Raw genomic sequence first — 72,089 nt, forward strand, 5'->3', positions numbered from 1 at the left:
GACTACGGAAGGGGTCTATAAACCGTAAAATGGTTGACGATCCGTAGGAATGATTTGTTGGACTTGGCTGGATTTTTAGGTTCTAGTAAGTGACACAATGATTGACCAGGATGGTCCATACAATGTCCTATGGACTTCAAACTCATAGGGTCTTCCAACAATTTTTAATTACGGGTGTTTTTGTCTTTTAATAGCAAATTAACCCCTAAGCTATGTCATTTTGGCCCTACAACTACCCCATAACTTTTTTTACTCTTTAAAACCTAACCCTTTGCCTCCCATTCACAAAAATTCCCTCAAGTCCTCTTCTCCAAATCCTCTCAAGAGCTATCAAGGTTGAAGTTAGGGTTTTAAGCTTCAAGGTCTCATTCTCCTTTCATTCTCAGGGTTTAGATAAAAAAAGTATGTGGGAATTAACTAATGAATCCTTTTCATTCATTCGGTCCCAAAAGAAACTCAAAATCTCCAATTCGCTTTCACCCAAATATCTAGAGTTTCATGATAATCATCATTGGTCCAATCCATTATGATTCAATTGTTTAAATTCAATCTTATTGTGCATGATTTGATTCAATTACATGGTTCTCGATTGATTTCACATGAATCTATGCATATGCCTATTTTATGAATTATGAGTTATTATTATAAACTTATGAATTATGAAGATGAAATATGTGCATGTTTTATGAACAAGAATGATTTATGACCTATGGATGATTTTGAGAGAAGTATCAAGGAATAGTGAAAGGTTTTCTCACATATGAATGAAATCATGATTTAGATGCTTAGAAAGGTAAGTGTCTAATATGAAAGTTAATGAAATCGTGGTTTTGAAAGGAGTTATTCTATAATGACTTATGATTGGATTGACAGTCTTAGATGTTACCTTTCCAAGTATTTTAATGTGACTATGATTATGTCTTTTCCATATGGATTTACTTAGCACTGAGAGGACTTAGAGATAGAGTCTCTCCCGTTAATAGAGGTGGATTCTGAAGTCATAATCTTCTTGTCCCAAACTATGTGCCTCCATAGGATTGTCTTAAATGACCTAAGCTAGTGGCTCCACTTTAGAGGAAAATGAATGTGACAGAGTTCTACCTTGGCAAGTAGATTCTCCTTTTCGGTGTGAGGTTCATACTGGATTCCATGTTATAACTTACATGATATTATTTTTGGTTAATGGTAAATATCCCCCAAATGAACTATGTTATCTTCAAAGGTTTTATAAAAGATTCTCAAATGGTTTGAAGTATGCATTGACCTCATATATGATTTATAAATTCATAATGGCTTTTAACACATTTTACTTGGTCTTGCATATCATGTTCATCATGTTATCATGCTTTACATTTTTATGTATTTCCTTATACTTAGCACATTCACCGTACTAATGCATATTTATGCTTATATTGTCTCAAAAGGCAAGGTCCGACGTTTCTCTTCTCGAGCGTGCTTAGACCAAGTTTGATCAGTTTTATCACTTGGATTGGTGAGTCCTCATGGTTATAGGGAAAATCCATATATACTTTCATTGCTTTCATGGTCATTCAGTTATAGAATTGAACGTGGTGTATAGGTTACGTTCCAACCACTCTTGATGTTTAGAAAGGCATTGTCAGACATAGGTTGATTTTTTCACTCATATTCAAATTCCTTTTATGATACTAGACTTATGATACCTATTCTCTCTCTTGTTGTATTTTTTTACGTCATGCTTATGTCAAGTGGTTTGTTTAGGGTCTCTAGGAATCCTATTCACGATGTCACGCCTAGGGGTTACTTTAAATTGTGACTGATCTCCGACACACTTCTTCTACAAAGAGACATGAAATATAGGATGTATTGATGCTAAGTAGGTAGGTAACTCTAATTTATAAGCAGCCTTGCCAATACGACTCAAAATGTGATTGGGCCTACACATTGGAGATTAAGTTTCTCATTCTTTTCGAATCTCATCACCCCTTTCATGAGTGAGATTTTCAACTAAACACAATCATCAACATCAAATTCATGATATCTTCTTCTAACATTGGCATAAGACTTTTGTTGATATTGAGCTATTTCAACCTTTCTCGAATAAGTCAAACCTTCTCCATCGCCTCATGCACTACATCAGGCCCTATCAAAGTAACCTGACCAACTTCAAACTAACCAATAGGGGACCTACACCTACTACCATAGAGAGCATCAAATGGAGCTATTTGGAAACTTAAGTGATAACTAATATTATAGGCAAACTCGATCAAAGGCAAATGATCATCCCATTTACCCTTGAAGTCAATCACACAATATCTTAACATATCTTCCAATGTATGAATAATATGCTTGCCTTGTCCATCGTTTTAAGGATGAAAATTCGTGCTAAGCTTCACTTGAGTACTAAGACTTGTTTGAAACGACCTCAAAAATTGAGATGTAAACTCAGTATCACGATCGGAGATAATAGACAAAGGCACCATGTGCAACCTTACCATTTCCCTAATATAAAGCTTGGCATAATCTTGAGTGCAGGTGAAGTCTTCAGGGGAAGAAAATGAGCCGACTTCGTCATTCGGTCCACAATAACCTAAATCGAGTCAAACTGACAACGACTATGAGGCAAACTCGTAATGAAGTCCATATTCAAATATTCCCACTTTCAAGTAGAAATTCTAATGTATTGAGCCAAACCAGTGGGTTTCGGATGATCAACTTCCATTTCTTAACAATTAAGTTATTTAGACACAAATTCCGCAATCGCCATCTTCATCGCATTCCACCAATAGACCTCCCACAAATTGCAATACATATTGGTGGCTTCTAGGTGAATAGAATATTGAGAACTGAAAGCTTCCTTCAAAATATGATCCCTAAACTTATCAGCATTCAGAACACATAATCGACCTTGGTATCGATGGACACCATCTCCCCCTTGAATGAAAGCCTCAATGGCTTTTTTCAGAAACTAACTTCTTCAAATCAATCATAAGCGGATCAAGATCTTGTTAAACCTTCGCATATGAAACAAGAGATGATTCCAAACCATTTTGAACGACCATGCCACCCTCATTAGAATCAACCAAGCGAACACCCAATTTTTATAACCTATGAACATCACAAACTAACTATTTCTTACCATCATCAACATAAGCAACACTACCCATCGATAGTCGAGTAAGAACATCCGCAACTATATTCACTTTACCAGATGATAAAGGGAAGTCATGTTGTAATCTTTCAATAACTCAAGTCATCTCCTTTGAAAAATATTCAAGTCATTTAGAGTGAACATGTATATCAAGCTCTTATAGTCGGTAAACACATCCACGTGAACACCATATGGGTAATGTCTCCAAATCGTCAAAGCAAAATCCACCACTGCTAACTCAATGTCATGGTTCGGATAATTCATTTCATGCCCCTTAAATTACCTTGAAGCATAAGTGATGAATTTCCTATGTTGTGTTGAAACACAACCAATACCAATTCGAGACGTATCGCAATAAACTACAAAACCATTTGATCCCTCTAGTAATGTCAAAATAGGGGCTGAAGTGAGTGTATCCTTCAACTCTTGGAAATTTTTCTCACAAGCTTCGTACAATGGAAATTTCACCTTCTTTTGAGTCAACTTTGTCAAAAGTGAAATAGTAGACGAAAATCCTTCCATCAAACTTCTATAGTAACCGGTCAAGCCCAAGAAACTCCAAATATCCAAAGCGGACAAAGTTCTAGGCCAATTCTTAACTGCCTCGGTCTTGTTAATATAAACTTGAATACTTTCACTAGAGATAATATAGCCAAGGAAACCAATGGGACCTCAACCAAAACTCAAACTTGCTAAACTTAGCATACAATTCACTATTCTTCAGAATTTGCATCACACTCATCAAATGTTCAACATGCTCATCCTTTGTCTCTGAGTAAATCAAAATATCAATAAACACAATCATGTACATGTCAAGATATTGTTTGAAGACCCTATTCATTAAGTCCATGAATGCCGCTGGGGTATTAGTCAAACAAAACTACATCAGCTAAAACTCATAATGACCATACCGAGTTCAAAAAGCCATCTTTGGAATGTCACTTTCCTTTACTTACATTTGATGATAACTCGACCGAAGATCAATCTTAGAGAAGAAACTCGCACCTTGGAGTTGATAAAAATAATAATCAATCCTTGGAATAGGATACTTATTCTTTATTCTAACCTTATTCAATTGTCGATAGTCAATACACATTGGAAGGGAACCATCCTTCTTCCGAACAAACAATATCGGAACACCCCATGGTGAGATACTTGGTCAAATAAGAGAATTATTCAATAAGTATTTCGATTGATCCTTTAATTCCTTAAGTTCTTCTAGTGCCATGAGTAACGAGGAATAGAGATTGGCTACGTATGTAGGAGAATGTCAATACCGAAGTTTATCTGCCTTACAAGATAAATATCACGAAGATCATTTGGAAATACTTCCAGAAACTCATTAAATTTCAGGGGATTCATCCTAGTGAAGTCCCTTACCCTTGTCGTTGTCATACCCATAATTGGGTTCATAGGAGTAACAACCCCTCTATTAGCTTGGATCGTCATAGCTTGAGCCTACACTAAAAAGATTGGCTTAGAATCCGACATGAGACACTTGCTCGTCCAAAGGATCGACCGACACTTGAGGAACCTCGTCCTCTATATTCCTTCTTGTGTTAGCTCTACAAGGAGGCATATAATGAAAGAGTCAGACAAGAATTAGTAGAAACACCTTTATAGAGATGAATTCTATGGCTCTACTTTTGATTAGTGAAAGAAAAAAAATTCCAAACAACCTGTAGCCTCCTTTTCATAAATGTGGCATGTTTTACACTCATGAACAAGCCTCTACTCTATGCGGCTTGTCAGACATCCTAGGACCCTTTCTAAGACATGATACTCTGAATACAAAGTTTGTCTAGACTTAGAGTACACCCTAGACATGACATGGCGAATAGGGTCCTGAGATACCCTAAACAAGCCACTTGACATAAGTATAACATAATAAATACAATTCAATATAGTACATAAGAAATAGGTGGAATACTACTAAGTCTGATATAAGAATTTCTAATAATCATAAGAGTCGTTGTGATGTAATCCATATACCACATAAAAGTCTTGAAACAAAACGGGACATAAAATTAATAAAAATGTCTATGGCTTTGCCCACGAATAATAAGGACTCACCAATCTAAGTGATCAAGCTGAGAAATCGTGACCTAAGCATGTCTAGGAGAAAGAGCATCGAACCCTATATTATGAGACAATATAGGCACAATATGCATTAGTACAGTGAATGTACTAAATATGGAGAAATGTATAAAATATAAGCATGATAATATGAGGAACTTTTGTCATGATATGCATGACCAAGTAAATCGTAGTAAAAACCTTTCAAGAAAAATCATAATTAATAACAAGTTCAATGCCTATTGAAAACGAGGAAAGGACAAAAATGGTCCTTCATCTTTGAATTAAGAATCAAAGTAATCCTTATGTTTAACATGGAGAACTAATAGTGATCCATGTTTCAATATTTGGTACACTTTTGATACTTTTGCAAACCTTCATCTAAATTTTAACGACACTTTCTTTTGTAAGTGGGAAAATTTCTCCCAAAAACTCAATTTTCCTTCTCTCTTTCTTTTCCTTATCAACTCAAACTTTTGAGTTGTCTCTTCCCGTTCTTCTTCAAATAAAACTCTATTTTGTCATAATTGGAGCAAGTAGAATGAACTATAAGGCCAAATTATAACTGGGACAATTGATTGAGCACCTTGTTTACAAGAAACTTGCTTGCAGATATACAAGACACAATTATGCATAGCACCCTCCACAAATTTAAACAATCGACCCATAGGACATTGAAGAAGAGTCGATGATGATAAAAATTGTTTTGCATTCATAAAAACAAAGAATTTTATTCTTACCCCAGATTTCTATTAAAGGGAGATACACAAAAACAAGGAAAAAAATATATTCTTCGAAAACAAAAATGCAATTAAATAAGTTTTACTTCTCCAAATATCAGTCTTTTGATTTTTATTTTATTTGTCTCATAGGGGAATCATAGGTGAATCAAAGTTATGAAATTATGGATGGCTACTATTTGAGCGAAAAGAAAGGGAAGATTTGGTTAGCTATGGTTGAAACCTTTTTAACGTGCAAAAGAGAAGTTTGTTAAAAGTTTGATGGATGTTTCCAAGGGTACCAAATATGTACTAATTATTGAAACTCAGAGGACTATTAGTGCTCCATGTTAAAACACAAGTATTACTTTGACCCTTAATTCAAAGTTAAAGGGAGATTTTGATCATTTCCTCTATTGAAAACCATAGAAAACCTTTCAAAAGACTCGTGAAGAAAACATAGTTCATTTGTGGTATTCACGTTAACCCACAATAAAACCATGTGAACTATACCATGGAATCCGGTTTGATCGTCACGCCGAAAAGGGGAATCTACTTGCCAAGGTAGAACTCCGTCTCATTCATTATTGCTATGGTGGATCCACTAGCTAGGTCATTTAATATAATCCTACATGGGCACATAGTTTATGATAAAAAGATTGCTTCTAGTGACCCAAAATCTACTAATGAAAGAGCCTCCATATCACGGTCGTCCGGTGCTAAGGAAATTCCAACGGAAAAGACATAATCATCATCATAATCAAATACTTGGAAAGGCACAATAAAAACTACCTATCTGATTATAAGACATAATAGAGTAGCTCCTTCCAAATCATGATTTCATAAAAACTTTTATAATATATACTTACCTTTATAAGCAGCTAAATCATAATTTCATTCAAAATGTGAGAAAAAACTCAAAAATCATTGATACCTTGTGTACAAGGATCATTAATTCATAAACCACTCTTTTTATAAAACATGCATAAATTCTTAACGTTCATGATAATATTTCATTAGTTTATAAGCATTGTTCATAATTCATGTTCCTAAAGTTGACATAGGCACGGGTCCATAAGAATTCAATTGAAAATCATGTAATTTAATCAAATTATGCATTGTAAGATTGAATATAAAAAAATGAACCATAATAAATGGAACCCATAGAGATTTGCATAAAACCCTAATAGAATTGGGTGAAATCAACATAGGAGATTGAGATTCTTTTGGGACCCAATGAATGAAAAGGATCCATTGGTTACCTTGGGTAATCAAAGCTATATAAATGGAGGAAGGAACCTTGAAGTTTGATGAAACCCTAACCTTGATTTTGAGAGCTCTTGAGAGAAAATTGGAGAAGAAGACTTAGGTATTTTGGGAGAATTGAGCAAATTAGAGGAACAGTTAAAAATTTTAAGGGTAGAAATGGTTATAGGAATAGTTATAGCGCTAAAACGACTGAGTTTAGGGGTTAATTGGGTAAGAAGAGACTAAAACACCCTCAATTAAATATGCCAAAAGACTATACAGTTTGAACCTATGGTTTGTAAGACTTCCTTAAACCGTACCGGTCAACCATAGACCCAACTACTGGAACACAAAATCCAGCCAACCTTTTTTCAAAACCTCCTACGGGTCATCATCCACTCTATGGTCCATAGACCCTTTCCGTAGAGTCTAAATTAAAGTCCAAAATTTCTATAAGTTGGGTCACCTCTCTAGATCCCTTCTACAGTCCATAGAACGCCCTACTATTCGTCTTATCCATTCGTCGGTCAAACATTAGAGACTTGAATTTTTCACAAAACTCAAGTCCTACAACTTCATTCCTATGGCCCATAGGACTTCCTACGGCCCGTAGGATTTCCTACGGTCCATAGGGTTGACGCGTTGAACACTCAGCCAGTGCCAAAATGTAATATTTCCTTTCCAAACTAAACTTTAAATTTTTGAGGTTTTACACCCGTCTTCGCCCAATTTTCATGCATATGATCCTCACATCGAGGGAAACATTATGACGAAGGTTGTTTTCAATTTCATTGTCAAGCTCCGAGGGACAATTTTTTATTTATTTGTCAAACTTTTGTGAAATTGAAATGGGTATCATTAATATCAACTTCAAGGTATACTACGACTTTCTTTGTAAGACATATCTTAGTTAGATTCCATAAATTGTGAGATGTGTGGTCATTAGGAAGGATTTTACAGTAGAATTAGGCTTTAATTGATGCTTAGATATGAATTTGCCATTTTTTTGGACTTTAGATTAGTAGTTTAGTCTTAATCCTTAGTTTAGGTTTATCTTAGCCTTTGCTTCGTAGTATAGAACCCTTAAAATCCTAAGAGATTTAAACTTAGTTATCGATGTTGTCATTTTTCTTGTTTTATTGTATTGAAGTAACTTTTACTTGTGATGGTTGTATTTTTATCTTTGTTATTGAGATTGTGGGCCTGAGGTCTTGGATTTGTAATAGCACGAGTTCCATGATAGTCAACATGTGCTATGGAGGGTGCGTTACCTTTTTTGTGCATGATATGGATGTGTTCTGGATTCTATATGTGTGATTGGCATGCACTCATGCACACTGCATTTGCATTTGGTAATATACCCATTTATTATGAGAAATATTGTATTAGTTATTTGTTTTAAACTTGTTTATTGAAGGAAATTGGGTCTTTATGAAAAATTATACCATTTTCATTGCATTTCAACCTTTAGAGTGATTGTAAAATTGAACTTTCTGGTTTTATGATTTTAAAGAAAATATTATTTGATATTGCTTATGTTGATCAGCTCTAGTAGCCCTCCAATCGAATTTTAAGTCATATGGCTATTGCATCTGTAGTTGAGCTGATGATGGTCTGTGAAATGTTAGAGGGAGCCTTTGGGGTTGCCAATAATGTGAGTTTAGGACTTTTTACCTTATGCATTAGCCACATATGAATTACATCATCCCGTAACATATTCCAATTTATGATAAACTCGTGTCTAGTGTGTTTTTCCATATTATTATTATCTTCATCATCTTCCCTAATGAGTATGCCTTTCAAGTTTATCTTTTAACTCATATTGTTTGCATTACCAAGCTTCTTATTTTTATATAGTATCCTTCTAATCATGATCGACATGTGATGCATACTGGGTGCACCATTTTTTGGTACTCATACTTCACCTCTATGTTTTTTTCTGATGTAGCACCTAATATGAGAGATACTTGTTGATTCCTTATTGTTTAATCCCCTTGCTATTTGGATCTTTTAAGCTCTTGGCATCCAGATATTCACATCTTTCGTTATGTTATTTTGTAGTTTGTGTTGTGTTAGAAAAAATTTTTGTGTATATCTTTATTCATATACTTTAGGCACTCTTGTATAGGTGACACCAAGTCCGATATTTGACTTCTATATACATTCTTCTTTCTCGATCTCTTTTGCGCCCCTATTGTATATTTTATATTGTTTGTTATATGTAGTGACTCGATCGGTCATTTTTAAAAAGTTTCATGATTTTACCATTTTGTCCATCCCAATCTTGACCCCGAGTCTTTTATGTTTAAGTTATGAAAGTTGGTTTCGAACTTTGAGTTAAAAGTTGAGAATTTGGTAAGTTTGTGATTTTTAAAGGCAAGTTGCTTAAAAATAGCTTTTGAGTATTTTGGAGTCTCAAGTGTCGGAATATAATTTTGTTGGGTCCATTAGTTATGGAATATGTAATGAGGTATATGAGAGTTGTCGGTTTCAGATTTGGAGTCTTTATGAGGATTTGGGGGGGTCCTTAGTTGGGAAATTATGGAAATTCTGCCTTTGGCTTGACTTTGATCAACATTTGGGGTTCGAATGCTAGGATCAGAATTCTGAGAATTCTGAAGTCATGGTTGATTTTGTTAGATCTCGAGCTTATTTTAGCCTGTTTTGGTGTTGAATTAGTTTCTTGTGGTTTTCACAGATGTCGGGTCAAGGAGACCTCAGATTCATGTTTTGAAGGTTCCATTGATTCCAGAACATCAATTATATTTTATTTACATGTGTGGTTTGTGAATATGGGGTTCCAAACGAATCCCGAGGGTCCTTTGGGAAGATTTTATTCCTTGTCTATTTTGCTGGTTTCTTGTTCTGGTGCACGATCATTTGGGTCATTGTGATCAGGAGGCTCCCTTATCGCGATCATGTACAATTATTTTGAGGTGCATCACGATCATGTGGGTCTTGCCGCGATTGCGATGGTCAACTTTAATGAGTTAATTATTTTATTCATCGTGATCTCTGGGTCGGGATTACGATGAGCATCTGAGACCTGGACACATCTTTTTTCTAAAATTGGAGTTTCAACCCTATTTCACTATTTTTTATTTTTCGGAGCTTAGGGGTGGGGATTTGAACTAGGTTTTCGAAGAAAAACTTTTGGGTAATGATTCTTAACTCTAAATATTCTATTACCATTATTATTTATGGATTTTAGTGTTCAAATCAACCATTTGAAATGAGAAATTTTGGGTTATCTTCAAGAATCCAATATGACACCCTGAGCCTACACCCTGGACGCAACTGGCACTCGAGAACCATTGCTGGCCCCAAGCGAACCCTTGGCTTGGCTCAACTCTCAACGGAAGACTTACTCAACATAAGATCAACTCAAATATAAAGCTTTAACTCAAATGTCTCAAATACTTAAATCAGAATATTTAGAAATAAATATTCAACTCGTCAAAGAGGTAACTCAAGTCTTAAACATTAACAATAGAAATGAAAAGACTCCTCAACTACTACTGTCTATAAAGCCTATACTAACTGAGATGAATGTCGAGACAAGACCCACGACATTCTAATAAACATAACTAAAATGTAAACTTGATGTGAAACCGTCCAAAAAGCATGGAGACTCACCAACTCTAGCATGAAGGAAAGGAAAATACTTACATCATCTCAACTCAACTTAACCTCAATTCAATACAATATAAAAGCAATGATAAAGATGCAATATAAAGAAAGCTTTTAAAATAGTAGATACCAACCCAATGTACTTAAAAATACAATAATAACTCAGTTTGTATGTAAAGATACAAAATAACTCAATTTGGGAAATTCTCTAACCGACAACCATCACTATGAGCTATATGACTATACAACATCTCTCCCACGTTACCAAAACTGTACCTTACCGGAATATAATACATCCTTAACTAAGTGGATCCATTAAGCAACACTTAAAAAGTAATAAGTAAGCATCTAAAAAGTATGACCCTTTCTACCCATGTTGGCTACATGGTTTATGAGGACTTTGAGTTGTTTGAACTCATCCACATATCAGTGCTCAATTTTACTCCCAAAATATACTCAGCTCATATGTTTAAAGACATTTCCTTATCCTCAAACTTTGAGATTATTACTCAAAAGGTTTCTCTTAAAAGAGATAGTACTCAAAACTCCTCATAACTTAATTGAAAATCAAAGTTTCCTCCTCATTTTAAATCTAAAAACATTTACTCTTGGAAATACTCTGTTCTTATATATTCATTTTGAAAAATGAAACTCAACTCTCCTCATCCTCATACTCAAGTACTCAAGTCATAAACGAAGATTTAAAAGATTGTAAAAGACTTCTCTAAATGACTCAAAAGAACTCGCAAGACTTTACTCTTAACTCTATCTTGAATTTGAATTATGAATTATGAATTCAACGGTTATGATTCATTTTATGAAGAATCTCTCAATGTTTAAATGTAGTTTAGAGTAGTTAGAATCGATTGGAGTGAAGGTTTACTTTAAAAGAACTTAGACGGTACAAATGACAGAAAAAGGGGAGGGGCAAGCAACCCTGGCGCACTTAGTGGCGCAGGAAGCCAGCCCCTAATCTACAGAGCTTGAATTCTGGCGCGACACGCCAACCCCCTTCCCAGAAAAACCGACAAATTTTTCCTGTTCGATTCTTGGCTCTAATTCACATAAAATCAATCAATTTCTTCCAAACTCTCTTAGATTCGTTTACCCAACCTAATATTATAAAACTCTACTCGAAAACCCTCAAGAACAATACTCAATAACAAGATCCTCGCCTTCCGAACTCAACCAAACATCATGATTCAAGAACGAACAACAACACCTCGAGAATTCTCATCAAGAACTTAAATCATTCAACCTCAAGAATGAAATTACGGATGGAATTCACATGATTGGTGTGTGGGGGAATGAACCCAACACAATGAAAACTTACATATGTTAATTTGGCGAAACAAATCCCCGATTCGCAAGAAATCTTGGTGAACAGTGGAATTCCTCCTCTTTTGCTCCTCTTGAACGCTTCTCAAAACCCTAAGCGTAGTTTAGAATTGTGAAAACTGAACCTAATTAGTTTAAACCCCTCAAATATTACCAAAAACGTATAAAACTGATGGGGTAAGGAAATGAACAAAATACCACTCATTAATTCGGGTAGCTTTCCTTAATTGGACAAGCTGGACCCAAATGGGCATATCTCCCTCATCTGAACTTGGATTTTGGTAAACTCGGTGGCGTTAGAAAGAAGATTCAAAGATCTTTCATTTGATACCTTATGTGCCACCTAACCCATCCTGTACTTAAAGTTATTATCGTTTGAAGTTGACCCAAAACTCACAACTTAAACATAACTTGTAAAATTCTCAAATTATCTCTGTCCAAATTGGTTCTTGCTAAAATTAGTTCTTTCCAAGACCGAGATGTTACAATATCTCCCCCTTGGGAACATTCTTCCTTAAATAAGATCTCTCTAAAGTATAATTAATGGTGGCAACATCTAACACCCAACTCAAACACCCAACATGTAATTTAACACAACCTAGCATATCAATTAAAAGAGTGTTTTACAAGAAGTGATTACCTTGGTCTGAAATTTCTCTGGAAGTAAAGAGATGTGGGTATATCTTCTTCATATACTCCTCAGCCTCCCAAGAAGTTTCCTCAACAAATTGATTCCTCTATAAGACATAGACTAATGCTACCTCTTTGGTTCTCAACTTGCAAACCTGACGATTAAGTATCTCAATGCGAATCTCTTCATAAGATAGGTTTTCCTTAATACCAATATCTTCAGTCAGCATGATAAGTGAAGGATTACCCATACAATTCTTCAATATAGAAATGTGAAATACTGGATGGACTGCTGATAACTCAAATGTGAAATACTGGATGGACTGCTGATAACTCTAACAGTAACTCACTCATAAGGTACATTGCCAAATTCTCTTGGATATCCTGTAAGGACCAATATACCGGGGACTTAGCTTCCCCTTCTTACCAAATCTCATAACACCCTTCATGGATGAAACCTTCAAATAAACCCAATCATCACCTAAAACTCTAAGTATCTTCTCCTAACATCAATATAGGATTTCAGACGACTCTGCGCTATTTTCAACCTTTCTTGAATGATCTTTTCTTTCTCCATTGCTTGATGAACTAAGTCTGGTCCTATCAACCCAACTTCACCAACCTCAAACCATCCAATAGGAGATCTACATCTTCTCCCATAAAGAGCTTCATAAGGAGCCATCTCGATACTACAATTATACATATTGTTGTAAACAAACTCTATGAGAGGTAAGTGATCATCCCAATTACCTTTGTAATTGACCACACAAGCCCTCAGCATATCCTCTAAAGTCTGAATTGTGCGCTCTGCTTGACCATCAGTCTGAGGATGGAAAGCAGTACTCAAATTTACATCCTAACCCAAACCTTTGTGGAAAGACTTATAAAATTGTGTGGTGAATTACGTACCTCTATCTAAAATGATGGCCACTGGAACTCCAAGAAGTCTAACTATCTCTTGAATATATAATATGGCATAATCTTATGCTGAATGGGTAGTCTTTACCGTCAAAAAGTTTGGTGATTTAGTCATCCGATCTATAATAACCCAAATAGAATCATTTTTTCTGCGATCCCGCGGCAAAGCAGTGATGAAATTCATATTGATCATCTCCCACTTCTATTTTGGAATATCTATATTATGAGCCATACCACTGGGCCTCTGGTGTTCTACTTTAACTTGTTGACAATTTGGGCACTTAGCAACGAACTCAACAATACACTTCTTCATACTACCCCACCAATACACTTCTCTCAAGTCACAATACATCTTTGAGGAATCAGGATGGATCGAATATCTAGAGCTATGAGCTTCCTCCATGATCCTCTGTTGGAGTTCATCCACCTTTGGTACACATCTACCTTGATACCTCAATACACCATCTCCCCCTTAGTCAAAAGCCATCACTTTCTGCTTATGAACATTTGCCTTTATTTCAAGAAAAATAGGGTCTTGGTCTTGTTTCTCTTTCACTTCGGACACTAGTGATGATTCAGCCCCATTCATCACCACCACTCCACCTTCATTGGAATCCAACAATCGAACTCCCAATCGTGCAAGTCTATGCACATCTTTCGCTAACTCTTTCTTGCCTTCCTCAAAATGGGAGGTACTACCCATATATAACCTGCTCAAGGCATCAGCAACAACATTAGCCTTACCTGAGTGATAGAGGATACTCATGTCATAATCCTTGAGTAACTCCAACAACCTCCTTTGTGTGAGATTAAGCTCTTTCTGACAGAATACATATTGAAGACTCTTGTGATCGGTGAACACATCTACATGAACAACATAAATATAGTGACGCCATATTTTCAAAGCAAATACCACAACAACCAACTCTAGATCATGGGTTGGGTAATTCTTCTTTTGAATCTTAAATTGTCTGCAGGCATAAGCTATAACTTTTCCATTCTGCATCAATACACAGCCAGTCCAAATCTCGACGCATCATAATAAATAACAAAGTCTTGTGTACCCTCCGGTAAAGTCAAACATTGGGGAAATAGTCAACCTAGTTTTCATTTCTTGAAAGCTCTTCTCACAAGCTTCAAACCATTGAAACTTTGTTATTTTCTGAGTCAACTTAGTCAACGTGGATGAACTAGATTAAAACAACTCGACAAACCTCCTATAATAAGTAGCCAATCCCAAGAAATTCCTAATATCAGTCGGAGATATGGGTCTAAGCCAGTTCTGCACTGTCTCAGATTTCTGAGTGTGAACTCGTATCCCATCACAAGAAATAATGTGGCCTAAGAATGCCACAGACTCAAGCCAAATCTCACACTTAGAGAATTTAGAATACAACTCTCTTTCCTTGAGGGTTTGGAGAACTACTCTGAGATGACTAGCATGATCTTCCACATTTCTCGAATAAATCAAAATGTCATCAATGAATATGAAAACAAACATATCAAGATAAGGCTTAAACACTCTGTTCATAAGGTCCATGAACACTGCATGAGTATTAGTCAAACAAAAAGACATGACTAGAAACTCATAATTACCATAACGATTTGAATGTTTTCTTAGAGATGTCACTTTCTCTTACTCTCAACTGATGATAGCCTGATCTGTGGTATATATTATAAAAACAAGTGGCACCCTGATGTTGATCTAATAGATCATCAATTCTCAGGAGAGGAAACTTATTCTTGATATTCACCTTGTTCAATTGGTGGTAATCAATACACATCCTAAGTGAACCATATTTCTTCCTCACAAATAAGACTTAACTTCCCCAAGGTTAGACACTTGGTCGAATGAAACCTTTATCAAGAAGGTCTTTCAACTGCTCTTTTAACTCTTTCAACTCAACTGGAGCAGTTCTATATGGCGGAATAGAGATAGGTTGAGTATCATGAAGAATATCTATACCGAAGTCTATTTCTCTCTCAGGAGGGTCTCCGGGAAGATCATTTGGAAAAGCCTCTAGAAACTTACTCACAACTGGTACTGGTTGAATATGTGGAGTCTCAACACAAAAGTCATTAACTCAGAGTAAGTGATAGATTCACCCCTTAGAAACTAACTTTATCACCTTAAGGTACAAAATAAAACGACCCTTAGGCACTGCTGAACTACTCCTCCACTCTATAACAGGCTCATTAGGAAATTGGAACTTAACTACTAGATAGCTACAATGAACTGAGGCATAACAAGGATGAAGCTAGTCCATACCTTGAATAACATCAAAGTCCACCATATCTAGCTTAACTAAGTCAGCCATGGTGTCCTTATGATTGGCAAAAGTGACACAATCACAATAAACACTCTCAGCTAGAATAGACTCACCAACAGATGAAGAAACACTAAAAGGCTCAAGAAGTTGTTCGGGAAGAACATCGAAATTCATAGCAATATATAGAGTCACAAAATATAGATTTGCTCCTGGATCAAGCAATGAATATACATCAAAAGTAAAGACTTTGATCATACTGGTGATAACATTTGGTGAATTTTCTTGCTCTTGGCGTCTGTTGATAGCATACAGAGGGTTTCCTCCTCAGCATGTCCCTAAAGTAGCTCCTCTAGGTTCATCTCTATCTGGTGGAGCCGCTGCCCATTACCATTTCCCTGCCTATTCCTAGGGCACTCTCTCATGAAGTGACCTTCTTGACCACACTTGAAGCAACCAGTGGAGCCATCAAAACACGCTCATGGGTGGTTTCTACCACACTTAGCACATGCAGGAGTCCAATTACCTCCTTCTGCCACACTACCTTGAGATTATGCAGGTCTAGCTCTAAAGTTCTGAGAATTATTGTTCTTGAAATCACATATGTTCCTTTGTGCAGGTGCATTAGCAGATGATGTAGTAGGTCCATTTGGCTTTTATTGAAAGGATGATCGGTTCGTATTACTCTTCTGCTGCCCGGACTCATTACCTGTTGTCTTAGCTTTCTTGTTTCAGAACTCTTATCTATCTCTCAACTTATCCTTCTCAACCTGCTGTACATGGATCATCAACCTTTAAGCCTCACCCACTTTGCTCAACAGACCAGACAACCCAGACACAAAGAAGCTCATATTGTTCCTCATATCAGCAATAATTTGTGAAGCATAACAGAACAATTGAGTGAACTTGAGGTTGTACTTATGCACACTCATAGATTACTGCTTAAGAGTAAGGAATACTCTTACCTTTGCCTCTCTCAAATTAGGAGGAAAAAAACACCCTATGAAGGCCACTTCGAACACAGCCCAACCAACAATTGGTACCCCTTCAGCTCTACCTTTTTTCTATTGATCGTACCATACTCTAGAAACACCCTTCAATTGGTATGTAGCTAGTTACACACGTTCAACATCCGCAACATGCATCACCTCAAATACTTTTTGTAACTCTTCCATAAAGTTTTTCGGATCTTCAGTTACACTTGAACAGGTGAAGTATAGATGATTCATCCTTAAGAACTAACGAACCATGGATATATCAACCACATCCTAGCGATTCCCTCTTTGTTGTCCAGCTTTGTTGGTCACCACTTGACTTAACATCTGCATAGCATCCCGGAACTTAGCATTAGTGACCTCTCATTGGGGTTGCACTTCTGGTGCATTAGGTACCCCTTGATCCAACGAATCAACATTCCTCCTCGCGGGATGATCTTGAACAACTCTTTATGGAGGCATGATCTGAATGATATGTACAAGCACAAATTAGAAACAGACTTTTAATAGTGTTAAACTCTATCGCACGAATAGAGTATGGAAGAAGGAAATTGTTTCCTAAAGGTCACAGCCTCTTAATTATAGATGTGACGTGCTTCACACCAATAACTAGGACTCTACAGAAACGGCTTCAACGACACCCTAGGACTCTTGAACTCTATGCTCTGATACCAAGTTTTTCACGTCCCAAGGTTACACCCTGGATAAGACTAGTACTCGAGAACCATTGCTAGCCCCAAGAGAACCCTTGGCCTGGCTAAACTCTCAGTGGAAGACTTACTCAACATAAGATGAACTCAAATATAAATCTTTAACACAAATTTCTCGAATACTTAAACAAGAATATTTAGAAATAAACACTCAACTGGCCAAAGAGGCAACTCAAGTCTTCAACATTAACAATATAAATGAAAAGACTTCTCAACTACTACTGTCTATGAAGCCTCTACTAAATTAGATGAATGTTGGGACAAGACCCATGACATTCTAATAAAAAAATCTGAGATGTAAACTCGATGTGAAAACCTCCAAAAAGCAAAAAGGCTCACCAACTCTAGCTGGAACACGACTGGATCAACGGAGCATTGGTTGATGATTGTGATTTCCTATATTTGCATCATGAAAGATGCAGGTCAAATGGTGTCAATATATGGAATGTACGAGCAGGTTGAAGGAACTCTAAAGCATAGACATATAAGTTTGAACCAGAATGAAAGGAACATACTTACCTTATCTCATCTCAACTCAACCTCAAATCAATATGATATAAAAGCAATGATAGAGATGCAATATAAAGAAAGCTTTTAAAACAGTAGATAACAACTCAATGTATTTATAAATACAATAATAACTCAGTTTATATGTAAAGATACAAAATAACTCAATTTGGGAGATTCTCTATCGACAACCATCACTATGAGCTATGTGATGATACAACATCTCTCCCACACTGCCAAAACTGTCTAATACCTCGCAAGAGTATAAGACGTCCTCAACTAAGTGGATCCACTAAACTATGCTTAAAAAGCAATAAGGAATCATCTAAAAAGTATGTCCCTTTCTATCCACGTTGGCTACATGGTTTATGAGCACTTTGAGGTGTTTGTACTCCTCCCCATATCAGTGCTCAATACTTCTCCCAAAATATACTCAGGTCATATGTTTAAAAACATATCCTCATCCTCAAACTTTGAGATTATTACTCAAAAGGTTTCTCTTAAAAGAGATAGTACTCAAAACTTCTCATAACTCATTTGGAAATAAAAGATTCCTCCTCATTTTAAATGTACAAACATCTACTCTTGGGAATACTTAGTTCCCATATATTCATTTTAAAAAATTAAATTCAACTCTCCTCATCCTCATACTTAAGTACTCAAGTCTTAATACAAGTTTTAAAAGATTGCAAAAGACTTTTCAAAATGACTAGAAAGAACTCTCAAGACTTTACTCTTAACTCTACCTTGAATTTGAATTATGAATTCAAGGGTTATTGTTCATGTTATGAAGGATCTCTTAATGTGTAGATATAGTTTAGAGTAGTTAGAATCAATTGACCTGCTCCCTGCCCAGAAAACCCAACGAATTTTACCTCCTCGATTCTTGGCTCTTATTCACCTAAAATCAATCGATTTCTTCTAAACTCTCTTAGATTCATTTATCCAACTTAATTCTATGAAAATCTACTCGAAAACTCTCAAGAACAATACTCAATAACAAGATCCTCGCCTCACGAACTCAACCAAACATCATGATTCAAGAACGAACAACAACACCTCAAGAATTTTCATCAAGAACTTAAATCATTCAACCTCAAGAATGAAATTACAGATGGAATTCACATGATTGGCGTGTGGGGGAATGAACCCAATACTAGGAAAACTTACATACCTTAATTTGGTGAAACAAATCCTCAATTCGCATGAAATCTTGGTGAACGCTTGAACTTCTCCTCTTTTCCTCTTCTCAAAACCCTAAGTTTATTTTAGAATTGTTAAAATCGAACCAAATCAGTTTAGACCCCTAAAATATTACCAAAAATGTTCAAAGCTGATGAGGTAAGGAAATGACCAAAATATCCCTCATTAATTTGGGTAGCTTTCCTTAACTTGACGTGCTGGACTCAAACGAGCATATCTCCCTCATCCGAACTTGGATTTTAGCAAACTCACAGGAGTTTGAAAGAAGATTCAAAGACCAGTCAATTGATACCTTATGGGCTACCTAACCGATCATGTACCAAAAGTTATAGTTGTTTGAAGTTGATTCAAAACTCACAACTTAAGCATAACTTGTCGAATTCTCAAATTAGCTCTTTCCAAATTGGTTCTTACTAAAATTAGTTATTTCCAAGACCTAGATGTTACACCTAATAACTTAATAAAATAGTGATTGTGAACTGATTTTAATCCCTTTTTTAGAATGGTTTTCACCATTGAGTTCCTAAAGCCTTGAACATCATTTTCAAGTATTAAATTTTGGATTCAAAACTTCTTTTTGAAATTGGGTTTTAAGTTGGTTGACCCATTTTTCGAGGAAATTGATGTGGGTACCATTGTTTCTAGAAATATAGTATGAATAATTCATTGTATATAGATTGTGTTGCTTCAGAAGTGATTTGGAAGGTGAAGACTCAACTCTTTGAGTGATTAATTGATTGGTTTAAAATAAGTGATCTCTTAAGCTTTGTAATCTAGTAGAATTGTCTACTTCTCTTCATTGTATGTGTGTTGAGGATTAATTGGGCATATTAAAGGGTTTTGTTCCTCCACTTGATTAATATTAATAGACAAAGAATGGGCAAATGAAAAGTCTTCATGATGACAACTATAATATCTAAATTGCCTTGTTGTGACCATATTTGATTGATTTGATGAAATGCCTTGATGCTTGAATATGGAGTTGAATGACATTACTTGTTGTCTTTTCATGTGGTTTGATATTTCTTGTGTACATTGTTTATTGAGCACCGTGATGATTATTGATGCCGAGGTATTTTCTAAAAAGTGCTTGTGATGTCGAAGTCATTTTAGGCAAGTGCATTAGATATAAAGCTGATGAGAAATGGTTCCAGCTAGTAATTTGATATAAAGTCGATGGGAAATGATTTCGGTTAGTGATTTTATATAAAGCCGATGGGAAATGGTTTTGACTAGTGCTTTGATACAAAATCGATGGGAAATAGTTCCGTCTAGCGATATGACATGAAACTAATGGGAAATGGTTCTTGGCGAGAGTGGATCCCCATGTCTTGATGGATTCTGATGATTCTGATTGACTTACTGGTTAATTGTAATTGATGTATTTGACACTTATGATTTGACTACGTGATACGTTTTGGTTGTTCTCTTGTGACTTTGGATAGTGCATATTGAGCCTTGTGAACAGTTTATTGTAGAACTGTTAGATTGGGTTGATTTTTGTGCATGTTGTAGTTTGAAGAGGTACGGTCAGGATGGATATGAGTATTCAATTTTTAGCTAGGTTGTCTTGTTTGTTGGGTTGCTTTCTGGGTACCATGTAGTTGGTACTCACTCCTTGCTGCTACGCTTATTTGGGTTTTGATCCCGGACCTGTATGATCTCCTCCTTCTTCTTCTAATTTTAAGGCTATTCAAGGATTTTGAGAGGTAGTTGCTGGTCATCCCGGTGGGCCCTCTGGTTCCTTAACTTTAAGCTTTGGTCTATTTGAGAAACAAAGACAATGAGACTTGTATTTATCTTTCGAATTATTTTTTTTTACATTATTGGTTTGTTCACATAACAACCAGGTTTTGGGGGTTTAATAGAAAGAATTAGTTTTCCACTTTTATCTTGTTCTTGCTTTATCTTTCTGCATTTCTTTCATTCTATTGGGTTGATGTTGACTTGTCTTGGTGGAAATAGACAAGTGTCATTGTAACACCTCAGAACGTAACTTAGACAAAACAACAAAAAAAGGGTGAACCAGTTAAACTTGGAGGACAACGAGCCCCTCCACGGGTCATGGATCCCCACACGGGCCGTAGGGTGGCCCATCAAATATAGGCATATCCACTAGGGCTCAAGTATTGAACCACGACTCACTTGACGGGTCGTGGTCCCACTGATGAGCTGAGGATGGTCCCGTTGACTAACCTAGTAGACCATCAGCCCTAAGTGAAGAACTACATGGCCCTTCACATTGTCTGTGAAGTGGTCCGTGGATGGGAGTACCAAGAACCAGTAGCACTTTCCAAGAACCATGACCTACTTGATGGGCTGTGGTCCCAACAATGGTCCGTGAGTGACCCTCGTGGATGGCCCTCGTCATCTTTAAGCCAGGGTCATTTTGATCTTTTCCCCTATGAATTGGGCACTTAAACTACGTCGTTTAATGCCTAAACTACGTCGTTTTATTCATTCTTAGCCTAATAATCTAGTAAGAACCTACCCAAAACACTCATTCTCCAAAAATAACCAAAACTTAGAGCAAAAAGAGAAGAAAGGGGTGCCAGTTTTCTAAGAACAAGCATAGGGTTTCTTCATATTTTAGCCCCGAAATCCAAAGGATTTTTTCATGAATTTCATCACCAGGTATGTGGGGTTTCAGTAGTGTTTTCCTTTCACCCATTAGGTCCCTAGAATTCAGTTAGTTCTTCATATTCTCATAAACTGTTTAGACCTAGGGTTTTTAGATTTTCAAGATTTATTGTGATTATGGTTCGCCTGATCTAAATAACTTGTTTCTTCATAATTTAGTATAATTCTATGCATAGAAACTCAGAACCCTAGTATGTGTAAATCTATCCTAGTTCATGAATTATACTTGTTGGGCCAGTCAAACAGAAATTCAAGCTTCAGATTTCGAATGTCATGTTCTTAGTATATAAATGTTGCATTCTCAGTTGGCATCTCAGTTTTGATCCATTCAGTACTTAGTGCATTTTAGCTTCATGAACATTCACTTGGGAGTAGACTTAGCACCGAGTTGGAATAGGGTTCAACGTACCCTCAAAGTCCTAAAACTACGTGCCAACATAGGTTCAGAAGTCCCCTCTGTTGGCATCAATTTTTAGTGATCATGCCACAGTCAGTCCTTATACCCATGGCAAGGTATATTGGGTCCTCTCGATGAGGCGTATCCATCGGAATCCACATTTAGTTCACGTGGTTTATATCGCTTAATAGTAGGTACCACAGTCAGACTCTTAGTGCACTGACCAAGTTTTTTAATATTTACTTTAGTAATAAGTTCAACATGTTATCTTCATGATTAGTACTTGGTCATTACATTCATTTTAGTTTTTCAGTTATACTTCAGTATCTATATCCTTGCTAAGATTATATCATTGCTCAGTTTTGCATTGCTCAACTTATATATCTATTGTTCCATTTACTATCTATATATTGCATGCTCAATACATTCCAAGTACTGACACATGCTTTGTGCTATATCATTTCATGATGTAGATTCAGGAACTCAACATCCAAATCACACTTAGATTGATTCTCGGTTCGACTTCAGCATCTTCTCAGTGGTAAGTCCTCATACTTCGAGGACAATCGACATGCTTTCTATTTTAATTCTTTATTTTCGGTTTTAAGTTTTGTTAGAGTTAGCTGGGGTCATGTCCTAACAACTCAACTCAGTTAGAGGCTTTTCATATATAGTAGTAGATTAAGCTTGAGTTGTTAAGTGTTGTTTAAGTCTTCACTAAAACTCTCATGTTAGGTTATATTTACAATTAGACTAGTTAGGCTTGTTCCACTCCAGATATATGTTGATTTAACTTTCATGTAGTGCATTATTTACTTAGTTATATCTCAATATGCTGGATATATGTCAGACACATGGTTAACTTAGGGTCACTCATGATCCTAGGTCCCGTTTATGTTAAGGGGATAGCCTTAGGGCGTGCCAGTTATGACATCCATTTTTGGGTCGTGACATTATATAACTATGTTGGGGGCACATTCTTATAATGTTGTTGCTTTTGCATTGGTTATTTCTAGTTTCACTGTTTGTGTGTTACTTTGGGTTTTAACTTGCCTACTAGGTGTTTATAGTGGGCTCCATCTTGATTCAATTTTTTATCGTGTCAGATTAATATTAATTCATTACTAATATTTTTACTAAGTACTTTATAGGAACACAAAGCTGCTGTTTGAGGAAAATACTTTAAGGACATTGGACATTATTTTAAATTTTCGTTTGATAGATATATCTATATTATTGACGATATCCAAATATTAGGTCACCTTTAATATTAATGCTTATATTATTCTTTGTGAATATTTTATGTTTATTATAGGTGTAAAATTAATTTTATACCCTACTCTATAAAAAAAAGTTCAGCTGAGATCCACCATTGTGGATTCTAAAGTGTGCTAATACCTTCCCCTTGGAATAACATTGTAACATCCCGCTTTAGAAAGAGCTAGATTTAGAAAGAACAAATTTGGAATCAGTTAAATTGAGAATTTTTTCCAAGTTAAGCTTAAGTTGTGAATTTTGGATCTACTTCAAATGGCCATAACTTTCAGTACAGGATGATTTATGTGGCCCATAAGATATCAAATGAAAGGTCTTGAAATCCTCTTTCCAACGCCATCAAGTTTTCTATGTTTGGAGTTCAGGTGCAGGAGATATTCCTCTTTGAAGTTAGCATGTCCAATTAAAGAAAGTTAACCAAAAATATGAGAGGTATTTTGGTCTTTTCCTTACCCTTTAATATTTAAGCTTTTTTAGTATTATTTTAGGGTCAAATCTGATTTGGATCAATATTAGAAACCCTAAATTACACTTAGGGTTTTCAGAGTAGTTCAAGAAGAGGAAAAGAGGAGAAAAGAGGGAAGGTTCAAGGCGTTCATCGTATCTTCTTGCAAATCGAAGATTTTTTCGGCAAGGGTTGATCCCTAAGTGGTATGTGAGTTCTCATAGTGTTGGGTTCGTTCACCCACACACCTATCATGCTATTTTAAATGCAAATTTTGTTCTTTAAATTGAAGGATTTGTGTTCTTGATGAGTTTTCTTGAAATGTCATTCCTAATCTTGATTATTGGGATTTTGTTGAATTCATGAGATAAATGTTAGTAATTTGAGGGTTATTTGAGTAGATTATTGTGTACTTATGTAGGTTATTCGAATCTAAGTGAGTTGGGAAGAAACCATTTGTTTCTAGGCGAATTAGGGTCAGAAAACGAGAAAGAAAATTCATCGGGAAATTCTGGGTAGGGGCTGGCGCGCCGCGCCAGGAAAAAAGTTATGTAGTTTAGGGGCTGGCCCCCAGCGCCAGTCAGTGCGCCAGGGTCGCCTACCCACACCTCTTTTGACGCCGTTTGGCCCGTCTGAGTTCTCTTAAAAGATACCTTCACTCCTTTCGGATTCTAATCACTCTAAACTACATCTAAGTTATTTTTTATTCTTAAATACACTGAGTTGTTACTTACTGTTTTAAAAGCTTTTCTTTATATTGCATCTTTATTATTGCTTTACACTAAAATGAGTTGAGGTTGAGTTGAGACGAAGTAAGTTGTTTCTTCAGTTTCAGTTCAAGATTATGTCATATTTTAGATTTCCTCTTGCATGTTCATACATTCTATGTATTGACGCCATTTGGCTTGTATCTTCATGATTCAGATACAGGAGATCAGGGTCATCAATATGCGATTTGTTGATACCATTTGCAGTTCCAGATTTGTTTGGTCAGCCTCTTTGCTTCCGGATGTTCCCTAATTTATTTATGTTATGTTCTTTCAGTTATGTTAGGATGATTGGGAGTCTTGTACCGACATCCATCTATGTTAGTAGAGGCTTCATAGATAGACAATAGTAGTTCATGAGTCATTTTTCATTTCAGTTATTGATGTTTGAGACTTGAATTGTTGTTTTGGCTAATGAATGTTTTATTTCTAAAATATTCCGAGTTTATCTTTTGAGATAGTTGAGTAATGTTAATTTTGAGTTCATCTTCTTTATGAGTAAGTCTTCCTCTAAGAGTTGAGCCAGGCCAAGGGTTTGCTTGGGGCCAACAATGGCTCTCTAGTGGAAGTCGTGTCCAGGGTGTAGGCTCGAGGTGTGACAAACTTGGTATAAGAGCCAGGTTCAAGATTCCTAGGGTGTCTATGAGGTTGTGTCTGCAGAGTCCTAGTTATTGGTGTTAAGTGCGCCACGTCTATAATTAGGAGGCTGCAACATTTTGGAACTATCTCACTTCTTTTATACACTTTTCGTGAGATAGAGTTTAACTCTATAAAGTGTCCTTCTAATTAGTTCTTTCAAGTATCTTTCCAGATCATCCCTCCAGAAAAATCTGTTCGAGGTCGTCCCACTAGGAGGAATGTTGATCCTCTAGATCAAAGGGTACCCAATGCACCAGAAGTGCAACCCCAATGAGAAGTCACTAATGCTAAGTTTGGGGATGCTATCCGGATGTTGAGTCAAGTGGTGACCAACCAAACTGGACAACAGAGAGGGGTTCTACAGGATGTGCCTGATACATCCACGATCTATAAGTTCTTTAGGAATAATCCTTCAGACTTCACCGGTTCAAGTGTAACTAAGGATCCGAAGAACTTTATGGAAGAGTTGTAGAAAGTGTTTGATGTGATGCATGTTGTTGATGCTGAGAGAGTGGAACTAGCTGCATACCAACTAAAGGGTGTTGCTGGAGTGTGGAACGACCAATGGAAGAAGGGTAGAGTTGAAGGTGCACCAATTGTAAGTTGGGCTATGTTCGAGGAGGCCTTCTTGGGGCGTTTCTTTCCCAGTGAACTAAGAGAGGCAAAGGTAAGAGATTTCCACTCTTAAGAAGGAATACATGAGTATAGCCTCAAGTTGACCCAACTGTCCCATTATGCTCTGGAGATGGTTTTCTAACATGAGGAACAGGATGAGTGCTTTTGTATCTAAGTTGTCTCGTCTATCAAGTAAGGAGGGAAAGGCAGCTATGCTGATAGAAGATATAGAAATATCAAGGTTGATGATCCATGTGCAACAGGTTGTGGAAGATATTCTGAGAGATGTAGAAGAGTTTCGAAACAAGAAAGCTAAGACTACATGTAATGATTTCGGAACAACAAAGGAATGATCCAAACCGGGCATCTTTCCAACATAAGCCAAATGGACCTACTCGATTATCTGCTACTGCACCTGCACCGAGGAATAGAGGTGAGTTTAAGAATCACAGTTCATAGAATTTCAGAGCTAGTCCTGCATAGTCCAAAGGTAGTGTGGCACAAAGATGGAATGGGACTCATGCATGTGCTAAGTCTGGCAGGAACTACCCAGGAGTGTGCCGTGATGGCTCCACTGCTTGCTACAAGTGTGGTCAGGCAGGTCACTTCCTGAAAGAGTACCCTTAGAACAGGCAGGGTGGTGGTAATGGGGTAAATAGAACCCAATCTTCTTTAGTGGTTCCACCATACAGAGTTGCCCCATCTCTTTTAACATCGTTTTTCCCGTCTTAGTTCTTTTAAAGGATACCTTCACTTCTTTGGGATCCTAATCACTCTAAACTACATCTAAGCATCAAAATATCATTCATAACCTTGAATTAATAATTCATAATCAGGGTAGAGTTAAGAGTTAAGTCTTGAGAGTTCTTTTGAGTTTTTTTGAGAAATCTTTTACAACCTTTTAAAACTATTTTAAAACTTGAGTATGAGGATGAGTAAAGATAAGTTCATTTTCAAAATGAATATATGGGAACTAAGTATTCTCAAGAGTAAATGTTTTTAGATTTAAAAGAGGAGGAAACTATGATTTCCAAAGGAGTTTAAGAGGAGTTTTGAATACTATCTCTTTTTAGAATAATCTTTTGAGTAATAATGTCAAAGTTGAGGATGAGGAAATATTTACAAACATATGAGCAAAGTTATATTTTGGGAGTTGTATTGAGCAACGATATGGGGACGAGTTTAGATAACTCAAAGTCCTCATAAACCATGTAGCCAACGTGGGTAGAAAGGGTCATACTTTTTAGATTATTCCTTATTATTTTTTAAGCATAGCTTAGTGGATCCACTTGATTGAGGAGTTCTATCCCCCGCCAAAGTCTAGGAAAGTTCTGGAAGTGTGGGCGAGATGTTGTATCATCACATAGCTCATAGTGATGATTGTCGGTTATAGAATCTACCAAACAGAGTTATTTTGTATTTTAAATGCACCGAGTTATTACTTACTATTTTAAAAGCTTTTTTTTTATATTGCATCTTTATTATTGCTTTATATTGAAATAAGTTGAGGTTGAGTTGAGACGAGGTAAGTTATTTCTTCAGTTCCAGTTCAAGCTGATGTCATGTTTTAGATTTCCCCTTGCATTATCGTACATTCCACGTTCTGACGCCATTTGTCCTGCATCTCTCATGATGCAGATACAGAAGATCAGGGTCACCAACAGGCAATTTGTTGATACCATTTTCAGTTCCAAATTTGTTTGGGGAGCCTCCATCACACCCCGAGGCTACCCCTGGACGCAAACACGGGACCTAGGATCACGAGTGACCCCAAGCTAACCCTGTTGGCATATCATAAGCATACTTAAAGATAAACTGCAACAACAAACACTATGCGGAAGTTTAATCATAATAAAACTAAAATAATGGGGAATACCCATACTAAGTCTGTATATAAACTCTAGTACTAAAACTGAATCTTACTAAGTTCGAAAATAGCCTCTAACTGACTAGAAATGTTGGGACATACCCCAGCTAAATCTAGCAAAACTAAAACTAAAACTAAAATGGAAAGATAATCATGTCGCTAGTCCTCAAAAAATTAGGACTCACCACTGATGCTGCTGAGCTGAAGATCGGGAATCGATCTATGCGTGATCTGACTATTGGGGACCTAAACTTACATCACAAGAAGATGTAGCGCAGAGTATGCCTCAGTACTTGAAAGGTACTGAGCATGTAGGATATAATAAAGCTGAATAATAACATAACTAAACAAGCAATAAAGCAATGATATAATCTGAACATGATAAAGATACTGGAAATACTAAACATGGCTAAACTAAATACAATGACAAAGTTTATAACATGCTGAGACCAAATACTGAACTATATTGATAACATGGTCAATGCAATAGAATCTGACTGAACTGTAAGGGAGCTACTAATAACCGACATAAAACCACATTAGCTAAATGTGGAGTTCGATGTATACGCCCCATCGAGAGGACCCAATATACCCTGCCAGAGGTATATAGGCATGTTGGCGTGATCACTAAAATGTAATGCCTAACATACGGAAATTATCCTACGACGCATGTAGTTCTGGTACTTGAGGGTGACTGACCCTAGTCCACTCGGTATTAAGTTTCTCCCTATTAATTTAGTAATTAACACTTTATGACTGAAATGTTGTAATACTGGATAGCTCAAAATACTGACATGCAAACTTAGAATGCAACATTAATATACTGATAATAATGCATTCGAAAACTGAGGAATGTTTATATATATAACTGAATTAACAGACCAAGCACGTGTAATTCATGAACTAAAAGAACTACATAGCTAGGGTTCTGAGTTTATGCATGAATTTGGGCAAAAACAATACTACAACATGGTAATATGATTTGGATCATTCTAATAGCTAAAACCCAACAATTCTAGCATTCAAGAAACCCTAGGTCTAGATAATATTAAGGGGATCAAGATTTTGACTGAAATCTAGGGACCTAATGGGCGAAAGGAACCCACTAGTGAAATCCCACATACCTGAGGAAGAATTCCATGGAGAAATCTTTCGATTCGGGATCAAAACGGATGAAAATCTACTGCGTTCTTGACCTCTTTCTCCTCTTACGCTCTAATTTTTCTAAGTTTTGATGAATGATTTGACTTAGGTAAGTTCTAGTTATGTTTCTAGGCTAAAACTAACCAAAACTACGTAGTGTAGGGTTTAAATAACGTAGTCTAGGGGTCCAACGCATAATGAACAGACCAAAAGAGCCTTGACTTAACTGTTGTCGGGACTAACTGACGGACCATGGGTGGACCGACGGTCCGTGCTAGTCAATCGTCGTTTGTGACTGGAGGCTTGAATTTGGGGGTCTGATCCACGGACGCAGGCCACAGCCCGTGGTCTGACCTTCGGTCCATGGGTCCGGCAGTGGGTCGACCCTTAGGCAAAAATCTTGGGGCTGAGTCTAGGAGGGTTGGAGATGCGAACCATGGACCACCAGCATGGGCCGTAGGTCACCCTATGGTCCGTGGGTTGCACCTGCAACTTCTGGAAATCTAAATTGAGGTCTGTTTTTGGATACGGGGTGTTACAACCTCCTTGCTTCCGAAGGATCACTCATATATTTGTGTCATATTATTTCAGTTTTGTTAGGATGATCGAGGGTCTTGTCTCGACATCAATCTCAGTTAGTAGAGGCTTCATAGATAAACAATAGTAGTTCGTGGGTCTTTTTCATTCAAGTTATTGATGTTTCAGACTTGAGTTGCCGCTTTGGCTAGTGAATGTTTTGTTTATAAAATATTCTGAGGTTTATTTTTTGTTAAAGTTGAGTAAAGTTACTTTTGAGTTCATCTTCTTTATGAGTAACTCTTCCGCTAAGAGTTGACCCAGGCCAAGGGTTCGCTTCGTGCCAACAATGGTTCTCGAGTGACAGCCACTACTACAAAAAAAATAGTGTTTACCGACGGACATAATCCGTCACTATCCAATAAAAATCCATCACTAATCATGATTAGTGACGAATTAGCAACGGATTATTGGTTGTTGCTATTACGCTCGTTAGTAAGCTCTTAGTGACGAAGAAATGAGTTCTGTCACAAGTGTAGCGACGTCATAGTGACGAAACATTTCCGTCGCCACAGGTTAGCGATGGACTTACTCGTCATTATATTTATATAATTTTGTTGCTAATTTCATAATTCTAAGACAAAAAAATTAGTTCCGTCACAAGTTTAGCAACGTGATAGTGATGAAAGATTTTTGTTGCCACTTGTTAACGACGGACTGATTTGTCATTATATTTATATAGTTTTGTTGCTAATTTCATAATTCATTTCGCCTTTTTGGAGAAATTTGCTACGAAATTTCCGTCGCAACATATTTTGTTACAACATATTAGGCCTTTAATAATCCGTCGCTAATCCGTCGCCAACATTCTTTTCATAACAACGACCAAATAGTCGCTAAATTTGTTGCTAAAAATTATTCTTCTAAAATTATTTGATTTGGTTATTTTAAATATGCACTGCTGAAATAAATTAAATTAAAATTACTAAATACTCTAAAAATAACAAATATTCATATAATATAATACTCATAGACGATTCATAATATATAAATAGAAAACTCTGAAACCACATAATTTTGGTTAAAAATATCCAAAGAAAACGATCAAGTACTCTTAAATAAACCTACGCTCATCAAAATGTTACTACACAATTTGTAGTTTCCAAAAAGTATTACATTATCAAAAACTAAAGTTGTGGAAGTCTAAGGGATACGATCGTCACTTGAAATTGATGGATCAACCTCGTCCACATTAGTAGGAGGATGCACTATGGGTGTCACAATCGATGGATTCTCGGATGGACTAATTGATGCTTGCACCTGCTCAACAATAATAGGAACAAGATGACTAGTTAGTGCAGGCATCATTTGCTTTACAAACTCGTCCATATTTGTTATCGGTGTTGATTGAGAAAATGGAGGTGGTAATGATGATGAGCCACAAAGATTCTGCCCATAGTAATTTTTTGCTTCAGATCCAAGACCGTGTATTCTTCTTTTCTTTTCTCCCTCCGCAGCTTGGTAATATGCTTCACGTTGATCAATATCAATTTGAGGCACTGTGTTTTCCCGTAATATTTGTTCATATTTTTCCTATAATAAATAGAGAAAATGAGAAAGCATTAAAGATAAGGAACAAAACAAATTTTGAAGGAAAATGCAGAAAGATACATAAGCTTTTAAGCTTAAAGGACATGTTTTTTGTTTTCCCAGGAAAGAAATGTGTTGTTGCAGAAAGATGGGCTATCTGGTTTCCATATGCATATAATACTCTAGTGCCTTGTATTAGTAGATAATTGTTGCAAGGAAAATGCAATGAAAGAAGGACAATGCAACTTCTATTAGCTGGTCTATGAAGTGTTGTTTATAAGTTGTAGTAATTAACTTAGACCTATAATTTTGAACTCGTTTGAATTGCAGAATAAAGATCATACTTAAACTCACACAGAACTTTAAAACAAACTAATTTCTATTACCCAAACATCATCAGAAACACTCGAAAAATTACCCAACCAATATCAAAATCACATTAAACAATTGCACTAAATTCACACTAAAATGACATTAGAATCGCACCAAAACAACACTAAAATTGCACTAGAAAAGCCTCAAACAACACATGAATTACATTGAAATAGCAGCAATGAATTCTCATTAAAACAAGACTATAATTGCACAAAAAAACAAGTGCACTAAAGTCACAGTAAAACAACACTAGAATCACACCAAAACAACACTAAAATTGCACCGAAAAAGCCTCAAAACAGCAATCGAATTACACCAAAACAGTAGCAGTAGATTCTCTCTAAAACAGAACTATAATTGCACCAAAAACAACTGCACTAGAGTCACACAAAAATGACACTAGAATCGCATCAAAACAACACTAAAATTGCATCGAAAAGTCTCAAAACATCACCAGAATTATACCAAATAGCAGCAACAGATACACTTTAAAACAAGACTAAAATTGCACCAGAAACTACATTAGGAAAGAATCGAAACACCTCCAAGTTTTAAACTTACATGGATAATTCTAGAACGCTCACCAACAAATGATTTTCCATCATGACCATGTGTATGAACATGCAAATGTTATTCAATTGGTGTTGGATCTCGACCTTTTTCAATAGTCTATACAAAAGAAATCACGTTATATATATCATACAATAGAAGATGTTAGTTATAGAGTTTGTAAAATATATATACTCACAAGTTTCCTGCGATGTTCTCCAATTGAAATAGAGCTGCCCGTGTGAGTCCCAACAGTAGTTTCATGGCTGGCACGATGATTTTTTGAATTAATTTCTGACTTTTTAATACACTTTTCACTTGCCCAAAGTTGCATCCACCTTTCCCACACATTTTCTGGTACATAACCTGGCCTACCTCCTTCCTTTTTTATTTTAGAAATGAAATTTATGTATTTCAGTGCTGCCTTAACCAACCAATATCTTTTCACTTCGTTTTCACTAATGGAAACATCCCAGTAAAAAAATTTCTGAAATAAGTTTTGAAAGTAATACGTTAATGTCCTATCTATATATGTGAATACACTTGCTAAACTCACTTATGATGAAAAGTTATACCTTGAATTCTCCAAAATAACCATTTCTTACATCAGTTGAGACAACTTTCCAATTGATTCCATTGGGATCAACATCACTTTTGAAAGACATTGATATGAAACTAGAGCATATTTGAGAAGGTTCCAGCGTGTATAAACAAAATATACATGTAGTAAAATAGAAAAATAAACATTTTTTAGCACACTCAACAGACAAGAGGTCATGTTCTCTAGATTAAATATTATGCTTAAAGGACCAGAAGTTGGTAATGTGATAGTGAAATCCTATCCAGATATCTTCAATTTGTTCAACATAGTAAGTAGAAACAAGTTTAGCAATGAAATCAAAAGAATGGACTAACCCTGCAGAAGTTAGAAAGACAAGGGTCTTTGTATGGCTATTATTAGATTCACCTTCAACAACTGTATTGGTATGACCTGTTGGGTTGCTCTGAGTAGAAAAACTCTGACCTATTAGGTTACTCTGATTTGATGAAGCTGGAGGTGTCTCAGAGATGGTTGGGCTGATACTTTGAGTTGACGTTTCAATATTGGTTGGGGTACCACCTTGCTAAGGAGAAACTATTGTGGGCTTGGGAATAGTTGGCATGCTTACACGAATAGCAGGATTACTCCTACCTGAGGATTTACCACGACCTCTGCCTCGAGCCATACCTATAAACAAATATAACATTGTTGTTAGATCATGACAGATACAAAATAAAATTAAACGTAATCCATAACAATGCGATTACGTGGAACAATGCTGAAATATTAAAACTGTCTCTATAAGAGCTTGTTGATCAAGTGAAAAAATTGGTACCTGGAAATACAAGAGTAACTAGAGTAACATAGTTATCTATAGCAAGAGTAACATAGTTATCTATAACAAGATTAACATAGTTATATATAAAAAGAGTAACCAGAGTAAATGGATCATGAACTTCTATCAGAAGATTTACACAAAGAATGAGCATTAGAAATCTATAACATATTTTGAAAATTTGGACACAATCACAGATGATGAGATTAAGGAAAGGGAGAAGCCATTTAAGAGGCTTGGATTTTCAATACCATCATATTATGTGCCTCTGATAAGGCTCCAGAACCTGATGGTTACACAATCACAGTCAAGTAATGTCATTCATTTAAAAGAAATGATATATTGAGCTCAAGAATTTACATAACAATAAGTCTCCCAAAGAGCTTACTTGTTTGAGAACTTCATTATAAGGCATCAATATTAACTATTATTAATTATAAGAATGCATAGTTAATTGGTATGTATGACAGTTATTAAAGCAACAATTAGTAGATTTAATTAGGAATTGAAATTAGAAGTAAAGCACACATAGTTCAAAGCCAAGAGCTATTTCTTTTAAAAATCCTAAATTGAAAAGCAGAAACTACAACAGATTATCCTCGATTGAAAATTAGAAACAAACAAAATATAGTAAAAATACAATAGCAGATGATCAAGCACTAGTCACTGTCTTCTTCAAACTCTTCCTCTTCCTCATCCTCATTCTCCTCAATTTCCTCAGTTTCATACTCTTCTTCTGTGGATACTATGTGGATTTGAAGATTCTCTTGCAATAATCCAGCATCAATGGGTTCATCCATTTCAATTACATCTCCATTTGGATAATTTAAGAGTATGTTTTCATCAATGGAAACAGTCATATCTATCTCGTGAACTTCAACTTTTTCAACTTGAAATGAAACATTTACTTCTGAAATTGTTGCCACTTCCTCATTAGGCAATTCAATAACATTTCGAGGTTTGACCTTTAGTACAACTGCCCAATCATCCTTGTCCTTTTTCTTGCTAGGATAAGGTACATAACACACTTGTGTTGCTTGCATTGCAAGAATAAAAGGTTCATATTTTTTATATCGACAACGATGGTTAATATCAACCAATTTGTACTGATTGTGCCTTTTAACACTAACATCCATAGTTGGGTCAAACCATTCACATTTGAATAATACAGTTTGCTTTAAAGGTGCTTCACGGTATTCCACTGTATTATCTCTTTTATCCGTCCATAATAATCACCAAAATTTGGATCCGAGATACAAACTCCACTATTCATTGTTGATCTTGTGCTACCATGACATTCTGTGTGAAATTTGTATTCGTTAATAAAATACGCAGAATAACATGTAGCATCTATTAATGGTCGATGAGCAAGACTACGCAAGAATTCATTCTCAATGGGATAGCATTGGACCTATTTTTAAAAAATTTAAGACTTAGTAAAATTTAAAACTAAATTTAAGCATGTCCTTGTATAAAAGATAATTACACAATACTCACAAATTCCTTGAACCATATAGAGAAATTTGCTTCAAGATTCTATTCTATTTGACCTTGAGATAGATTCGGAAACTCTTCTTGCAAAGGTTGCATGAACATACTTCATTACAACAAAATAAGTTACATTGAAAAGTCATGATATAAGGATATGTTTATATTATTAAGAAAATAAAATTGACTTTTGTTACTTCACAAACGGCTCAACCTCCTCACAATTTAGTAAGATATAAGTTTGGGCAGCCTTGATTTCTTCAAGGGATAAATCCCTTTTTTTTGCTTCTCCCCATAGTCGACCTGGATGGGAGAATATTGATAAATTTCCTTGAATATCTTCCTTATCCCCACCATCATCATTACGGTCCATGTTATGATTACGTTTCATGACATGAGGTTCAAAATAATGAGAAAATAGTTGTGTTGACTCTGTCATCAAGTACGCTTCACAAATGGAACCCTCAACACTAGCTTTATTTCCAATCATCCTTTTAAGAGTTCCCAGATACCTAAATATATAACATGTATGGACTATTACATTATAAGATAAAAATATATACCATACTAGTCACAAATTTTATATAAAGTTTTACATTTACCTTTCAAAAGGGTACATCCATCGATATTGTATAGGTCCAGCTATCCTTGCTTCATATGGAAGGTGTACAAGAAGATGTTTCATTGAGTCAAAGAATCCTGGAGGAAATATACGTTCTAACTTGCACAAGATTTGTGGGATGTCTCTCTCTAATCTCTCCATGTCATCAACTCGTAGAGTTGTAGAAGTAAGATCTTTGAAAAATAATCTCAATTCTGTAAGTGCTTGCCACACCTTACTAGGAAGTAGTTTGCGAAAGGCAATAGGCAACAGTCGTTGCATGAACACGTGACAATCATGACTTTTCATACCAAATATCCTTTTCACATTTGGGTCTGGACATCTACTCAAATTGGAAACATACCCATCTGGAAACTTTAAGCCTTTCACCCAAATGAACAAGATAGCTCTTGCTTCCTTGTCTATCGTATATACAACTTTGGGATATTTTCCATTACTATCCTTTGCCAATTGAGGTCGATCACAATACTCTACCATATCTTGACGTGATTGTGGATTGTCTTTGGTTTTGTCATCAAAATTAAGAACTGTGTTAAAACACATTATCAAAGACATTTTTTTCAATATGCCTGACATCAAGATTATGTCAAATCATGTTAGATCTCCAATAAGGCAAATCCCAAAAGATGCTTCTCTTTTTCTATTCGCAAGACTTACATATTCTTCGATTGACTTGTTCTGCATCTAACTCTATTACTTTTCTTATGTCCAAATCACAAATTTGATTCAATATTTCCTCTCCTGTTCTATAGGGCGGTGGTGATCTTTGGACAATTTTACCTTTAAGAAAGCTCTTATGATCTCTCCTAAATGGGTGATGTTGGTCAAGAAACATCCTATGACAGTCAAACCATGATGTTTTCTTACCATGGTTTAATCTAAAGGATTGTGTTTCCTCCATACAATAGGGACATGCTAACTTACCTGTAGTACTCCATCCTGATAACATAGAATATGCGGGAAAGTTACTTATTGTCCACATCAAAGCTGCCCTTAGTTGAAAGTTTTGCTTTTTTGAGATGTCAAATGCTTGCACGCCTGTCTCCCACAACAAAGTCAATTCCTTTATTAGAGACTGCAAATAAGCATCAATTTTATGTTTGGGATTGTTTGGCCCCAGAACAATGATTATTAAGAACATATAAGCCTTTTTCATACACATTCCTAGAGGTAAATTATAAGGTGTGACAATCACTGGCCATGAAGAGTATTTGCTCCCAGACTGACTAAATGGTTGGAAACCATCAGTACATAACCCCAACCTTACATTCCTGGTTCATCAGCAAAAAAAGGATGAGTGTCATTGAAGTGCTTCCAAGCCTCAGAGTCTGATGGATGACGCATTACACCATCCTCTTTTGTATGTTCATGATGCCATCTCATGTCGGCAGCTGTAGCATGGGATGCATACAATCTTTGCAATCTAGGAATCTAAAGAAAATAATACATTTTATTGTAAGGGATCAATTTCCTCTTACGAGAGCCAACACGACGCTTGTATCTATCATGGCCACAAAATGTACAAGATGTAAGGTGTTCATCATCACCCCAATACAACATACATCCTAATTCACAACAATCAATCTTTTGAACTGGCAAACCCAAGCTACGCACTAGCTTCTTGGTCTGATAGTAGCTATCAAACACTATGTTATCTTCAGGTAAAGCCTCTTTCAACAATTGCATCATTTGGTTATAACCTTTCTGTGACATATTGTTCTCCATTTTAATATTTAACATTCTAGAGACAATAGCAAGTTGAGAGAGGGAAGAACCACGATATAATTTTGTATCAGCTACTTGTAGCAAATCATATAATTTTTGGGACTCAGGATTAGGATCTTCCTCCATTGAAGATTCACAAGGATGAGACGACTCGGGTTCAATGTTGCTAAAAGATTGCCAACTTGAACCTTGGGGAAAGTTAGGACCAGCTACATCAAAAATCATTTGACGGTATGGATTATCATATCCTAATTCAGATGTAGCACCACCATTCAAATCCCGATCAGAAGAAATCTCACCAATCACATCTTTTTCTCCTTGATGCTTCCAGATAAAATAGTTATCAATAAATCCAGACTTATAAAGGTGATGCTTAATCGTTTCAACATCCATGAACTTAAAGTTGTGACATTTTTTACATGGACATCTATCTTTATTACCGCTCATGCGATTCTGTTGAGAATATGCAAATTGGATAAATTTATCCACTCCAATTATGAAACTAGAATTTATAGCCCCTCGACCATCCAACCTATCATACATCCAACCACGCTCTAGATTATTCATGTTCCTAATAATGTTTAAATTTACAAAGGAAAATTAGTAACAAGCACAAACCGTGGACCAGAAGGTACTCTCATTCATATTCATCAATTTCGAACAAAACATACATATAGGCAAAATAAGAAAAATTTCTAATGTTCTTCACTATGCAAACTTTAAAAAAACTTACGAACTATAAAAGCAATTATTAATTATAATCAACTTACAAAACAGTTGCTAGAACATTCTAATTTTAGTCAACTTATAGAACAATTAAAGTATTCTTATTCAAATCAACTTACTGAAGCATTCTAGTTACAGTGAACTTATTGAAACTATCTAATTACTATATTAATCTCACAAAATTGATGACAAACAAAAGGGATTGAAGCATTACAGTTAATTTACAGTACAAACAACACTTTCCAGTGTGTGAAAAATTAGAGCAAGAAAGGAATTTGGAGCCAATACTACATTTCATCAGCAATAAACGAAAGCACATTACATGAAAAACTTTCTACTAAACAAGCAATTAGCTAATAAATTTAATCTTAGAGGTTCTTGATGACTATGTAGTTGCTTTGATTTGATTTGGTTAATAATTTAATCTACTGAACAAGCAGTTGGCAAGAATCTTTATTTCAAAAAGACAATTTTTAAGAAAATCACACGACTTTCCTTTATAAGTACAACAATTCCTCTAGCAAATAAAACCAAAGAAGAAGTTAAAGTCTAGAATGCATTTTTCTAACAAATAAAATCAATAAACAAGTTAAAATTTAGAATGTATTCCTCCAGTAATAACTAATCACAGAAACACCCACAACAACAGAATAAGAATTCTCCAAACTCTTCACTAATTTCATTAAAAAAAACTCTAACTCGAATAGTCTCAAGATAATGGCATCAATCTTCATCATAGTTAGATTGAGTAAACAAAATACCTCGGAGCTTAAATCTTGAGCTAAATCAGAGATAGAAATGAAGAGTGAGGCTTACTTCAAGCGAATATCAAGCAGACCCTGATGATGATGTTATAACAGCAGGGGCCTGCAACATTTTAACATTTCATTACCTTGGTTATTAGCAAGAACGTGGAACAATAACAATATAAATAGAAACTAAACACTTAATACAATAAGCAATGAATCTGATTTTTGTTTTGTTTTTTGAAAAAACAGGAAGAGGAAGAGAACTTCAGCAAGCATCAGCATGAGATAATTACTCAATCTCTTCAATCAGAGAAATACTTGAAAGTTCATAATATTCAAGGCAACTCTCAACAGGTACGTCGTAGTAAAACTATTCTCAACAGGTACGTCGTACTAATATAAATTCCTTCTCTTTATTAACCTCGTGACATTCCCCCGTATTATTTAGGATGGAAACAAATAGAGCAATTACTACAGAGATCCTCAAGGGACTCTTGCCAAAAATGTATCAGTGAGCCAATTTCTAGGCAATACAATAGCTCAGACTTTACACAACAATTATATTCATGAATCCCATCTAATTAGGTGAGCCGATATAAAAAATAATTATTTTGTTTAAAATTGACAAGGTACCATTGATGCAGCAAGAATTAATTTCTACTCTCATTGACAACTGTGGAACCCAAAGTCAATGACCATTCCAACATTGAAATCCAAATGCTTGCTTGAACCCTAACCCTTATTTCCAGAAAACATAATTTCTAGAAAAAGACCCTATTTTCGGAACACTTAAATTTTTAAAACCCCTATTTTGAGAAAATCTCAATCCTACATCAAGCAATCAAGCTAAATGAAATGGAAAGAGTTGAGAGTTAAAATAGCATATTTTCATATACCCAAAACACTAAAATCTCTATTTTCAGAAGACGAGTTGAACTAGAAAACAATGATTTAGTCAACTGAAGCCATTGATACCCAAATCTAGCAAATCTAACATCCAAATGCAGGAACGAGTTGGGGTTCTTATTTTGCAGAAAGAAGAGTTGAAACTACCCATTTTGATAATAACACAGCCCTATTGTGATGGAGAGCTAAACGAAATTGAAATCGAGATGAGAGACTGAGCTTACAGTGGAGACTTGGAAAGCTTACAGTGGAGACTTGGAAAGCTAGCAGTGGAGACTTGGAAAGGAGATGGAGAACTTCAATGGAGCTTGCAGCGAGACTTGGAAAGCTTCAATGGAGATGGAGCTTGAGAGAGGCTTCTTTGGAGCGGGAGATTGAAAATGTGGAAATAAATTTGTGCCCTACAATATAATATGACTTTAAAAATATTTGCAACGGATTTACTGACGGATTCTAACATGCGTCGCTTTCAAATTAATGTATTTATTTAGAAAAAATTATAATGACGGATATTTTCGTCGCTATATAATATAAATTTTATAAAAATATATTTAAAAGTTTAGCAACCTTTTTTCCGTCACTAATTCCGTTGCCCAATATTTATTAAATTTGTCACCCATACTTTGTTACTAAATCTGTAGGAAAAATTAGGCGCCAAAATTTCGTGCTAATATTTAGCGACAAAATAAATATTCCGTTGCCAATCCGTCGCTATATTATTACTCAAAAAATTATTTGTCAATTTTGCAACAAAATGGTAATTCCGTTGCAAATCCGTCATTATATAGTGACGGAATAGTGTTCGTCACTAATATCCGTCGCTAATCGCTATTTTTTTAGTAGTCACGTACAGGGTGCAGGCTCGAGGCGTGACAAACTTAAACCCTTACCTAAAATCTAATTGATTTTGTAGTCAAAATTTGTTTAATATTTAAAAGGTTTTCTAATTTTTCTAAAATTAGGTTGTGACTCTAATTTCTAAATTTATTAAAACCATTAGTTTTTTTTTTTGTCCCACAAAATAGACATAATGATACGTAGGATTGAATATAAGATATAATATTTAGGATTTTCGGATATCCAAAAATCCATAGTTCCCAATCTGTTATATAATTTGAAATTCATAAGTTTTGAAAGTAAAATCCAAAGTCCAATTATAATCCAAAAATTCAAACAAAATATCAAAAAAATTGAATTTAGATTTGGATTTTCGTTTGCCCAAACTATGATTGCCCACTATATAGGATTAGAGAAAACTCTCAAATCCATTTTTCAACTTTTCGCATGGCTACCTAGAGCTATGTAAGAAATCTACTATTAAAAATCACAATTTTGAAACTTAGCTTCAATGGTAAATTATTTAGCTAGATAAAATATTGAAGATATATCAGGAGTTAGTATGTATTTTGTGCGGACAACATTCCAACGTAATACTTTGAAGTTTCAATTTATTTATCCTATTTCTATTAGGAACGGGGTTTTAAAAGTAAAAACAAACCTTTATAACTTGTAGCTTTAAATTAAAAATATGTTAAATATATAAAAATATCCTTTAATCTTATGGCTTAAATATGCCATGTGGAAAGTTGAGATTAAAGAGTTGTTTAAAAGGAAATAAATTTCTTTTTGAAAACTAACTAAAACGGAAAGTAAAACAACAAAATTAAAACAGAGGGAGGAACAATTTTTATGGACTAGACAATTTGTAGTTATGAATATTCATGTAAAATATCTGAAATCAATATATTATGACAGGTCATTAACCAACGGGGGGAATAGGGAAATTTGGTCAAAACACGATTCTAGTATTTTCATATTGTTATCTAAGTTATTTATATTTTTGAAGGAGTTTATTTTGTATACCTATGATTTGTTTCGAGTGTATGTAATTGTAAAATATTAGAAATATCTGAAACCATTTGAATCTCTACTTCATAATGATCAAGCGAAGATTTAAATTAAAAATTTCAAGTTGTAAATGAACACGGAGGAAGATGAGATATGTATTCTACATTTTAACTATGTATTTTTCGTGCATAAATATTGTAACCTCAGCTATACAAAATGGACCATATTCTTCAAAATTCAGGGGTAAAAGTGATACACGAATTTCAACTAGCTACAAAAATCACACACTATATAAAGTCTGTGTGTATCTTGCTAAATTTGTAAACCTTCTCTTGTAAGAAAATCTCACTCACTTCTAAGAAATGAGTTTGAAAGGCAAGTTGATCGCTCAAATAGAGATGAAGTGTGCAGGAGATTTGCTTCATGAGCACTTCAAATCAAATCCACACCAAACATCCACCATGTCTCCTGATAGAGTAACTAACTTCACATTGCATGATGGTCAATTGGGAAAAACTAACTCTGTTATTAGTTGGAAATATATCCTTGGTAAGCCTCTTATATCATTCCATTTTTCAATTGGCTTTGGTAGAAGTGACCGATTAATTAGCTCTCTTTCCCTTTTTTATTTTGTTCTTCTGTAATGTATTCCACATATTTTCATACAAATAAGGCGTAAAAGCAAAAGAAGTAGAGAAAGGATATCATGAAAAGTTGGCTTTACAAGTATTCTAAAGGTTGACTTTGGTTCACATCATTTTATATAATTAAAGGCTGGGAGATCAAAAGTTAGAACACCTAATTTCAATAGATGAAAGAGTATAAAGTATATAATTAAATAATTCAAAAGTATTTTAACAGAGACCAACAGATCATAATCAAATAAAAAAAAATAATTCCTCAAATAGCTACAGTATACTAAAAGGACTGAGGAAATATCAATGTTTATTTAGAGTAAAAACCCAAAATTAAAATGCGAAAGAAAGTAGAGCATTTTTTTTTTATTATATCGTTATTTTAAAATTAAAATATATTTCAATGGTTGTTTTATTACATCAACTTAAGTGAGTATATATAGTGTCATAGTCATGTATGAACTTAAATTGTGTCCTTAATATGTTCAGGGGGGAAAGAGCGGCATGCAAAACAAGTCTTTCACATAGATGATGCAGAAAAATCAATCACCTACAATTTTATTGAAGGACATATGAATGAATTATACAACTCAATGACACTTAGATTAACCGTAAAGAAAAACTGGATTACTTGGACTATTATGTATGAGAAATTGATTGAAAATATTCCGGAGCCCCTTGACTTTATGGAGTTCATTATTGGCCTCACCAAGGACATTGCGACTCACCAAGTCGGAAAATAGATCTCAGTCCCATTCCCAATAAGAAGATGATGTATTATTACTATCATAAATCCTTACGAATAAATAAGACTATTTGTGTGATAAATGTTTCACAAGTATGATGATGTATTATGTATATCATAAATCTCTCTACGAATAAATAAAACTATTTGGTGTGACATATGTTGCATGATGTGTACGTAAGTTTGCGCATTGTTAATAATATATATTTAAGTTTTTTGCAGAAAGTGTAATCCCCATTGTCATTATATGTCATGCTCTGAAGTATTCATAATTAATCTTATAAAATAATCAAACACCTAATATTGAATATGAAAAAACTATGAAATTATAAAAATATCTCAACCATATCTACTGATGTCACTATACTTTAAATTAGTTATATTATATCGGACTGGGCTCACCTCTAATAGAAGAAGAATGTAGTTTGTCTCATAATGATATAAAGGTCAATAATTATCTGATTAAGATAACCTCTTAACTCATGGTTAAGATAACCGAACCTTTCTGGCTTACTATCAATTTCTCAAGATAGAAAAGGGAACCGAGAATGCCATTGAAAATTTTCAGCTAATTCCAAATACCTGGAAAAACTTGTTAACTTAGCGAGAATTTTCTTTTACTGGGAAAATGATTTTCTTACCATCGATGATATAATGTCTCAACCATGATATTATTAAGTAAACTAGTAAGACTTTTTGTACATTATTCTGGATATTTTTCTTAGTTGGGTTCACTTCATGATACCTAAATTTTCCTTCAATTCGATCCTTGAAATTAGAATCAGTTATTGACTCATCACACGAATTATTCCCCCAATATGCTATGCAGTTCGTTATTCAAGTTCTTTTTAATAATCGATTTTCTAAAATTTAATATTACATTTTTTTTAGCTTTAAGATTATTGATTATTTATCTTATTTATACTCTTTCTATTTTAGATTTATGGAGATTGGATCTAGTGAGTCTCAAAGTGGATGTAATCAAACACTTAGTATGCAGGATCATTGAATTTGTTTCACTAGTCAAAAAGTGTAAAATCACAAACAAAGACGAGCTACACCATATAAAGCCACGGCCTAAAATTGTACTTATTACAACTGTTCGGTTTTCAAAGAAGAAATCTTCACAAGAATCTTCAAATGAACTTTACAAGAATTGAAGAAGGAAGAAGGACAAGAAGGACACATGTTTTCTTTTTTTTCTTTTTTGAGAAAGATACGTTGTTTCTACCAAGTATTTGACCTATCCAACGATCGTTCCTAGCCGGCGATCAGAGTAGAGATCATAGGTCAATGGAAAGTGTTTTGTGCCTTGATCTTAGTCACCTCAACGAACTAACTTACCTAATATGGAATCCTTGGTGGTTATAAATTGTGGCACTCATCCTCGACACCTTCCCTCTAGATAAACAGAGTCATGTTTCTACACTAGTGGGTGAGTCCTTAGTAGTGGATCGAGTGTATCAAACATGTCTTGTTTCTTTGGTGGAGTATGATACTTGGATAGAATTGATCATTCTAGCGATGGTAGACTCTGATATTATCTTTGGTATGGATAGAATTTCTCTGCATCCTGCTATTCTTGATTATCATGCTAAGGCTGTGACCTCAGTGCTTCCGGGTGTCCCGAGAGTTGAGTAGATGGGTGCTAGTAGTTCTTACCCTAGGAAAGTTATCTCCTTCATTTGAGCTTAGAGTTTGGTTGATAGAGGTTATTTGTCCTATTTGGACTTCATTCGGAATACTAGTGTTGAGCCACCTTCCATGGATTCCATGCCCGTGGTTTGAGAGTTTTTAGATATATTTCCTACTGATCTTCCTGGTGTTCCTCCCGATATGGATATTGATTTTTCGATTGACTTGGAGACAGGAACCAATCCCATCTATAATCCTCTAGTTGAGTTGAAGGAATTGAAAGATCAGTTACATGATTTGTTGAGTAAGGGTTTTATTCGCCCTTGTATTTCTCAATGAGTGCTTATGTATTGCTTGTGATGAAAAAGGATTGATCCATAAGGATGTGTATTGATTATCACAGTTGAAAAAAGTGACAATGAAGAACAAGTATTATCTTCCTCGTTTCGATGATTTTTTCTATGAGGGTTCATCTCTATTTTCTAAGATTGATTTCAGTTTTGGTTGTCATCAGCTGAATAATAGAGTATTAGATATCCCTAACACAGATTTTCGAACCTGTTATGGGCACTATGAGTTTCTTGTGATGTTTTTCAGTTTGACGAATGCCCATGTAGCTTTCATGGAGTTGATGAGTGGGGTTTTCTGACCTTATCTAGATTCCTTTGTGATAGTGTTCATTGATGACATCTTGGTGTATTCCATAACTGAGAAATATCATGATCTGCATTTGAGGATTGTACTCCATCAATTGAGGGATAAGAATTTTTATACCAAGTTCTCAAAGTGCGAGCTTTGACTTGATTCTGTGGAAAATTTGGGATGTGTGGTGTCCAAAGAGGATATTCGAGTAGATCCAGCGAAGATTGAGGCAGTTAGACATTGGACCAGATATATGTTAACTACTGAGACACGAAGTTTTTTTGGACATACAGGCTACTAAATATGATTTGTGAAGACCTTTTCCACTATTGCATCTCCTTTTACCAGATTGACTCGACATAGAGTGAGCTTCGAATAGTCTGATGAGTGTTAGGAGAGCTTTCAAAAGCTTAAGACCTTGTTGACTTTGGCTCATGTTTTGACTTTACCCGAGAAAGGTGTTGACTTCATCATTTATTGTGATGCGTTTGGAGTCGAGTTAGGTGGTGTCTGCTGCAGAAAGGGAGGGTAATTGCCTATCATTTAAGGTTCCAACACTTTGGTCTATAGTTGACCAGTACGGTCCGTCGAAATTTCTACGGACCATAGGTCCATTACATAGACTGAGTCCAACAGTTATTTCTTGAGGGTATTTGGGTATTTTCCTACGTGTTCAATGCCTAAGCTATGTTGTTTTGACCCAAATTCTAAGCCCTATATAAGTTTTTCATGTCCTCAAACTACCCACTCATAAAACAAATTCCCAAAGCCCAACCAAATTCATCTTACCCAATTTTCTCCAAGGCTCACAAGGGATTTCAGGGTTTTTCAAGTACAAATATCCTTTCTCCATCAACTTTTTTGGGATTCAAGATCAAGTTATGTAGGGAGTTCATAAATGAGTTACATTCACCCATTGAGTCACAAAGATTTTCCAATTCTCAAATTCAATTTTCCAAATTTGGCAAAGTTCTTATTCAATTCCTCATGTGTTCTATTTGTATGGATTCAATTGTTTGATTTTGATCACATTATGATTGTTTTAACTTAATTACATGCTTTCCAATCAATTCCATATGAATCCATGTATAATACATGATTTTTTACTATGAATACTAATTTGCATGAATTTGAAGAAAGGCTATGAATCAATGATTGATGTTTTCATGTACTTATGCATGATTGGTAAAAAAGAATGTCTTATGATTTAGGTTGCTTTAGCAATTGCATCAACTAAATTGTGAAGGGTTTTCTCACATTAAGGGATCATGGTTTGGTAAAAGGTTTTATCACATAGACCCGATTCAAGATTTAAGGAGCTATTCTATGATACTTTTAGCTTTGATTAGTAACTTGATTGTGTTTTTCCAGGGATAATGATATGCTTATAATTATGACTAATTCCGTCAGGATTTTACTTAGCACCGATAGGACAATGAAATGGAGGCTCTCTCATTAGTAGAGGTTGGGTCTCTAGTAGAAATCTCTTTTTCCTTAACTACGTGCCCCCGTATGTTGTCTTAAGTGACATAGCTAGTGGATCCACCTAAGCTAAAAGTTAGGGTCCTTGCCTTGGCAAGTAAGGACATCTCTTTTTAGTGTCGTAGAAAGACACCATATTACACATTAAAGCTCACGTGGTCTATGCCGGTTTGTGAAACATTCCTTTTGATTTAACATGCGTAGACCTTGTTCAAGTTTTATGATGCTTATCTAAGGGCTTTTACGATGTTTATCTTAGTCATGCATTTCATGTTTCGATTATATCCTCTTTTATCATGATTCATAATTTATGAATATCCCTTATACTTAGTACATTCCATGTACTAATGCATACTTGTGCTTACATTGTTTCACTAATGCAGGGCTTGACGACTCCTCTCCCTTCGTTCATGGCTACTTGATCACTTTAGATACTTGAAGACTTCGTGAGTCATCATACTCCGAGGACGATGTCACCTTTACTGCTTTCTTATGTCTTTATGTTTTAGATGTTGTTTGTGGTGCACGACTTAGGTCCCGACCACTTCCTTTGATGTTGTAGAAAGGCTTGTCAAGACTATGTTAGACTTTTGCTTTAGTCTCAAACGTTCCCCTTTATATGAGATTTTTTACATTTGTCTATTATATTGTATTGAATGTATGTCAAGTGGCTTATAAAGGGTCTTATGGGGTCTTGTACGCCATGTCACGTCTAGGGTGTACTTTGGGTTGTGACACTTTTATCCAAATGTTATCCTAACCTTCCCTAAGCCTACATTACAAGGATGATAAAAATTCTTTGTGATCTCCGACAATATGCTTTTGAGCCAATGATGATTAAAAATATTGGCACGCCTATGATGAGGTATTTATGTTCATGAGATGTTCTTTGTGAGTGTGAGTGTGAGTGTTTGTGCTTTTGTCCCTTGTCTTGTTAATAATTATGTGAGTAATTTTAGGACATCTTCTTTCTTGTGAGGGCATGCAAATTTAGATAGTGGTCATTTTGAAAAGTCCTAAATGAATCAAATGATTATGTGAAGGAACTAATGATTTTAAGTCATTTCTTCAGATTTAGTTGTTGTCACTTGATTATTCATGGTTCTTAAAAACGTGATATGAGAATGAGGGGAGTTGTTTTTGTGATGTTTTGCATGTGGTGACAATTTGATAGTACTAACTGAACTCATGTTCTTTGTGCTTAAGGGATGATTGGTGTGCTTGAATTGAATAAGTTCTTGATGTTGCTTGCTTGAGGAAAAACAATGATTTAAGTTTGGGGGTGTTGATAAGTGGGTATTTTTACCAATTTTTCTTGTCTTTAAAGCTTATTATTTTTACTTGTTTAAGCAAGAATAGGTGCATTTGGTGTTGTTTTCTTCATGTTTGCATAAAAATGAAGTGAAGAGTTGATTTAGAAGATAATTGAATAAACCAAGTTAAATTGAGGCAAAAAGAAGACAACAAGTTCAAATTTGACATTGACATGATTTAAGGCATCGCGATCGCATGGTCAAAGGGTCGCAATCACGGTCGACTGAGAACCCACGCATCGTGATTGCATGGTTAACGGTCGCGATTACAAGATATAGACTCGTGACACATCGTGAGCGTGAAGAGCAACTGACAGACGTATAGGCAGAAGTAGAAATTCACCATTTTGATCCCAAAATCCTATTTTACATGCACGCACAACCTTTGTGCATATTTGATAGTCTTAGATTGGGTTTTAGGCTTGGATAATAAGATTCTCACAATGCACGTTTTGGATTGAAGATTGAATACTCCATTGTAATAATTTTCACTCTTTGTTTGGAACTTGTGTGTTATTTATGTTAATAGACATCTTTAGCTTTTGTATTACATTGACTGTTTCTCATTTCTGAAATGAGTACTTGATTATCTAATCAATTTCATGTTTTACATGTTTTCCTATGGATTTGATCACTCCTTGGACTTTCTCGTTTACTTTATTGAGCTTGGAAGGATCAATTGAGGTTGGGAAAGGTTGATTAATGCATAATTTGAGATGTAACACCTGATACTTTGGATTATAGAAAGAAATAGTGAATTCATGTCATGCCTATAATTGGATTGATTGTGTTGCTACTCATTGGCGGACGTATGTTATATGTTATGGGTGATTAAGCTCCCATTGCTCTTTATAATAAACACTATTATTTGTCTATAATATTCAATCACTTATTCAAATATATTAATTAAGCACCTATTCTATAAAGCAATTTTCTAATTAAAAATAATTGATCACCCATGATATAAAATTTTGGGATCCACCATTATTGCTACTTAGCTAGGTTTGATTGAACTAGTAGTAGGTGGATATATAAGTTTCAATGGCATATATGATTTTACCCATGAATGAGTTTGCATGATATTAAGGTGCAATGAATCTTGTGATTGTTCATTATCTCCCCATTACCTATTTACCTTTAATTCCTTGCTTGAGAAAACCTTTCCCCTATCTGTTATTGTTACTAAAATGATCTCTATATTATAATTATGTAATTATTGTTTCGATTCATACCTGTATCTTATAATTCTTTATCTTTCAATTGTCAACGTCTTGTTCCTTGTGGGATTCGACACCGGCCTCATAAGTTAGGTTATTATATTGCTAGTGACCGCTTACACTTTGATTCCTATGATAGGTAATTGAGTGTTATCAAGCATAGAGCCTAAGATCTTCAAATTTGTGCAGCTTCTGTATTCTCTTCTTACCGGTTAACTCAGGGTCAAGATTCAGCTTCTTAATCACCTAATAGGCTTGATGTTATAATTTTGTTACAAGATGGCAAGACTTACCAAATAAAATGTGGCAGGAAGAAGTCCCAATTGGTGTTTTAAAGATGTTCTGTACGAACATAGTGCATCACCAAGCTTCACATACCAATCCCTTCTTTGTGCATTCAAAGTCTTTTGCAGAATCTGCTTTCATTCTCTGTTTGACACATATACTTGGACATTTTCATGTGGGTGGTATATTGTAGCAACCTTGTATCAAATCTCATACATAGCAAACAAATTTTTAACCCAATGATTAATGAAGTGTGACCCTCCATCACCGATATTAGCTCTTGGAGTTCCAAACCTAGTGAATATGTGTTTCTTAAACCTTCTTTGGATGGTTGCTACTTGTTGTATTGTATTGTATTGTTAGTTTAAATAAAATGTTTGTTTTGATTGTTACTTAAATTTTACAGTATCATAACGCTTCAATCAATCGTTAGGTCACAACGAAAAGACCCATTTTATATAACAACCGACTTGGTATGATCACGTTGTTACATTAATATTTTCTTCTTATTTTATCTTTATTTATTATTTAATAATCATATTGCATCTTCTATCATACCTTTTCATAATAGCTCTACCCCGTACCCTACTTTTCTTGTAGGTTTATCACTCAAATTATGGATGTGTGACATTATGTAATGACTTAGAATGATACAATTTATCCAAACATTGTATTCATTAAATAATACAGTATGATACAATTAAATACAATACAATATGAAATAATACGTAACAACCATCCAAACAAAGTTTTAATGAAATTTATTGCAACGTTCAAATCATTGATGGGAAGAGCTACAACCGCAACCTACTTAGACACATAATCGACTTCCAATAGAATGTACTGGATTCCATTAGATGGTAGGAAGGGACCCATAAAATTGATTCTCCATACGTCGAATATTTCAACGGCATCTCATATCTTCTCTAAATGGTCCACATCCTCTAGCATTGGTCAAATTCCTTCACATAGTACGTGGAATCTTTGAACAAAGTCGACCAAAAGAATCTATATTGCAACACTTTGTAGGCAGTGCACCCACCTCCCTGATGACCTCAATAAGGTGATGAGTGTCAACTATCTAGCTCCTACTTAACTTCATTCTCCGCAATATATCCCTTTCCCATTTTGACTGCACCTTGCTTGAAGATGAATCACTTACCCCATATGTAAAATCTAGCACTATGGATCAACTTCTTATTTTGTTGAGTGGTTGGTCCAGGTGGAAACACTCTGCTTACCAACAAGTTAACAATATCACTATACCAGGGAAATTGAGTGATATCCAAGGCCAGCAACTACTCATTGGAAAACTCATCACTAATTCGTCCTTCAGTGCTTTAAATTTGATACACCCAAATTACACCTCCCAAAAGAAGTATAAGCGGTTGTTGTCAAACAAAGAACCTAACTTTTAGGTTAGGGTCAATACCACGAGGAATATGGTTCAAACTTAGGCTAACTTACGATTATCTATGTTTAGTCAACTGATTTCCAAGAAAAGTAACAATGGGGGTTTTTTGAATAAAATAATTTTTTGTTGATTTGTATCACTATAGTTTGTGAAAATTAGGGCATACTTGTTTACCACAAGCTATTAAAGCAGTATTCCTAATAATAGTAACTCTATCCTAGTGCTAGCATGCAAGGTTGGTAAGTTATATATCTTTAAGTAATTGGTCCTCCAAATAGGGAATTTCACCATACAACTTCGTCCGTCTACGGGTGTGTGCTTTACTAACCCTTACTTTTAACCCTGGATTAGCCCTCACATCAGTTGATTAAGGTCAGGCTATTTGATAGTGGCTAAAGTCAACCAAATCTTTGTTGTTCAATCCTTTTCTCGTTCACTACTTCCTTGGTCCGGCAAGTAGGAATGAGACTAGTTCTAACGTTGTACGCCACTAGAAATCATTCTAAATTAAACGATTAACAATACATGGATACACTATTCTAGAATTACTTATTTATTATTCGTACATTGTTAATTGCTCATGGTTCCCACAACCCTAGTTGTGCATTTAGATACTCATGCTTGAGAATTAACAATTCATATTAGGGTTAATAAGATAAATTATGAACTTACAATTAGAATAGATGAAAACCAAATTCTTGAATTGAAAATCAAAAGTAAATTACATAAACGAGCTTCAAGAATTAAATTGCTAAATTGTTTGCAAAGTAATTCCAAATGCTCAAATCAATAGTTTCCAAAAGGGTCTAAACCTTAAAAACGTAAATTACAACTTATATTTATAGTACTCAAGTCCTAATCGAAGTAGGAAACGAAAATAAGGAAAATTTGATTTTGGCAGTTTCGACCAACAGTGACCAACGACGGACCGTGGATCAGCTAATGGTCCGTGGGTGACCTCCGTGGTTCAACAACTGGTGAAAATTCTTGGCCTTCTCATCAACAATTACCACCTGCAGTTTGTAGTTCCAGTAACGATCCGTTTTGCACATCCGTGGTTCAAGTACTAGAACTCATCTTTCTGAATCAAACGACGGCTCCCATCGACAATCTTTCACTAAAGATACGGGTCGTCGGTTGCCTCTGTGGTTCCACACTTAAGTTAGACTTCCTCGCACTAGTGACCCATGGGTTCCACCTACGGCTCATTAGCTGAGTGAAAGATCGTGGGTTGCCAAATTTTGTAGTTTCAACTCCTTTCAACGACAACTGCTTTAAATCAATTTCCTACAAAATTAGACCAAAAACCATCATATCTAATAACAAAAATGCCTTAGACACACAAACTTCAAGTAAAATACATCAAAAATACCATAAACTCATGGTACATCAACACCCTCAACTTAAAATTGTTGCATGTCCTCAAGAGACACACTAAACTCAAAATGACACTCATGCAGAAGAAAACACACAAACTCAAGCAATCACACAACTTTTTTGTCAACTTTTTCACGTAGTGCAAATCCTCTCATTTAGACTCAATAAGCTAACTCATGTGGATCAAAACATGATATAGACAGATAAATAGACATCACTATATACACTTTCAACAATCACCAAGATACCAACTTTCCAACAATGTAACTAGTGTCGTAACCACATAGAAATCCTTTTTTCTCAGAGAAACTCTGATATTTTAGCTTAAGGATTCGGTAAACACTCATGCTCAGAAGTGAATTCAAATACAGTTAGTGCTCAATGCCATAGGCTTGCCCTTATTTTCGCTGCATAGACGTTCCAGACTGGTCAACTAGTATCACAATAGGGATTTCTTAGCTTGTAACGTAGGCTCAGGGTCAGGTATAGTATATTTGGGAATTTTAGTGACTTTTCTGCCCTCCATGTCATTACATTGGCTATTTTACCTTTTTCTACAACCAATTCTGACATCATTTTGTTTTCTTCTCTTTACCTTCATTTATTTCAGCACAAATGTGACTTTAATTTATTTTTTATTCCTTTTTTTAATTTTTCTCATTTTTTTTTCTTATTCAGCATTTTTATCACTCTATTGTTTCTTTTGGATTTAATCACACCTTTCACTCTCTTTCCTTCTTTTACAAACAACTTTTTTCATACCCTTTTATTTCAATTTCCTTCTTCATAGCCACCCTCAACTTATGTATTTTTCTTGAGTTGAGGTGCAAGATGTCCTAGGTCGGACCAGGGCCAATATTAAGGTGAATTTTGAATTAGCCACCCTCAACTTAGGCTTTTTTCCTAAGTTAAGGTGCACAATGTCCAAGGAGGGACCAAGGCCAAAATAGATATTTTTTAGGGAAGGTGAGTTAGGTGTATTGAAAGATGTTGTATCCATTAGGCTCAAACATTTCGATCGGAGAGAGCATTTATTTCTTTTGGTTGTATTCTTTTAGGCTTAAGTGGACTTATTATCAACAAGGGCCTATTATCATTTCCCAATTTCAAGCCTAGATTATCTTAGAGGGACCAACGGGGCAAGTTCTATATTGGAACACATTGTATTGACTTATGCACAATCACCTCACACACACTTGGCATATTATTTTATTATTGAATCATTGAAGCATCTAGTTCAAGTTCTAGCTTAAGTCATGCTAGCATACCAATTCCTATCATGTCACAGGAAGATCCAACACATTCAACTTATTAAGGCTATAAATATAGCGTAGTTCAAAGTTTCGAACAAATGTAATTTTTGATGCACTTATGTCATCATGCTTCATTCATTTAGTCTACTTCAATACTTATACAATCCTAAACATTCTGATTCAACAAAAATGTAAAAAAGTCCCTTGGGGGGAAAGAACACTAGCAATAAAACCCCAAGGGAGAGTTATAAGTTGGGTTACTCAGACTTCACACTACAACTCACTCCCCATTTACCCCACCCCAACGAAAAAATGGTGCAATCGCCCTTAATGGACAAAAAAAATAAAGACAAAGGGTGAAGCAAACCTGTAGCGCGTAAGCACCAATGACCCATCAAGAGGTGAGTGGGTCCAATTTCCCTCAACACGTTGAATCATCAATGGTGACGCCCTTAGTAGCGCCCTCATCAACAGTGGGAACACCATTTGTAGTGCTCCTAGAATCAGATGCACCTATAGATGCCATCTCACGAGCTCTCCACTGCCGCAGCTCCTCCTCAAAAGAGATTGTATCTATGTTGCCTTGAACTATTGCCTCTCTCTCTATTAATAGTTCGTCGGGCCTTATCGGCATCTGGAGTATGCTCAAAAGAGATGGTGCGCTTCCCAGTCACACGAGAAGGGTTAGGTGGTGGCATCACATCACCAAAAAATGCAGTCATCACCATATCATCTGCCTCAACTTTAGGTGTGGGCTCGGGGACATCCTTAGCAGGAGAAAGGAGGGCATCAACATCATACCGGAGCCTAGTCAACTCCATCTAGAAAGTAGTGAAATCATTATTAGGCCCAGGGCTCTCCAATACTCTAGGCTCGAATGCATCTAACCACTTGTGGACTGCCTGAATCTTCGCATCCATCATCCTTTCCATACAAGCCTCAGACTCCTCTACGGACCTTTGCATCCATTGTCTCATATGCTGCAAAAGTGTGGCCAACTGGGTCTCCAATTTCTTGTCTCGGGCCAGAGGTACAAAAGTAGACGCCGAAAGTGTAGTGGCTCGTGAAGAGCTAGCAACATGACTAGTGGAAGTGAAGGGGGGAGCCTGTGCCTCTTCTGTAGTGTCAAACATGGTAGTATCAACAACCTACTCAACCTAAATTTGCTCTACATCTCTGGCCAGATCAGCACCGAAAGGAGGTAGGTCAACCTATGGTCCCTTCATCAGTGTTGCAGGGTTAACATCATCTTGAATGAGTAAGACATCAACAATGTTCGTCGCCTCTGTCAATCTGTCACAATGCCAAATGGGCACTGTAGCCTCCCTCTATAGCTGAAAAATAACACAAAGGAAAGACAAGGTGGTGGTAGTCTTGAATTACCTCTCATGTATCTCGGCTATCAGAAATGCCGGAGTAGTCAAGCTGAAGCCCCGCCATTATTGTTAGTAGCGTCACAGCTCTATCCCAAGTCACCACGTTGTCCGCCTGTGTAGGAGATAACCTAGTACGTACAATAGACCAGAAGAAATTTTCTGCGAAACTCAGGGTTGCCTTTCTGATAGGAAAAGTAGTGTTACACACCCACTCGGTGCTCTTTCCATCTTGAGCAATGTGACGGGCCATCCATCTCAATAAGGCCTCTCCCTGCTCACCGTCCTTCTGAAAATCCCCACTCTGAACCACCCCCATAATGTTGTCATACTTTGCTTTATTAATAGGCAAAGTGTGGGTTGGGCCGTAAATGAAACGGCTAATAGTCGTCTTAGATATGTCCACTATGGTCTGTGCAATGGATCAGACACTCAGTTTCCAGCCCCAGTCGTCGATTGACGGTTGACCAGCATGGACCATCAGTCGATCAACGGTCTGTTTGTCCCGTCCTTTGGTGACCCTGATAAAAGTTAAGTCAGGGGTCTTTTGGTCCTTTACTATGCGTTGGACTCCTAAACTATGTCGTTTAAACCCTAAACTATGTAGTTTTGGTCAGTTTTAGCCTAGAAACATAACTAGAACTTACCTAAGTCAGATCATTCTTCAAAACTTAGAAAAATAGAGCGTAAGAGGAGAAAGAGGTCAAGAACCCTAGTTAAAGAACGCAACAAGGTTCCATCAGTTCCAGCCCTGAAATTGAAAGATTTCTCCGTGGAATTCGTCACCAGGTATGTGGGATTTCACTAGTGGGTTCCTTTCACCCATTAGGTCCCTAGCTTTCAGTCAGAATCTTGATTCCCTTAAAATTATCTAGACTTAGGGTTTCTTGAATGTTAGAATTGTTGGGTTTTAGTTGTTAGAGTGATCCAAATTGTATTGTTAAGAATTCAGTATCATTATTGCTCAGGTTCATGCATAAACTCAGAACCCTAGCTATGTAGTTCTTTTGGTTCATTAATTACACATGCTAGGCCAGTTAATTTAGTTATATATAATCATGCCTCAGTTTTCGAATGAATTATTATCAGCATATTAATGTTGCATTCTCAGTTTGCATGTCAGTATTTTGAGTTATCCAATATTACAACATTTCTGTCATAAAGTGTTAATTACTTAATCATAGGGAAAGCTTAATACCGAGTGGTCTAGGGTCAGACACCCTCAAGTCCCAGAACTACGAGCCCCTAGGTTGTAAGTCCCCTCTGTGGGCATCATTTTAGTGATCACGCCAGCATGCCTCTATACCTTTGGCAAGGTATATTAGGTCCTCTCGATGGGGAGTATACATCGGACTCCACATTTAGCTCATGTGGTTTTATGTCGGTTATTAGTAGCTCTCTTATAGTTCAGTCAGATTCTATTGCATTGACCATGTTATCAGTATAGTTCAGTATTCAGTCTCAGTATATTATAAACTTGGTCATTGTATTCAGTTAGCTCAATATTGAGTATCTATATCATGTTTAGATTATATCATTGTTTTATTTCCTGTTCGATTATGTTATTATTCAGATGTATTATATCCTACATGCTCAGTATCTTTCAAGTACTGACGCATACTCTACACTGCATCTTCTGGTGATGTAGGTTCAGGTCCTCAGTAGTAAGATCATGCATAGATCGATTCCTGATCTTCAGCTCAACAACATCAGTGGTGAGTCCTCATTCTTTGAGGACTAGAGACATGATTATCTTTCCCTTTTTGTTTTGGTTTCAGTCTTGCTAGATTTAACTGGGGCATATCCCATCACTTCTAGTCAGTTAGAGGCTATTTTCAGACATAGTTAGATTTAGTTTTAGTACTTGATTTTATTTCAGTATCTTTAACTTAGTATGGGTATTCCCATCATTTCAATTTTATTATGATTAAGCTTCTGCATAGTGTTTCTTGATTTAGTTTATCTTAGTATGCTTATGATATGCCAGCAGGGTTAGCTTGGGGTCACTCATGATCCTAGGTCCTGTGTCCGCGTCAAGGGCATGGTCATTGTTTTTTTGTATATTAATGACATATTGATCATAAGTAGAGACACTAATTACATAAATGCTACTAAATGTATGCTACAAAGCAAGTTTGATATGAAAGATCTTGGAGTTGCTGATGCGATCTTAGGTATAAGAATCCTTAAAACTCTAGAATGTTTAGCAATGACACGATCTCATTGCATCGAAAAGGTACCTGACTAGTTCAAATATTTGGATTTCAATATTGTCAAAACTCCAATAAATGTGTTCTTTGCATTTCAAATGAGTGAAGGCGAAAGTGACTAACAATTGGATTGTGCTAGAGTATTGGGAAGTAGGATGTATATCAAGAAGTGTATGCAATCAGATGTAGTATGTGCTATTAGTAAACTGAGTTGGTTCACGAGTAATCCCAATCAAACTTATTGGATGGCAATGAAAAGAGTTTTGGGGTATTTAAAACATTCTTAAAATTATGTCTTGCATTATAATAATATCCAGCAATATTGAAAGGATATAGTGATGCAAATTGGATCACTGGGATCAAATGAAGTAAAATCCACAAGTGGATATGTATTTACACTTGGTGGAGGAGTAGTCTCTTGGAAATCTTCCAAAAAAACCATGTATCGCTAGCTCTACAATGATCTCTGAGCTAGGTGCTCTAGATAAGGCCGGTGAATAAGTTGAAAGACTCCGAAATTTCTTAATAGATATTCTTTTTTGGTCCAAACCTTGGGCATCAGTATGCATACACTTTGATAGTCCTGATGCAATAGGTAGGGCAGGGAGCATGATGTATAACGGAAAGTCTCATCATATAAGAGATAGACGTAATACTGTTAGACAACAACTACTCTCTAGTGAAATTATCAAAATTGACTATGTAAAGTCAATGGATAATGTGTCGGATCCACTTAAAAAAAGGCCTAACTAGAGAGAAAGTTGAAAGATCATCTAAGGGAATGTGTTTATGTCTTAGGACAAGTCATCATGGCAGTAACTCTATCTAGCAGACTCGAGATCCCAAGATCTAGATTCAAGGAGAAAAACAAAGTTGTGACTGACGGTTAGACATTGTCAATCAACTCACTCCATTCTCATGATGAAGACAATGTTCGAGAACGAGGTTAAAACATTAAGGCTTGGTAATGAGTTAATAAAGCTTAAAGTTTTTAATGATTTGCTAAGTTTGGCAGACTTGACCAAATAGTGTATCTACGCGATGACACGATTAGAAATTGTAACACCCCATAACTAGAAAGAACTAGAAAGAAATTAAAAAGTGGAAATAGTCATTTTTGGAAAGAATATAAAATCTCAAAAATTTGTTAAGTTTGTTAAGTTGGATTATTAGTCAACTTCAAACGACCATAACTTCTAGCTTAGGATGAGTTAGGTGTATTTCCAGATATCGTAGGAAAGATCCTGGGATAAGCATTCCAACGCCACCAAGTTTGCGCGATTCTGAGTTTGTTGAGTGACATATGCCCATTAGAAATTGGGTTGTTCAAATAAGGAAAGTCCTATACGGATTTTGAAAAGGTAGTTTGGTCTTTTCCTTACCCAACTAATTTAATTCATTTTAGTGAATTAATTAAGGGTCAAAACTGAATTTGGTCAGTTTAGAAAAAATTGAATTCACGCTAGGGCTTGGAGAAAAGAGAAAAGAGGAGAAAGGAGAAGAAAGTTCAAGTTTCGTCGTCTTCGTAAGGAATCACTTGTGGATTTCTTCAAGGGGTGATCCCTACGAGGTATGTGAGATCACATAGCGTTAGGTCCATTCACCCACGCTCCAAACATGTTTAATTCAGAAATTTTCATCCTAAAAGAGTTAGAATTTGATATTCTTGAGTTGTGTTCTTGAATTGTTTTCATTCTTGAACCTACATGTGATTGATGGGTTTTCTTGAGACATTTTAGCAAAGTTAAGAGTTATTTCGAGTTAGATTCTAGTGTACACGCTTTGGTATCTGAATCTAAAAAAGTATTGAGAAAATGAATCGATTTAAAATGATTTAGAATCAGAAAATGAGTTGAAAAATTCATCAGACGCACCTGGGGAGGGCCAGGCGCGTTACACCCCCATAGCGCAAGAGAGGCTGGAGCGGCGCGCCTGCAATGTGCCCAAAAGCATCCCCAGAATGTGGGGGGTGGTGCGGTATGCCAGGGACGTGCTCAGATCATCGTTTTTCACCAGTTTTTCGTTGTTTAGGCTATTTAAGTCCTTCTAAAGTGTACTAACACTTTTGATTGATTCTAACTACTCTAAATGACTTCTAAACATCTAGAAATCATCCAAAAACATGAATCCTAACCTTGAATCCATAAATTCAAATTCAAGGAAAGTTAAGAGCCAAGTCTAGGAAGTTCGTACAGTCTTTTCAAAAAGTCTTTTGCAAATGCTTTTAACTTTGTTTTAAGACTTAAAGATCAAGATGAGTAAAGAGTCAAGAATAAAGATTTGAACTTCATTTCTTCAAAGAAGTATACGGGGACTATGTATTCTCAAAGAGTTTAAAATGTTTTCACATTTAAATAAGAACGGAAACTGAGATTTCCAAAGAGCCTTTGAGCTAGTTTTCAGAAAAGAGTAATCGCTTTCTAAATGAAGAAAGAGAGGAAACTTTGATTTTGAAGATAGCCTGTGAGCTAAGTTTTTGAGCAATTATCTCAAATCACAGAAAGAAATATGCTTTAAAACATAAGAGCTAGTATTATACTTTGGGAGTCGTATTGAGCACTGATATGTGGGAGAGTTCAGACAACTCACAGCCCCCATAAACCATGTAGCCATCATGGGTAGAAAAGGGTCATACTTTTTAGATGATTCCTTTAGTGCTTTTTAGTATAGACTAGTGGATCCACTTTGTAGTTCAGGTTTTATACCCTCGGCAAGGTATGGGACGACCATGGCAGTGTAAGGCAAAATGTTGTATGATCACAATAGCTCTTAAGTCATGGTTGTCGGTTAGAGAAACTCCCATAGAAGTAATTGTATTCTTATATACACAGATATTGTATTTTTATATACATTTCAAAGTTATATGTATCTTTGAATACACACAGAGTTGACATCATGTTTTAAAAAACTTTTCTTTATATTGCACTGGTTTTAAACTGCTTTATATTGAAATGAGTTTAGGTGTGTTTAGTTGAGTTGAACCAAGTAAGTTCTTCGAATTCCTTTAAAGCTTATGTCATGTTTTAGAATTCCCCTTGCATACTCGTACATTCAATTTACTGGTGTCATTTGGCCTGCATCTTATTATGATGCAGACATAGGTAAACAGGATCATCATCCAGTGCCTCGTTGATCCAGTTGAGCATTCAGAATTAGTTGGTGAGCCTCATTGCTTTCCAGAGGGCTCCTTTGTTATCATTTGCTTTTTAGTATTTCATTTGTTAGCATTATTGAGGGTCTTGTCCCGACATCCATCTCAGTTGTTAGAGGCTTCATAGATAGGCAGTCAGATGTTAGTTCTTTAGTCTTTTCATTGTTATCATCTTATGTTGACACTTGAGTTTGCCTTAATGGCCAGTTGAATGTTCCTTTATAACATTCCAGTTTATTACATAGATTTATCTTTGTTAAGCTAAGTCTCCCACTTAGTAAGTAAGTTAGGCCAAGGGTTCGCTTTGGGCCAACAATGGTTCTCGAGCGCCAGTCCTGCCCAGGGTGTAGACTCGGGGTGTGACAAACTTGGTATCAGAGTCAGGTTTCAAGTGTCCTAGGGAATCTATGGAGTCATGTCTGTAGAGTCCTAGTTATCGGTGTAAAGCGCGCCACATCTATAATTAGGAGGCTGCAACATTTAGGATATTCCTTCACTTCTTTCATAATCATTTCGTGCGTTAGAGTTTTATCTCGAAAAAGTTTCTTTCAAACTCATGCTTGCACGTAACCGATTGTGAGTTGGACTATTTTGAGAGTGCTTTCATGGGGCATTTCTTTTCCTGTGAGCTAAGAGAAGCTAAGAGATAGTTGCCGACATGAAGAGCATGATGAGTTTATTCGTTGTTGGGTTGTCTCATCTATCGAGTAAGGAAGGTATGGCTGTAATGCTAATAAGTGACATGGATATATCAATGTTGATAGTCTATGTGCAGCATGTCGAGGGAGAGAAGTTAAGGGATAGAGAAGAGTTTAAGAACAAGAGATCTAAGACAGGGAATGAGTCCGGGCAGCGGAAGAGTAATGCCAACCGGTCATCCTTCCAACAGAAAAAGAAGGGACCTGCTCCATCATCTGCTGGTGCACCTGCACCAAGAAACAAATATGAGTACAATAGTCAGAATTCCCAGTTTTTTGGGGCTAGACCTGCACAATCGCAAGGTAGTATGACACAAGGGGGTACTAAGATTCGTGCATGTGCTAGGTGTGGTAGGAACCACTCAGGTACATGTCATGAGGGCTTCACTGTATGTTTCAAGTGTGGCCAAAATGGCCATTTCATACGAGAATGCCCAAAGAACAAGCAAGGTAATGGTAATGGGGGCAATAAAGCCTAGTCTTCTTTAGTTTCCCCACCAGACAGAGCTGCACCTAAAGGGGTTACTTCCGGTACTGGCGGAGGATCAAACCGCCTATATGCTATCACCAGTCACCAAGAGCAAGAGGATTTGCCAAATGTTATCACTGGTATGATCCAAGTCTTGAACTTTAATATTTATGCTTTGCTAGATCCAGGAGCGAGTTTATCTTTTATAACTCTGTATGTTGCAATGAATTTTGATGTTCATCCTGAGAAACTTCTTGAGCCCTTCAGTGTTTCTACACCTGTTGGTAAGTCTATTCTAGCAAAGAGAATCTATCTTGATTGTACAATTTCCATTAATCACAAGAGTACCATGGTTGATTTAGATGAATTAGACATGGTAGATTTGATTGCATTTTAGGTATGGACTGGTTTCATGCTTGTTATGCATCAATAGATTGCAGAACTCGAGTAGTCAAGTTACACTTTCCCAGTGAACAAGTCCTAGAGTGGAAAAGTAGTTCAGAGGTGCCTAAGGGTCATTTTATTTTGTACCTTAAGGAAAGAAAGTTAGTTTCCAAGGAGTGTGTTTATCACTTAGTCCGATTTAATGACTCTAGTGTTGAGATACCTCATATTCAGTTAGTTCTAGTAGTAAAAGAGTTTCCAGAAGTCTTTCCCGATGATCTTCCCGAAGTCCCTCCTGAAAGAGAGATGGACTTCGGTATAGATCTTCTTCCAGATACTCGTTCTATATCTATTCCGCCATATAGAATTGCACCAACAGAGTTTAAAGAGCTTTAAGAGCAATTGAAAGATCTCCTTGATAAGGGTTTTATTTTACCAAGTGTCTCACCTTGGGGCGCTCCGGTCCTATTTGTGAGAAACAAAGATGGCTCCCTTAGGATGTGTATAGATTACCGTCAGTTGAACTTGGTTACCACCAAGAACAAATATCCTCTCCCGAGGATTGATGATCTTTTCGATCAACTTCAGGGTGCCACTTGTTTCTCTAAGATAGATCTCAGATCTAGCTACCATCAGTTAAGAGTGAGGGAAAGTGATATTCCAAAGACATCTTTCAGAACCCGTTATGGTCATTATGAGTTTTTGGTCATGTCCTTTGGTTTGACCAATGTGCCTGCAAAGTTTATGAACCTTATGAATAAAGTATTCAAACCTTATTTAGATATGTTTGTTATTGTCTTCATTGATGACATACTAATCTATTCAAGGAATTAAGAAGATCAAGTCATCTCAGAATAGTCCTTCAGACTTTAAAAGATAGGGAGTTATATGCCAAGTTCTCTAAGTGTGAGTTTTTTCTTGAGTTTGTGGAATTCTTAGGCCACATTGTGTTTGGAGAGGGAATTAAATTTGATACTCAGAAAATTGAGGCAGCAGACAATTGGCCTAAACCTATATCTCCAATTGATATCAGGAGTTTCTTGGGTTTGGCTGGCTATTATAGAAGGTTCGTAGAGGGGTTCTCATCTATTTCATCCCATTTGACCAAGTTAACTCAGAAGATAGTGAAGTTTCAATGGTATGAAGATTGTGAGAAAAGCTTTCAGGAATTGAAAAAGAGGTTGACTATTGCCCAGTATTTACCTTACCGAAAGGCATACAAGGCTTTGTTGTTTATTGTGATGCGTCTAGAGTTGGTTTGGGTTGTGTGTTAATTCAGAATAGCAAAGTTATATCTTATGCCTCCAGACAGTTGAAAGTTCATGAAAAGAATTACCCAACCCATGATCTAAAGTTGGTTGTCGTAGTATTTACTTTGAAAATGTGGCGCCATTATCTTTATGGTGTTCATGTGGATGTGTTCACCGATCACAAGAGTCTTCAGTATGTGTTTAGTCAGAAAGAGTTTAATCTCAGATAGAAGAGGTGGTTAGAATTACTCAAAGAATATGACATGAGTATTTTTTATCACCCAAGTAAGGCTAATATTGTTGCTGATGCCTTGAGCAGGTTGTCTATGGGTAGTACCACCCATTTTGAGGAAGGTAAGAAAGAGTTAGCAAAAGATGTGCATAGACTTGCACGACTAGGAGTTCGACTAATGGATTCCACAAAAGGAGGAGTAGTGGTGATGAATGGGGCTGAATAATCATTAGTGTCAGAAGTGAAAGAGAAGCAAGACCAAGATCTTTTATTGATTGAATTAAAGGCAAGTGTTCATAAGCAGAAAGTGATGGCTTTTGAACAAGGGGGATATGGTGTTTTGAGGTATCAAGGTAGATTGTGTGATTTATTTCAAGGATAATTAGGATGATCACCTATCTATTATCGAGTTTGCCTACAACAATAGTTACCATGCTAGCATCCAAATGGATCCATATAAGGCTCTTTATGGGAGAAGATTCAGATATCCTATTTGATGGTTTGAAGTTGGTAAAGCAGGGTTGATAGGACCACAGTTAGTTCATCAAGCTATGGAGAAAATGAAAGTCATTCAAGAGAGGTTGAAAACAGCGCAGAGTCGTCAAAAATCTTATACTGATGTTAGGATAAGGGAGTTAGAGTTTGAAGTAGATGATTGGGTATACTTGAAAGTTTCACCCATGAAGGGGGGTTATGAGATTTGGTAAGAAGGGGAAGCTTAGTCCCCGGTATATTGGCCCTTACAAAATATCAAAATTGGTAGGTAATGTAGCTTATGAGTTGGAGCTACAACAAGAGTTAGTTGCGGTTCATTCGGTTTTTCACATCTCCATGTTGAAGAAGTACATGAGTGATCATTCATTGATCATACCAATAGAAGATATTAGCATCAAGGATGGCTGATCTTCTTAAGAGATTCCGGTTCAGATTCTAGATCGCCAAGTTCGCAAGTTGAGGACTAAGGAAGTAGACTCAGTCAAAGTCCTTTGGAGGAACCAATTTGTTGAGGAAGCTACTTGGGATGCTGAGGAGGATATGAAGAAGAGATATCCACATCTCTTCGAATTCGGAGAAATTCCAGATGAAGGTACTAATCCTCTTCTTAGTACTCTTTAACTTATGAGATTGCATGTTGTATTTGCATTGCATGTTGGGTGTTTGAGTTAAATGTTAGATGTTACACCCTTAGCCTACTAAGAGTAAGCTCATTCGAGGATGAATGTTCCCAAGGGGGAGATATTGTAAACCCCGTAACTAGAAAGAACTAGCTAGAAAGAAATTAAATATTGGAAATAGTCATTTTTGGAAAGAATATAAACTCTGGAAAATTTGTTAAGTTTGTTAAGTTGGATTTTTGGTCAATTTCAAACAACCATAACTTCTAACTCAGGATGAGTTAGGTGTGTTTCCAGATATTCTAGGAAATAACTTGGAATAATCTTTCCAACACCGCTGAGTTTCTGCATTTCTGAGTTCGCATGAGTGAGAAATGCCCATTCGAAGTTGGGTTGTTCAAATAACCACTCCGGATTTTAAATGGGTAGTTTGGTCATTTCCTTACCCAATTAATTTAATTCGTTTTAGTGAATTAATTAAGGGTCAAAACTGAATTTGGTCAGTTTAGAAAAAATTGAATTCACGCTAGGGCATGGAGAAAAGAGAAAAGAAGAGAAGGGAGAAGAAAGTTCAAGTTTCATCGTCTTCGTAAGGAATCACTTGTGGATTTCGTCTAGGGGTGATCCCTATTAGATATGTGAGATTACATAGCGTTGGGTACATTCACCCAAGTGCCAAACATGTTTAATTCAACGATTTTCATCCTAAAAGAGTTAGAATTTGATATTCTTGAGTTGTGTTCTTGAATTGTTTTCATTCTTGAACTTACATGTGATTGATGGGTTTTCTTGAGACGTTTTAGCGAAGTTAAGAATTGTTTCGAGTTAGATTATAGTTTACATTCTTTGGGTATCTGAACCTAAGAATGTATTGAGAAAAGAAATAGATTTAAAATGATTTAGGATCAGAAAATAACTTGAAAAATTCACGCACCTAGGGAGGGCCAGGCGCGTTGTGCCCCAATAGGGCCAAAGAGGCTGGGGCGGCACGCCTGCAGTGCACCCAAAAGGAGCCCCAGAAAGTGGGGGCTGGCGCGGTGCGCCTGGATCATCGTTTTTTACCAGTTTTTCGCCGTTTAGCCTATTTAAGTCCTTCTAAAGTGTACTAACACTTTCCATTGATTCTAACTACTGTGAATGACTTCTAAATATCTAGAAATCATCCAGAAACTTGAATCCATAAATTCAAATTCAAGAAAAGTTAAGAGCCAAGTCTAAGAAGTTCTTAGAGTCTTTTCAAGAAGTCTTTTGCAAATGTTTTTAACTTTGTTTTAAGACTGAAAGATCAAGTTGAATGAAGAGTAAAAAGTAAAGATTTGAAGTTCATTTCTTCAAAGAAGTATATGGGGACTATGTATTGCCAAAGAGTTCAAAATGTTTTCACCTTTAAATAAGAACGGAAACTACGATTTTCAAAGAGTCTTTGAGCTAGTTTTCAGAAAAGAGTAATCGCTTTCTAAATGAAGCAAGAGAGGAAACTTTGATTTCCAAGATTGCCTTTGAGCTAAGTTTTTGAGCAATTATCTCAAATCACATAAAGAAGTATGTTTTAAAACATAAGAGATAGTATTATATTTTCGGAGTAGTATTGATCACCGATATGGGGGAGAGTTCAGACAACTCAAAGCCCCTATAAACCATGTAGCCATCATGGATAGAAAAGGGTCATACTTTTTAGATGATTCCTTTAGTGCTTTTTAGCATAGACTAGTGGATCCACTTAGTAGTTCAGGTTCTACACCCTCGGCAAGGTATAGGACGTCCCTGGCAGCGTGAGGAAAAATATTGTACATCACAATAGCTCTTACGTGATGGTTGTCGATTAGTTAACCTCCCACAAAAGTAATTGTATTCTTATATACACAGTTTATTGTATTTTTACATACATTTCAGATTTATATGTATCTTTGCATACACACAGAGTTGACATCATATTTTAAAAACTTTTCTTTATATTGCACTTGTTTTAAACTACTTTATATTGAAACGAGTTCAGTTATGTTGAGTTGAGTTGAGCCAGGTAAGTTCTTCAGATTTCTTTCAAGCTTATGTCTTGTTTTAGAATTCCCCTCACATACTCATACATTTAATGTACTGATATCATTTGGCCTGCATCTTATTATGATGCAGACACAGGTAACCAGGATCATCATCCAGCGCCTCGTTGATCCAGTTGAGCATTCAAACTCAGTTGGTGAGCCTCCTTGCTTTCCGGAGGGCTCTTTTATTATCATTTGCTTTTTAGTATTTCATTTGTTAGGATTATCGGGGATCTTGTCCCGACATCTATCTCAGTTGATAGAGGCTTTATAGATAGGAAGTCAGATGTTAGTTCTTTAGTCTTTTCATTGTTATCATCTTATGTTGAAACTTGAGTTTGCCTTAATTATTACATAGATTTATCTTTGCTGAGTTAAGTCTTACGCTGAGTAAGTAAGCCAGGCCAAGGGTTCTCTTGGGGACAACAATGGTTCTTGAGTGTCAGTCTCGCCCAGGGTGTAGCCTCGGGGCGTGACAGAAATCACCTATGTGAGTGTGAAGTGTAAGCCGCTTCAAAGAGAATTATTGTCAAAAGCCTATTCTATATACACTCATGAAACCAGGAGGTGTTCATGGATGAAACGAACACAACTATAAGAACCATAAACGCTAAAGGGTTAATTGTGTGACATACGGTTGTCTAGGTATACACCAAAGCTCGACGGTTCAAAGATATTGCATCTACCGATTGACCGAGTATATCCGACATATGTTCACTACGGAAAGTCCAAGGGGAAACCTACTTATCCAGATGCAATTAAGTCTTGCTTGTAAAGTACACATATTTGTCTGTTTTTTTGTCTTGAAGTCATTCCCCATTCATGCAGGGGATTGTTAAGTTTTTAAAGGTGTGAATGGAAAATGAAGAGTTGCGACTTTTATGAAGAGTTGTGACATTTATGAAAAGTTGCGACTTTTATGAAGAGTTGTGACTTTTATGAAAAGTTGCAAATTTTATGAAAAGTTGTGACTTATATAAAAAGTTGTGACTTTTATGAAACGCTGCGACTTTTATGAAAGGTTGTGACCTTTCCGAAAGATTGTGACTTTTCCAAAGGTTTGTGACCTTTTCGGTAAGGCACAATAAGAACCTTTTCACACTACCCTTTGTTTTCTATAAATTGAGGGATTTTCTCTCATTTTATATTAGTTGAACTAACATATTTATCTGTTTCTTTGTCTTGAAGTCATTCCTCATTCATGCGGGGGATTGTTGAGTTTTAAAAGGTGTGAATGAAAAATGAAGAGTTGCAACTTTTATGAAGAGTTGTGACTTTTATGAAAAGTTGTGACTTTTATGAATAGTTGCGACTTTTATGAAGAGTTGTGACTTTTATGAAGAGTTGCGACTTTTATGAAAAGTTGCGACTTTTATGAAAGGTTGTGACCTTTCCGAAAGATTGTGACTTTTCCAAAAGTTTGTGACCTTTCCAGTAAGGCACAATAAGAACCTTTTCACACTACCCTTTGTTTTCTATAAATTGAGGGATTTTCTCTCATTTTATATTAGTTGAACTAACATATTTGTCCATTTCTTTGTCTTGAAGTCATTCCCCATTCATGCAGGCGATTGTTGGGTTTTAAAATGTGTGAATGAAAAATGAAGATTTGCGACTTTTATGAAGAGTTGCGACTTTTATGAAAAGTTGCGACTTTTATGAAAAGTTGCGACTTTTATGAAAGGTTGTGACCTTTCTGAAAGATTGTTACTTTTCCAAAAGTTTGTGACCTTTCCGGTAAGGCACAATAAGAACCTTTTCACACTACCCTTTGTTTTCTATAAATTGAGGGATTTTCTCTCATTTTATATTAGTTGAACTATTTTTTCTGGACTTCTTCAACTACTACTAAATCTAGTATTCTAAGTGTACTTTACTGCCGTTGAGTGGTTCACTGATACCGTGGTTTTAGGTACTGATACACCGGTGAGTAAGATCGTTCTGTCTTGGAAGGATATATTCCATTAACCTCGGGTACTTGAGGGGAATAATTTCCTTAAGGGGACACTGTGCATTCAGTGGCTCAAATTTCTTTCTTTAAGAAAAATATTTTTATATTATTTTTTAATCTGTTTCTAGTTCTATTTTCTCTACTAGTTTTAATTTTCTAGTTTTGAAAATACTCTTTAAACGTTGTCGTTTTTTACCAAGTTTTTCAAAGTTTTTTTCTAAGTATCTTAGCAATACAAGATGGACAACATTATATAGTCATGCCTTCTCTATTTAAACTGGAATTGGCCTCTACAATCTCAATCGCAATAATATAACTAAACCTAAGCTAATTAAACTCTACTACATGTTCCGTCTAACATAAGTTGATTAAGTTGATGAAATGTAGTAGGGGACCTAGGATTGTCATTAAGGGGTATCAATAGTTGTTGTAAAAATATAATTATTAGGTTGTTAGGACTAGAACACATAACCGCAAAAAATTCTCACATCACCTTTAACCACTAAACTAAATCTTTAACTTGCGTCAAAAAGTATCAATACTTGTATATATATATATATATAATGTAATTTTCTGATGGCATCCCTTAGCTAAGGGTGGGTCCGCCCCTGCAGTTGCATGTAGTTTTTGACCTAATCTATACTTCATTTGGATTGGCTTAAAAAAAATTAGTTTTTAAGTTAAAAATAAAAAAGTTAAATTGAAATGACTTTTAAGTCAAAAAATAAAAAGTAGGGGGAGACTTGTTATAAAAAAATTCAAGGCTTTGATGTAAGAATTGAGGATCGATTTTAGTTAAGATCCCCTCTCTCTCTCTCTTTCACATATTTTATTGCGATAGCTCATCTTATTATTAAACATTTTGTGGTGTTTTATCCATTTTGTTGGCATCAAGTCTAACTCCTCAAATGACTTGTTCGTGTTGCCATACACTTGAATAATATTCATTTCACTTAGCCAAAATATGCTTACCTCCAGATTTCTATCTAGCATGTACTTCACTCTCTCAGAAGCATTATCCACAAAACATGAAACACTAAAGACAAGATATATGTTACATATAGTACGTAGGGGCACCGCATGAGCTTACTGTTTCTATGGTTTTTCATATATAAGGAAAGATAGATTAGACAAGGTCAAGCATCAAATCCATATAGCTGAGATAAACTACAATCTAAAATAATTGTTGAGGCGTGTCAATCACACTGTCCTTAGATTATATTGATGCGTGTCAATGGCACTGTCCTTAAGAAAACATAGACACAAGTATGGATACTTTCTTTTGAGATCTGGAATCCTTTTTCCAATACATTTTTGTGGGTTTCTTACTTATTTCTAGTGTTTAGTAAGTAAACAAGAAAATTTATTATTCTAAGAACATTTATAAATTATCTAACAAAAACGTTATATGGAAGCGACCAACAGGGATGGAGAGTGGGGTTTTAGGGGTGGTGGAGGGTGGGATGGTCAAGGTGGGAGGGGATGAGACAATAAATTTGAAACGTTACTTATGCAACTTGTTTTCCCTACTTTCATGATTATTAGACAAGTTTTTTTCTTCATTTTTAAGAAGCATGTTTTCTTAGTAATAATATTTTTTAAGAATTTTAATTAACAAAACATAAGAAAATTGGAAAACATTTTTTTCTATGGATTATACAATTTGTTATGTTTGTTTAAACTCAAATAAATATAAGTGTATACATGCGCACGTGCACCAGCTGGCCTTATCTCTTCTAATTTTAGATTCGTTTTTGCATAGTAGGATGCCTAATATATCCCAATTCAGAATATTTGTAAGTAGTGAAAATAATTAAAATTTTCTAAATTTTTAAGACACCGCTTTGAAAAGTTGCATATCTTCATGTTATTTTTAATTATAAATAAATATTTGTGTTTACAAATTTTCAAATATATATAAATCATATATATATATATATATATATATATATATAAAAGAGAACCTTAGGCCCGCCTACGTGGCGCCACCACAAACAAGAAGTCACTTTTAATTTATTTATTTTCAAAACTAGCCTTCCTCTTTCATGAAAAGTTGTGACATTTATGAAAAGTTGCGGCTTTTATTAAGTGTTGCGACTTTTATGAAAAATTGTGACTTTTATGAAGAGTTGCGACTTTTATAAAAAGTTGTGACTTTTATAAAAAGTTGTGGCCTTTCTAAAGGGCTGCAACTTTTTCAAATAGTTGTAACATTTCCGATAAGGCAGAATAAACATTTGTTCACACTACCCTAATTTGTTGTCTATAAATAAAGGGATTTCCTCTCATTTTAAAATAACGAAAATTCTGAACATACTCTTCTTCTTCTTTTTAACAATTAAATATTTGTATATTTTGCTCCTATTGAGTGGTTTACTGACATCATTGCTTATGTTACTGATCCTGGTATGTATTTTTACAGTCATTAATTTATGCTTATGTTATTAAGGATAAATGATAAGATGTAATAATTTTCATTTTCCTTTATATTATTAATGTTTGTTACTATGCAATCTTATATGTAAGACAATATAGTATTTTTAAGTATTATTTTATAAATTCCGTGATATTAAATTCCCGCGCGAAGCGCGGATAATTTTACTAGTAATTTATAAAGACTCACTAATCAACAATAGTAATAACTGGTCATGTTATTCTTTAATATAATATTTTTAACAATATGGTACCGATATTCTCTTCACACCAACAAATAATCTTTTATTTTGCAAATTTTAATTAAATGATGGATCGTTTTTTATATAATATAAGTTCATGAATTAATTTTAATATTTAAAATAATTAAAATCATAATTTCGGATCACAAATCATTCCCTTTTTTTTATAGATAATTTGGAATTTAAAATCATAATAAAAAATTACATATACAAATGTTAATTTGAAATAATAATTTCATATCACATGGACAAACCCCTACTTTATTAACATGAAAAGACGAAATCAATAAAGAGACCGTCTAAACTGAAACTTCCATCAATTTGTCTAAACCTATAGTCTTACAATTCAAAGAGAGTGATTGTGTCATTGGAATGTACAATTTACCTGAATAGGTCATAGAAAGAGAAATATTAGCAATAATAAACGAACTGTGAGAATTTCTCTAGTTATAATTATTCGATATAGATGTACTCTACTACAAGCTTATGTAATTGATGGAACCAAAATGATGGGAAAAAGTTAAATGGATCGATAATGACTAAAAAGTTGTTATCAAACCATGTATAGCCCAGTAATTTTCATTCTAGCATGATATATTTTTGTAGAAACTTAATTTTACCGAGCGCCGAAATGGAGGCTCCAGTGCCTCCTTGAAAATTATTGGTTCTGTGTATGTCTCATTTCTACTTGAAACCAGAGCGCCGTGAGCAGTGTGACCCAATCTTGCTTTGTGTCTTGTAACTATATGATGTCCTTGTAACTCAGGAACTGCCTGATCTGTAACACTGAGATGAGGTTCACCTTCAGTGCTTGTCACTGTTACTCCTGATCAGTAACATGGTGACTAGGTTCACCTTCAGTGTTTGTTGCTACGTCTGAGAGATCAACATTCAATTGAATGCCTTATGTGACTG

General features: G+C 35.7%; 1 protein-coding gene and 1 pseudogene across 1 annotated transcript; one reads left to right on the forward strand and one right to left on the reverse strand.

Moving 5' to 3' along the window:
* Positions 1-30,878: 30,878 nt before the first annotated feature.
* On the reverse strand, positions 30,879-34,701 carry LOC125863952 (uncharacterized; annotated as a pseudogene).
* A 7,215-nt stretch (positions 34,702-41,916) lies between these two features.
* On the forward strand, positions 41,917-43,165 carry LOC125864965 (MLP-like protein 34). The gene is made up of 2 exons (XM_049545114.1): positions 41,917-42,178; positions 42,754-43,165. Exons 1-2 carry the CDS (start codon positions 41,992-41,994, stop codon positions 43,005-43,007), a joined length of 441 nt encoding a protein of 146 aa, XP_049401071.1. The 5' UTR covers positions 41,917-41,991; the 3' UTR covers positions 43,008-43,165.
* Positions 43,166-72,089: the final 28,924 nt, after the last annotated feature.

The sequence above is a fragment of the Solanum stenotomum genome, chromosome 5 (assembly GCF_019186545.1).
Source record: "Solanum stenotomum isolate F172 chromosome 5, ASM1918654v1, whole genome shotgun sequence".
In the NCBI taxonomy this organism is placed as follows: domain Eukaryota; kingdom Viridiplantae; phylum Streptophyta; class Magnoliopsida; order Solanales; family Solanaceae; genus Solanum; species Solanum stenotomum.

What these genes read in the sequence shown, in the direction of transcription:
- LOC125864965 (XM_049545114.1), top strand. Translation starts at nt 41,992, where the DNA reads ATGAGTTTGAAAGGCAAGTTGATCGCTCAAATAGAGATGAAGTGTGCA. An exon ending in TAGTTGGAAATATATCCTTG is followed by an intron (nt 42,179 to 42,753) that starts GTAAGCCTCTTA and finishes TAATATGTTCAG; the next exon opens with GGGGGAAAGAGCGGCATGCA.